Consider the following 58782-nt stretch of genomic DNA (forward strand, 5'->3'; position numbering starts at 1 on the left):
GAAGCCGAAAAGCAAGAATACTAAGCTAAGGATAACGAGTGGCGGCATGACCAAATAGTTATCGTCACCATTGGAGGAGCAAGTGATGTTCCTCCAAGTTGAGGAGCTGGGTCACCTAATTGATGAAAAAGCAACCAACAAGCAAGTATTCCAATATTATAGCCTGTAAGAAATGTCCTCGAGAGTTCCATCAGCCTTTTCAACAAACTTTTGGAGACTTCAACCGGAAAAGGAGATCATGGGAGAAACACGCCAAGTTGGATAGGAGGATAGCAAAGTCACCATCTTATTACTCTAGAGATCCAACAAATTATGAGGTCTCTAATTGGATGACATGGTGAAGGCCAAAATTCAAGCAGCCATCTAGGCTAGTAAGGAGGAAAAGTGGCAGATAAATAAGATGGCCAAGTGTAGAGTTTAGTTTGGACTCTCATAATACAAAGGTAGTTTTCGATTTGAGTCTATACTTTATCAAGGTTTAAGGAGAACCCAATCCGTCGGAGCTTCAAGTGTCAACTAGATAGCATCCATGTTCAGAGCTTCAAATTTTCTCTTTAAGCATAATTTTGTGGACTTCAGTTTGGAGATCCTTCTCTTATAAATCAGGATTCCTGTTTTCCAGATTCTGACTTATGGATTATAGGTTCCTGATATTGTTCGTTGAATATATTCTCCAACAGCATCTAAGTTGGCCAGTAATAAATAACAATTTTTGCAACATCTTATTGTTCAACAATTATATATCCGTTGAAAGTATTATACAATAAGATTAAGCCAAATTTAACCTTTCCATGTCATGCTTATTGTAATATAAATGAAGCTTTAATTTCTTACTATTATGTACAGCATATTATTATTTTAAATCAAGTACGTATTGTTATCATTATATAAATAGTGCCCCAACTGCTTTGCACAACCATGTTACAAGCAAATACAGAACTAACATGATTGCAAAGGTAGACTTGACCGATTAAGAAAGAAATCACCGTTCTTCGTAAAAGACAGGACCCTGCCTGGACTATACAGACTCAGAGCTCATGTTCGAATCAAGATGGCACCCATGAGTGATAGGTCCCATGCCGTACATATAGCCCCATGCTTGATAAAGCCCATCCAATCGTCATAGCCATAGTGCCAATCCAATCGGATTAACTCTAAGATATCGTCACAACATTATTTTTTTAATCCTCAGACTGTTCAAACAAAATAACAACAAAACTATAATCATTATCAGGGATAACAGCATTTGTTCCAAACAAAATGAGATCATTCCAATTAAACCTACACAAATTTAACCCTCACTAGGATAACACCTACTTGTACCGAAAATCCCAACTCCATATACAAAACTGGGCCAACTTAGCTGACAATTGTTTTGAAATGAATTCTCAAACTCTGAAAGAAAACCACCCGACCATGATACAAACACAAAATGTATCTTAAAACTTGAAATTCCAACCAAGAGTAGGAAAAAAACATTTTGATTAATACATTATTCAGATATTAAACAGACACTAATGCACAAATGAAACACAAGGTGAAATGAGAAGCAACTGCTTGGAAGGCTTCAATATGCCGTGATGCCTTCTCTATATAGCAGATTGGCCCCCACCAACGGAGCCAGCAAAATTGGCCTCTGATGGTGGCCACGAAAAGTTGTCAACATCAAAATTTCTTACATCCAAGTACGAAGATTTGATAATTCCTACACCTCTTCCTCCGGCAACTATTACTGGCCCAAACGCTCCTGAACAGCAACAGAAAATGATGGGAAACATGAGTGGCAGGGGAACATCAAAATTAATCCTTGAATGGACGTTGACATAAAGAACATATCATTTCATGCAAGCATATGAATAGGCAGATGCATGCTCAACTTTCAAAATGACACATTATAGTCGCTATAAATCTCTTAGGAAGAAATGATCTAAACCATCACGGTAGACAAATTTGTCTACTATTATGACACAAGCTCCCTCAGGCCATTTGTCATTTAACAGATCATGACTCTCTTCCCCTGTCTTTGATCATCTTCCAAGCCACCTACTAGTCCATCCCAATATAATTTCTTTTAGCAAATACACCTCTGAGATACAAGCTTAGTAACAAGGTTAGCCTAGCCAAAATTTCTTCCTGTAGTAGAGATAGTATGCATCGAATACGCCACCTCAGACGAACTATATTGATGTGGGTCATAGCCTAACCATGTAAAATAGGATTCAGTGTATGACTTGAATCCAAATACGTCTAGGATACCACGAGCTCTACCATAAGAGGGCCATTTCTTGTATGTAATGATATCCTCGCAGGCTCTACCAGGTCGTGCACCATGATCCCTATCCTATGTGGCATGACAGAATTGAGACTCATTGGTGAATCGAAGATCCTAAGCTGAGTTATATATTGTCTTGCCATGTCCACTGCTATCTCTCTGGCCACCAAATACATCGTGGCTCGAAATATCACCATCCCTTGTATCATGAAACGATCCAGCTAGCCGGCCATCCAAGAGCTCACTGATCTCCGAATAAGTGAACAAGCTCCTCAACTCTCTCCAACATAACTGCACCTCAACTCTCTCTCTTTAATTTTTTGCTGATTTTCGGCATGAAAAAAACAAAAAGAACAGGGAAGGGGAGAAGACCCTTTACCTGTTTTTGGCTTGGATGTAAGTTGAAATCCGCAAAATCTTCACCCTTTAACTGTTAAAGAGTTTGGGGCAGTACGGCCTTCCTAGCTTCTAATTATACCAACTTGTTAAATCCAATATATCCCATTTCACCAACACCAGCTCACTCTTTAACACATTAAGCCCTACTTATCCTTAAAACTCTTGGGACCAGTTTGTAGTAGTCTTACTAATTAGCTTTTCTGTGGAAAATTCCGTTAGGAACTAAATTCTTTTAATTCTCCGCATGAATGTAAACATGCATTTTTTCCGAAACACCAAGTGGATCTTTTCGTCATCTATTGCATCAAACTATCATAATTTATTGAATCAAACCTGAAGCATCTGCATTAATTTTGGATGCTGTTCCAAAAGTTGACATAGCTTATCTCGATCACATAAGAGAGTCTGTCAAAAACAAACCCAAGAGAAATAGAAGAAAAAAAGATGTCAGTCAACATAAAATGAATTGCAGAATATATTTCATACATTAAAGTCAGCAAACTATATACAAGACAAACCTGAATGGCTTCAGGTGAAGAAAAGTACTGCTGCAAAGTCATTACTGACTCTTCTTGCTGCTGAGGTGCACTATCTACTTGAAGATTTGGATTTTGCAGTTGAGCTTGCTCAAGCATCGGCTGCAGAGGTTGCAAAAGAGACTCCTGCTATTGGGTTTCATAATAAAATTGTAACTGGGGAATATGGAGCTGCTGTGGAATCTGCAAGGGATTAACCTGTATTTGGATAGAGCTTTGTTGAATTGGCATAACTTGTTTAGAATGTGGTTGTGAGACCTGTATGGGAGGTCCAGTGTGTTGAGGCTGAGGAGGACGTGGTAGCTGCGGAGGAGGTGGTGGTGGTGGTCGGGGATGCATTGTTTGAACACTAGTCTGAGAACTAGGGACAGGCTGTGAAAGAATCGATGAGTTCTGTCCGTGTTGCAGGGTAGGTGGGCTAAACAATGTTCCAGGTACAGAAGCCGGCCTACTCATCAGCAAAGTTGGTGTAAATGCCGGTAGTGAATAAGAAGCTATGCTTGTTCCTGGTGTAGAAAAAATTCCTAAACTTGTGTCATTTATAGGAGTCAAAGGTGGAGTGAGATGGGCTGCAACACTTCCCTGATTATACAGTGAAGCCTGTGATCCAGAAATAGTTGTAGGGCAATGGGTAATTGGAGTGGAAAATGGTGGTGGCAGAGGGGGAAGCGGAGGTGTTGGATGTGCAGAGGTACTGGAAGTAAAGGTCTCCATATGTAACCTACTGCCTGAAACCGAATTCCATGAGAGCTTTGGCTCCAGAACAGGCTGGGCATTTGAAGAAGAACAGTTGCTGGTGGATAAATAATTCTCTGACTGAAGCTGCAATTTGAAGAAAGAAGTTAACTAACCACTTCTGAAAAAAAAATGCAGATGACATGGCTCAATGCAACAAAATAGAAAAACTCTAAAAGAAGGGCTTTTCTCTCTTACATTGAGAGCTCTAACTGTATTAGGGCCATTGACATCAAATGCTTGTAGTGGATATCCTGAAGGAAGTGGTGGTTGTACATCCCGGACAATGTTCATGAAAGGCGAAGAGTGGCTTTGCACTGGTTCGGCAGTTTTTGACAGGCTGTGAAAGAATCGATGAGTTCTGTCCGTGTTGCAGGGTAGGTGGGCTAAACAATGTTCCAGGTACAGAAGCCGGCCTACTCATCAGCAAAGTTGGTGTAAATGCCGGTAGTGAATAAGAAGCTATGCTTGTTCCTGGTGTAGAAAAAATTCCTAAACTTGTGTCATTTATAGGAGTCAAAGGTGGAGTGAGATGGGCTGCAACACTTCCCTGATTATACAGTGAAGCCTGTGATCCAGAAATAGTTGTAGGGCAATGGGTAATTGGAGTGGAAAATGGTGGTGGCAGAGGGGGAAGCGGAGGTGTTGGATGTGCAGAGGTACTGGAAGTAAAGGTCTCCATATGTAACCTACTGCCTGAAACCGAATTCCATGAGAGCTTTGGCTCCAGAACAGGCTGGGCATTTGAAGAAGAACAGTTGCTGGTGGATAAATAATTCTCTGACTGAAGCTGCAATTTGAAGAAAGAAGTTAACCACTTCTGAAAAAAAAATGCAGATGACATGGCTCAATGCAACAAAATAGAAAAAACTCTAAAAGAAGGGATTTTCTCTCTTACATTGAGAGCTCTAACTGTATTAGGGCCATTGACATCAAATGCTTGTAGTGGATATCCTGAAGGAAGTGGTGGTTGTACATCCCGGACAATGTTCATGAAAGGCGAAGAGTGGCTTTGCACTGGTTCGGCAGTTTTTGACAGCACAGAAGAGATAGCTGAAGGGGGCATTGGAGGCAAAGGTGGTTGGCTGTTGGGAAGCTTCTGTTCGCCATACCCTTGAGATCCAACAGTTAAACAACCATCAGCTGTTTTCTGTGGGCTGTTCCTATGATAAAGCGTAGATGGGGGCATCGGTGGAACAGATGAAGAAACACCAACGAAGTGTGAAGGAAAACCAGTAAGATTTGCTGAGGGCTGTGCATCAAAACCCTTTGATCCTGCTATAGGAGAAACATATTTTGACTCTTCAGATTGCTCACGGAAGGATGGCTTATCTGCTGCTGTCAATCTCATGTTTTTCTCTGAAGAAAATTGTTGAGCCGCTGATATTTCAGACTGAGAAATAGACCCTCTCAAAGGAATATCTGAGTGGGAACCTCCATCTTCAGATGCTGGTGGCGCACCTAATTGAGAAAATCGAGAATTTTCATTCACATCTCCTTCAGTCTCCTCAACTATTGAACCTGGAGAACTTTCCCCAGTGATGAGAGGAGTCTGCAAACTATTGTCAGGTTGAGGGAATGGCAGTCTCTCATCAGATTCTGATTCCTCATCAAAGACAATATCTATCTCTTGATCGTCATCAAGATCAGTCTTTAACTGCTGAGGTTTATCCAACTTAACAGGAACATTCTCATTTCCAAGGGCTGAATTCTTAATTTGTGATGCATCTCCAACTGCAACAGCCATGGGATTTTGGCGCTCCCTTTGCCTGGCCATAAACTCATCCACATGAATTGATGGAGGCCTTCCACTCGTAGATGTCCCACGCAACATTGGTTACACCCAACCCTCGAGAAAGCACATTTGATCCAATAGCTTCAGACCCGGTATCGTCCCGTGTGCGTCTACCAGAGCCCTCTACTGTTGCCAGCTTCCTCCTTGCAGATAAAGCTGGCACCAATCGTCTGTCAAGAGAAGAATCAGGACACTCCCGCACAAACTTTTCAGCAATTCCTTCGAGCAAGTATTGATTGCCAGCTTTTTCATCTTCTTTCAACTTCCAAACATTTGAAAGGGATAATGCATCTTCATTGTCTGATGACAACATGGTCAAAGATGGCATCAACTGGGACGTCAAAACAATGGATTGAAATCAATGGAGGAATGAGAACCTTCACTTAGAACAATGCCTTCTGACATGGATGATGAACCAGTAGGGCTCTGCAGCAGAAACAACAAGGAATCTAAAGACTCCTTAACCTGTAAAATCAACACACTTTAGCTTTCAAACTCAAATAATTAAATCACGCAAGAAAATAAAGCATAAATCATACCTGATGCAAACCGGTCTTCCCGATTGTAGTAGTTAAATTCTCATCCTCGCTAATCCTCTGCTCTAATTTTTGTATCAAATTAAGCACATCATTTGAGTTTTTATCAGAAGAAATTGCGGCACCATCCACATCATTCAGCAGCCCAAAAAGGCACTTCGATATCAAGATTCCCTCCAAACTGTTGAGCAAATATCATGATGTGATTTCAGATTTGAAAAAACAATGTGTTTCCATATGTTATTGAAAAACTTTAGACACTCAAGGGAGAAAAACCAGTGTTTCATGGACATGGATACAAGAAGCAGGTTTGGACATGTATCCAAGTATTTGATGCAGCTGGAGGGAAAAAGGAGATACCAAGATATGCTAACACATATATTTAACTAACTTATATATGTATACCTTTAAACGTTACGTGTTTAAACATTAAAAAGAAAATACTAAAAAATATTGTTTGTTAAGATCTTTTGATATATCCATTTTTTAATTCAAACTTCCCAATTCACTCAAGGATAAAAGAAAAATAATACATTGTGAAGTTGTTTAAACACCTACACCCTCGACCAATCTTGAAAAAGAACTAATTAGAGGATAAACTCTCTTCCAATCTTTAAAAGTTGTTACCAAAGAGCTTCATACATATCCAAGCATCCGATATATATCTAACTATGATATGTATCCAACTTCCAACACTAATTGTTTTTTTTTGGAGCTAGAAGTGAGTGTCCAGGTAACACTGGAAAAAATTGATACTAGCTTGTAAACAGATAAAAAAAATTAAAGACAACAAAGGACTACAATTCTTAAACACTCCACAGAAAAAGGTTCAAAACTACAATAATATACAAGAGAATTAGAAGAATAAATTTTCCTCCAAATATACTAGGAGACTATGCACAGATATCTTAGCCTAGAACATATGGTGAGATACTAGTTGACCAAATGGGGAGACCAAACTGAACCCTAGTATATATTGCACAGGTTGCTAGTAATTGGAGCATTTTGTTCTTCTTTTATCAGTGCAATGACTGCACAAAAGAAGCAACAGAAACCAAATCCTAGATGCGCCCCTATGCTGATCAATGTCCGTCCAGAACATGGAGGATGTTTTAACTTTCACTATTAGGACCAACTTCTTAGATACATCATCGATGTATTACACCCCAGCAAGGGAACATGCCAAGGCCAAGGAACGGAACAAGGCAAAAAAGATGATCGCATGATTAGGAAAAAAAACAATTACAGGTAACAGACGTACAAGACACACCCAAAAACAAATATCCTGCTTCAGGCAGCTGCAACTCAGCAGTAGAGGAAAAGCATATAGAAGAAACAGTTTATCCTTGCTGTAGTAAATCTTTCTGCTCAAATATCTTCCGAAAATCCTAACATGGAATACAACAGGCAAGACTTATCTCATAAACTGTATAACTCTATCCTGTATGAAACCAGACCATCACTCAAGTCCACTTACCTGCCATCTCATGGAAAATTTATTTCAATAGGCCAGATCTAACTTCAAAAGCTGCAAGGACCACATGTAAATTGCTAAAGGTATGCCACTAAAGTGTTTTCCATTATCAAAAAAGATTATACTATTTCCAAAATCAAACCTACCACTCCATCACAAAAATTATTTACAAATTAACATCCGCAAGTATGGGAGGCAAAGGATATAGAAAATCCTCATAACTTGTCCCCCTAGAACTTCTAAAAGATCCAGATGATATCCAATTTATAAACATCTAAAATGTGGTCAAGCAAAGACAGTTTACTAGTCTAATAGAACAAGCCAACAAAAGAATGATCAAGAGATAACGCTTTAAAGATTTTTTGTATTCAACAACAAAGCATTTCTTCTGTTCAAATTGAACAAAACTGGAGTGTAAGGAAAAAAAACCAGCAGATAGCTAACCCATCAAAAATCTTTTCTTTAATGTATCTTTTACAATATTCTAGAACGCCCAAGTAAAGAATACCAGCATTGCATCAGAATTCAGCAGCCTTTCATATTTTTACTAATCCAGTGTCAAATTAGTTTCAATACTAGTAGATTAACCACTTTCTGAATCAGATTCAACTTCATGGTTGTTAGGAGTCATGTAAGTGGAGCTGCATGCAGCTCAAGTTATACACGTGGACCAACACTCTTGTTTGGATGCATGCAACCCAAATTTCATGGTAAATTGAGTTTCTTGTTGGTCAACAACATAGCGCTATCCTATAGTAGGTAAACTTGCGCTTAAAATGGCCATAAGACAAGTTGCAGCCGCTTAGATATGTATTTTAAATTAAACAAAAAAAGGAATTTTCTTTCTGTTCTATCTCAACTAGGTATCTTAATTTTTGAGAAAAAAAAGGCCCCTCACCACCAACTGCTTCGATGCCGACCTCTTCTTCTAGAACACCCTCATCAAGATGTACATCAAGTGCTCCGACCTGGTGTCCACTTGCAACGTGTTGGATGGAATGTCCACCAGAGATGCCCCACTTTTCCAGAAACTCTCCTCCAGATACAAGAAGTAAGCTTTCTTATTAGTCAACTACTACAACTTAAGTTGCAATATGACTTGAGTTGCAATGCAATTTCAGCTACAGGGCTCCAAACAGCCCTATTTTGTTGACAATGGCAAAAGTCTACCTTTATTTTTCTATCCAGCCAAGTGACTTCAATCCTTACCTCCACATAGTTCCTTCCATGTCAAGCAAAATCTCCCACTCGACATTTGACTATTGCAAATTGTAAATTTTAAACAATGTAGCATCTACTTAGACTCTAAATTCTAGACACTGAAGAAGATGATCTTCCAAGGATAAGAAGAAACATCTTCTATATTGTTTTTTCAGAGTTCTCAAAAACGACAGGGTACCCCGTACCCATACAGGTACCATGTTGGCGCATCGTCAATTTTATCTCATGTTCGTTCGGTTGGAATATCATATCATTGTGCACCAAGAGAGAGAGAGAGAGCATCGATTTCATGTAGTGACACTCTACACCCTCTATACCAAGTATTAGTTCGGTATCGGTACAATAAAGTGTGCATGGCATGGTGCGGTACACCCAGCATGATGTGGTACACTCTGATATGGCGAACTTTGGTTTTTTTTTAGCCTTCATCAGCCAATGTTTTGCTTGAACGTATTATGTTGACAAAACTTGTCTAAAAAGTAACTCATCAACTTTTAACATAGATATTGAGATTTGCAAAGGACAATCGCATATTCTAAATATGGAATGTAGAAAGACCCTAATCCACCTGGCCACTAGCCAAAAGTGTAGGATCTAATCCAGCAAAGATCAAGGACACCAGCAAATCAAATTATAACAAGTTGCCCAGCTAACAGAACAGCAGTCCACGAGAATATTTAAAGCACAAATCCAGTAACCATTTCTAGATTCAATACATACTTGATGTAGATAACTTTGTCTACAGTTTGTACATATCAAGTATCTCAGATAAGTACCATAAACAGTTCTACATAGAAAATGAAGTGTTACTTGAGAATGGGATGAACATCATAGTTCAGCAATCGTTGCTCTTTAAGCGAGCGTATGCATCATTCTCATACAAGTAATATTCTAAGTTCCTCCACCTAATTTTATGATTTCACACCCTTTTATTATTCTAGCATTCTTAGTCCAGAACATTTTAAAATGTTATGTATATGAAGGAACATATGCTTAAATTTAGTTTCGCCACAAAGTCAATGTAAATGAGATTGCGGGAGAACCACTTGATGCATTTCTAAGAGCATATAAACATGTACAAATTTCTAGCTTTTTAATTTCAGTGAAATATGCTCTGCACATAGGTGAGCTTGACACACTAAGGATCTCAATATTGAATACTTGCTAGATCTAAGAATATGACAAATGTTGCTACATGCATATCAGTGATAAATAAGCAGCACACATATTCATGACAGGGTTTATTATTTTTATACGCAATAAAGGAAGAATTTAGATTTATGACCCTTAGAAACAAGAAACAAAAAAAGTTCAAAATCAAATGTGCATGTAAATTTCCTGATACTAAAGAATATACGCTGTTGAATTTCAAGAAGATGGGAGTATAAAGACCATTGAGCATCAAGATAGACATTCATGCTCTCTACCATAATTATGCTTGATCAAATCTCAAGAAACCTTGCAGTTCCTTGTGTAAAACAGTAACTATTGCCAAACGCAGGATCATAATCCTAAGAAGCTACCATTGGTTTTAATGTAAAATATGTCGCCTTTAATTTGTATCAAAAATAACATTAATGCCTTTTTTACTTCTCACAATAATATAAAAATACAGTTTGTGCTTCTCCAGTACTCCCATAGTTTCAGAATTGAGGTACCCCACTAGCATCTTTTCCCTTTTTAACCCAAACTGTAGCTACAAGTGAAATGATCTTCCTCAAGAAAAAAATATTCTATATCAGAATTAAATAGCAAAATGTTTCAGAATGCATGTGCTAAATCATCATTGCCTCCAGAAATCAAGATTAAAAAGTTCAAATTTCACAGTCTTCCCTACATTTGCTCTTTGTAACAAATACATAGATGTTAGCAATCATTAGTATATTCTCTATGTAAAATGGACAAACCCATCTGATTCATCAAGTAAAATTATTACACTCTAACAAAGCTTCCATGATGGTGCTATAACTATCTGAAAACACCTACGAACATTCTCTTATTCTAAAAAATTAACTGAAGAACAGTGAAAAGACTAGAATTTCAAGAAAAATTTAGTTCTCTGTTTAGAAAAAATAGTACGAGAAAACCTCTCTTTTCCTCTATGCAATGAAGCTCGGATCATTGGTAAATCTTGCATATACAAAAGAAAGAAGTGTATCTGGTGAAGTTTAGATGATGTTAGAACACTATACAGGTAAAAATGATTTTATGAAACTAAATATTATAAATCAATTGAAATGACGTGCTTTCAATATAGTATAAGAGGAAGGTATGTAAGCAAAAAAGAAGAAATTCAACTTACGCATCACTATCCCTGGAAAGAGAGAGAGCACTCAAAGACAATGCATGAGCTATTTCAACTACAATTGTCAGAGTACAGTCCTTCAACTCCAGGGATCTCAAAAGCTTCTTGAAGCAATTTAAGAAGGGGGGAGGCGACCTCCATTCGTACTCATTTGAAGTGGTACTATCACCATATCTCTCATCTCGTTCTGTTTGCTCAAGGGTAAAAGATCGCATTTGTGAAAAGAGGGAAGCAAGAGCACTTCTACCCTGACTGCAGGAAGTTAATTTCTTGAAAGTCGCAAGAGATGCTAACAATTCCCTTCCAACTGGCAGAACCTGACAAAACAATCTATCTATCATGATTGAGGAAAACTAAATTAAAGGAAAAAAAAAGGTTCAAGAGTTAGCAGAAAAAATGAGCAAAAGAAAAGAAGGGTACAATGAGTACTCTATGAGGGATGAACAATTGACTGGAATATCAAATCATGGAGATATACAAAAGATAGTCACTGCCTGCTGCCTAGCAGCCAAATGTTTTCAGCATCATAACTAAGGAGAGACCATCTCTCATCATTCTAAAGTAAAATGTTTACATGAATGATATCAAAACAATGAGGTCAATTTATTCTTAAAAACAAGAACGTTAAACTGTTCCATACTAAGAACTAGTGTTCTAATCAAAGATCGCCGAACCGGTACCGGTCGGCGTACCGATCAGCCACCGGACTAGTACCGAACTGGCCAAACAGGCCACAGCGCGCTCGCACGAAATGCCACAGCGCGTTGCGGCATTGCTGTGGCATTTAATGCCACAGCCACAGTGTTGTGGTATTACATGCCGCAGCGCGCTGTGACAAATCAAACCAGACTTAGTGCCGGTTCGCACCGAATTCGGTTAGGCCTTGTACCGGTTGGTTCCAGCCCCTAACGTTAAAATATTTCCATACTAGGAACTAGTGTTCTAATCAAGGATCGCTGAATCGATACCGATCAGCGTACCGGTCGACCACCGGACTGGTACCGAACTGGCCAAACAGGCCACAGCACGCTCACGCGACGCGCTTTGGCATTAAAATGCCACAGCGCGCTGTGACAAATCGAACCAGACTCAGTGTCGGTTCGCACCGAGTTCGGTTAGGCTTTATACCAGTCAATTCCAGCCCCGTAAGGGCCGGAACTATTTTCTATGGCCATACCGACCCGGTCTGAAACTGGACCAGTTCGATACGAGCTGAGCCGGCCGATACAGGCAAATGTTATAGGGGTAGAAATAGGTTGTGCAAATGAACACTAACCGTTTTAGTGCATGAATGGTAGTAATGACTATTGGCATAATACATCCATAAACTAGTTGTGAGTAGTTAAACCTTTAAACAGTCAAAAGAGTAACAAGAATCCATAGTAAATAAAGTAATAACAAACATTTCACTATTAAAAAATGGGTTAATAATTGATTGGCAGTTTAAGCTTGGAAGCAAGTATGCATTCTAATGAGAAAATTGATGAACCATGAAAAGAAAATGACAAGGTCCTCCCCAATTGTTATTAACTAAGAAAACAAATTAACCTATGAACAACAACAGTCATAGTGAACAAATATATCTAATTATTATGTCCCATTTGATTTATCTAGATTTCCTGTACTTTTCAATGTATGCATTATTAGTTTTTTAAAAGATTTCATATTTTCTTCATCTATCAGGCAATGGTAGGAAGAAGTTTTTTTTTCTATCATATATGCTAATTGGCCTAATTAGGTTCAAGTAAAGAAAAAAAAAGTAATCAACTAATGTTTCAATATAAATAAATATTCTTTTATAGTTTTATGTCATATCAAGCCTAGTAGTTCCATTGGTATTATAAGGTATAACCTGTTACTCCATACATGTATTATGTCTCTTCTCACTACCCTATGCCTTTTGCATTAAATATGTTAAACTTAGCTTGATATTTTAGTTTGGACTTAACACTACTAACACAGTAGTAAATCGCATTAGCTTCTTGCGATCCTTCTCAGTATGAAACTTTGCAAATAAACCTAAGAATATAGTATAGAATTTTTCCCTTTCAATGGTTAAGTTAGGTATCGACCACCAATAATTAGTCGCAAGACAAATGTCTCAGCAATGGGGCAAACCTCATCAACATTATGCACCATCTCAACCTTACTTGCCTCCCAGCAGAAAAAAAAGGGAAAAAAAATCTTTATTAGGAGGGCTAGTGCCTTAGGATCTTCCAAAAGTCAGAATATTTTAGCTTCCAGCAATTAGTGTGTGAATAAAAGAAAATGACTATGACTCTGTTCATATAACAGAAAATTATCTCCTCAGACATTTAACTTCCATCTAAACTTCTTTGTGGATAAACCAGATCTAGATGAAAATAATTTTAAGACAAGAACATTTACCCCAACTAGACTGCCATACTATGTAGACAAAAATAATTTTGGGACAAGAACATTTACCCCAACTAGACTGCCATAAGAAATTTTGTCCCAACTAGGCTGAGTTGTGTTAAACACTTGGATGCTAATTGCTAAACATATTTAGTTTGGTCACTTTGACCAGCTCCAATTTTCTATAACCAGAATTCATCTTGTTATCTGAATGAGTCAGGATTTAGAATTATAATACAATGCAAATGATCAAAGATTCAAAATACACATCCACATTATGTTAAATTGGCTAGCATGCCTAGTGTACAGTTAACCTAATCAACAGTGCTGTAAAATCTTCGCAAACATCTTAGAACAAAAATGTAAGAATGCTCAAACCGAACAGATTATGCAAGCAACTGTAGGATACTATTTGGCCAAAATGGATAGTAGTCTTTATCATCTACATTTATTAAATTTCTCCAATAGATAGAAGTACAACTATTGAGAGGGGCACATACCATGACTTCCATGCACAGCTCTAACAAGCGGCCACAATGTGCAGGCATCAGAGGCACTATTTAGCAATTAGGTGGTGTTCAGGCATATAGGTGGAAGAAGATGAAAGGGGAGGGAAAACAGGTGGTGGAGGCAGAAGGAAGGAGGCGAAGATGGGGAAGAAGGGTACTAAGGAGAGATGAACAAGATGGAGCAAAGGGGAGGAGGAAGAGGTCTGACCAGATGAAGAATGAGGATGATAGGATGAACGAGGGAAGGTAATAGAGCAAAATGAGCTAGGAGAATGTTTAGGATCAAATTTGAACCTATTAACTAAAATAAATTTTAAAATCAATGATATGGTTTCTAATTATAGATCATCTAAGTGGTAGGTGATGGAGATTCACAAAACACTGGCATGAGATTTAACTCAACTATGTTTGAGGTGAAAATATACACTCCAAAAGAAATAATTATGTCAACATATTGTAGAGCATGGCAAATCATTATTGATCCATTCCTATAGTACAATCCTGGAAAGCTTATGTTTGAACAAATTGAGTAAGTTCAGAATAAAAATGAGTGATTTCCCTGCTCAAACACCAATGATGCAACCCAACATGCTATATATAAATGTGGAGCAGTATAGCAAAATAGCCAAGCATGCACATGTATGCCCCCGCCCAGCACCTCTTTCAAATTGAACACATGTGACACCCTTTAGTGCTTGCAAGCAACCAAACCCCTCAGGTCAACCGCAACGCTCATGCGCAACTCCGTGCCACAGTTAAACTCTTCCTAACAGTGCTCCACAACCAGGCACTTTTGTGCCATTCTAAGGCTTTACTCCTTAAGCCAAGTACTGTTCACCCAAACACCACTTTCTCTAAAACCTCGAAATCTATTAACAACCCTATCTTTCCAGGCCTAAAAATCTATTTTTGGTGAAACATCTAAGATTCGAGGAAGAATGGGAACAGAAGTGAAAAGATGAAGAAAGACAAGGTGACAGGAGAAAGATGGCTCAGTTTATATATTTTGCTCCCCTAGTTCTTTTTTTATTTTTTATTCCTCAGATTCCTCCACATATTGTCTGGCTCTTTTACTCATTACTACTGGGAATGCTGCCTATCATATTTCAAAGCTAACTTGCATTCCTGTAGATGCTAAATAGGGCACTTTATTGCCATGCACATCACCTGTTCATTAAATTGCTAGTCCAGATCACATGTGACCTGGTTGTGTGTGCAGCCCAAATGAAGTTCCCACGTGCATTCAATAACCATCATATGCACAGCCCAACCACAACATAAACCTAGCTCCCATATGAGGCCCAAATTTAGCCTTATATGATTTCCTAGCCAACTCTGTGTAGCCCAGGTCCAGTCCCTAGTACACCAAAACTGAGTCTATGTCAGCAGCCTAGATACAGGCCAAATTGCTCTATTGGTAGCTCAACTACACAAATCATGGTCAGCTATAAGACAGGCTCTTTTGCAGCCAAAATCAGTCTAAATATGCAATCCTTATCCATCTCAAAAGCAGTCAAAAGCAGCCATCATTCGCAGCACAAAGGCAGCGCAATTCTAGCTCCAACTTACAGCCCAAAAATAGTCCATGCTTGCAGCCCAAACAGTCGTCCTCTTTGATCCCTCCAGAGCAGTCAAAATGCAGTCCATTTATGCTGTCTAAAAGAAGCCCCATGTGGCCCAGATCTACTCCTAAAAACTGGTCGTAAACAATCCACTTGTGCAGCAGCTTACAGTAGTTCATGTGAGCTGTTCAAAAAATAGTTCAATTGCAGTTTAGGACTATTTCCAATGAGGTCTTAAGTCTTAACAGATTTGTGGCCATATTCCTTCAGGATGTCCTATCCCAAAATCACAAGATGTAAGGTGGTTTAGCCCAAAAGGAAACCATTTCAAGAATAGGTTCATAGCCATATGCCTTCAGAGTCGTTTGGTCCAAAAGGAAAATTTCAAGAACTGGTCCTTTGCTTGTATGCCTTTGGGGTGGCTTAGCCCAAAAGGAGAATTCCAAGAATGCGTCCACAGCCACATGCCTTTCAGGGAGCCTAGCCCAAAAGGTTTCAAAAAGGGGCTTAGATCCATATGCCGTCGAGGTGGCCTAATCCGAAAGACTTAAATTTCAAGAATAAGCCTAAGCTGTGTTCCTTCATGGTACCCTAGTTCAAAAGGTTCAATTTTCCAGATTGGATCCATTTCCATACATTCAGAAGTGGTCCTCAAAAAACAGCATAGACCTCCAAGTCTTCAATCCAGAAGATAGATCTCTAAGTCCCTAAACTGGAAAAGTTTAAGATAGACATCTAACTCTCTAAATTGGACAAGTTCAAGATAGACCTCCAAGCCTTTAAACTGGGCAAAAACAATATAGGCCTCTAAGTCTCTAAATTGGATATGTTTAAGATAAATCTCTAGGTCTCTAAATTTGGGATATGTCCCTCATTAAGCCATCCATATAAATTAGATTGGACTGCAATAAAATTACATTTTCAATTTAATTTTTCTTAGCAATTTCTTTAAGTATCCGAATTGGAGATGCCTAATAATAAAGGGTAATTATCAGGGCTCTGGAGCTTGCTGGAAGCCATGGATGATGAAATCAACTTTATAAAATTAACTGCCAATTCCTCACCTCTCTAAAGATGACCGCAAACCCATCACCAGGGCATATTTGTAATCCCATAAATTCTAGCACGCCTGATAAGACTTGGCTTCTCCTCCCTTTTCTGATCGCAAGAACAATGCAAAAAGTAAAGGAAAACCTTTACTGATTGAGTTTTTTATTCAACGAGAGAATTTCAGTCATAGTGTATGCTAGGAGGATGTCCATTGCTACTAACACCAGCACCCCAACCTACAGCATCTTCTTGTGGTCTGTGTTTCAAGTTTGCAGGTCACGAAGTATCATTGAGGCAGGTAATGTTCAAGCTGCAATTAGGGTTGAAACTTGAAACCATCCATGATGTAGCTCACTTCACTCCTGTTGTTGCAACTACCAATTGCGTAAGCAAAAGTAAGGAGGTTGTCCCTACTCAAATTCCTATTGGGGGCAATATTATCATGGAAGCTGTTGTTTATGCTCCAACTATTCCACATCTGCCATCAAGGGCTAAGAGGCCAAATATGATTATGCCTGTGCCTTCCCACCAACACTCCACTACTCAAAGGTTGTCTACTTTTGATAGGATATCCCCACTGACTTCAACATCCCTGAGGACAGTTTGTTGCAACATCATTGGCAGAATAAATACTAGCCCATTCACTTTTACTACAAAAGACATAAACAGTGGAGTTTCCAAAAGGTTCTCCTATGCTACAATTACTCAGAACATTGAAAGGAAGTTCATGAAAGAAGACATAAGGATATTCATCATTGCATTTATGCAAAGGACAACTCTTCTGGGGGTTCAACGTCTTCCAGGAAACAAGTTCATCAGAACTGTGATGATTGTCAAACCAAATATTTCGATGGCCATTTCATATGATCCATTGAAATATGTAAAAAAGAATGCTACCATTGCGAAGTATTGTGAGTTGTGACCCATGAGGCTCTACTCATTTTTCTTAATTCACTCGCTGCTACCACTATAGATTCACAGGAAGTGTAATAAAAGTTTACTCTTAAAGACAAGCTCTAGCTCCCCTCACATTCCATTTCCAACAAAGGAGTTTACTGGGGAAAAAATTTAAAACCCTAAGGCACTCAATTCCAAAGCACCTAGCTTGTTATCAAGCAAAGTAGTCTTGTGGACTAACACTATGGTCCAGTCAAGGTGGACTTCACTAGAAAGACTTTCATGGCCTTGAAGTTGTTAAGAAAAAAGCAAATGGAGGCAATAGAGTTGTAGAAGCCCAAGTCGCCATTGACAGCTTGGCAGCCTCTTCATATTAGTCATCATTTCTTCAATAGCAAATAAATTCAAATTGCAGTAGAGCTTTTGCCGCCTCATTTCTTAAATTTTCTTTACCACCACCAATAAAGAAGAGTCAAGAACACTATGAATTCAAAGTCTTTTTTCTTTGGTGAAGCTACCATTAACCGAGGGAATGGAAGATGTTTTACCTAGCCAAGAGGAGGATTCTAGGGGGAGATTGCCAGGTGCAATAGTAAAAAGCTTGGGATGACAAGCACAACGCGTTGGATCAAGTCCTGGGGCAGCATCTTTGTGCAAAAAAATGCCAAATGTTAGGTCTATCCCCAGTCCGCTCCTCCCACGATCCAAGATTGCTGGGAACATAAGTGGGTAATGGTCAAGAGGTGGACTTTCATCTCGCCCGAAATCTCAAAAGCAAAGCATGTACCAATTCTTTATTTGCTTGCCAATATATCATTGGGTCAATCACCCTTCTCAAATCTTAAGCAAAGTCCTAGATGGCTCTTTTAAGAGTTTTAAATGGGATTCAAAATTTGACCTTTTCAAGGGTTACATTGCATATTAGACACTCCCACCCACTCCTTGATGGCAAATTTTGGGATTGTACTAGTCTTCATAAGATCAACATAGCCTTATTGTTTCAAATATTAATATCCTTAACCAGTTTCAAAATCTACCACATGGTTCGGATCCGGACAGCTATCTCTTCTGTGCTGTCTCAAACTGCTGAACCAGTGCAAAGCCACTCTTCGCCTTTCATGAACATTGTCCGGGATGTAGAACCACCACTTCCTTCAGGATATCCACTACAAGCATTTGATGTCAATGGCCCTAATACAGTTAGAGCTCTCAATGTAAGAGAGAAAAGCCCTTCTTTTAGAGTTTTTCTATTTTGTTGCATTGAGCCATGTCATCTGCATTTTTTTTTCAGAAGTGGTTAATTAACTTCTTTCTTCAAATTGCAGCTTCAGTCAGAGAATAATTTATCCACCAGCAACTGTTCTTCTTCAAATGCCCAGCCTGTTCTGGAGCCAAAGCTCTCATGGAATTCGGTTTCAGGCAGTAGGTTACATATGGAGACCTTTACTTCCAGTACCTCTGCACATCCAACACCTCCGCTTCCCCCTCTGCCACCACCATTTTCCACTCCAATTACCCATTGCCCTACAACTATTTCTGGATCACAGGCTTCACTGTATAATCAGGGAAGTGTTGCAGCCCATCTCACTCCACCTTTGACTCCTATAAATGACACAAGTTTAGGAATTTTTTCTACACCAGGAACAAGCATAGCTTCTTATTCACTACCGGCATTTACACGAACTTTGCTGATGAGTAGGCCGGCTTCTGTACCTGGAACATTGTTTAGCCCACCTACCCTGCAACACGGACAGAACTCATCGATTCTTTCACAGCCTGTCAAAAACTGCCGAACCAGTGCAAAGCCACTCTTCGCCTTTCATGAACATTGTCCGGGATGTACAACCACCACTTCCTTCAGGATATCCACTACAAGCATTTGATGTCAATGGCCCTAATACAGTTAGAGCTCTCAATGTAAGAGAGAAAAGCCCTTCTTTTAGAGTTTTTCTATTTTGTTGCATTGAGCCATGTCATCTGCATTTTTTTTTCAGAAGTGGTTAATTAACTTCTTTCTTCAAATTGCAGCTTCAGTCAGAGAATAATTTATCCACCAGCAACTGTTCTTCTTCAAATGCCCAGCCTGTTCTGGAGCCAAAGCTCTCATGGAATTCGGTTTCAGGCAGTAGGTTACATATGGAGACCTTTACTTCCAGTACCTCTGCACATCCAACACCTCCGCTTCCCCCTCTGCCACCACCTTTTTCCACTCCAATTACCCATTGCCCTACAACTATTTCTAGATCACAGGCTTCACTGTATAATCAAGGATGTGTTGCAGCCCATCTTACTCCATCTTCAACTCCTATAAATGACACGAGTTTAGGAATTTTTTCTACCTCAGGAACAAGCATAGCTTCTTATTCACTACCGACATTTACACCAACTTTGCTGATGAGTAGGCCAGCTTCTGTACCTGGAACATTGTTTAGCCCACCTACCCTGCAACACGGACAGAACTCATCAATTCTTTCTCAGCCTGTCCCTTGTTCTCAGACTAGTGTTCAATCAATGCAATACACCCCCACCCCCCCCCCCCCCCCCCGCACACCACCACCACCTCCTTTGCAGCTACCACGTCCTCCTCAGCCTCAGCACAATGGACCTCCTATACAGGTCTCACAACCACATTCTGAACAAGTTATGCCAATTCCAAGGTCTCAAGTTCGAATCGCTGCGGTGACGATTAAATTGTGGACCGGAGCTCACTACTTTGGCCACTGCTTGGACTTGTGGTGTAGGACCGCTCTTGAACCGCTAGTAGCCGGGGTGGTGCCGGGTGTGACGTACTCACACGTGGGACTCGAGCCAGAGCTCAGAGGAGTAGCTGAGCCGGGCCCACGGGTGGGGAGGGTATGAGTAAAACCGGTCGGGGTGCCCAACACACGGCCATTTCTGCCCGCATCGAACATTCTCCTGGCGGGGCGGGGGCCCAGTGGGGGCTGCTACGCGGGGGTGGGCTTGTCCCTTCCTCCCCCCTACCCCTTTTCTTAAGCAAAAAAAAAAAAAAAAAAAAAAAAAAAAGCTCTATCCAAGTACAGGTTAATCCCTTGCAGATTCCACAGCAGCTCCATATTCCCCAGTTACAATTTTATTATGAAACCCAACAGCAGGAGTCCCTTTTGCAACCTCTGCAGCCGATGCTTGAGCAAGCTCAACTGCAAAATTGTAGATGATGGATTCTTTTATCATTTTTTTTTAGATTTTTGAATTGATTGGATGTATGGAGAACTGAATGAAGGGAAGGAAGTTAGATTCCCTTATCGTTTTCATCTTCTGATCATTCTCTACTTTCATTTTTTATTTAATATTAGTAGATATGTAGGATTTGCAACTTTACAATAGATTTATTTGTGCTAGAATAGATTTATTTTGCATTAAAATAGAATTATTTGGAAGCCGAATAATATACATATATATTATTTCCTTTAAGAATTTTTTTAAATTGTTATTTAGATTTATTTGTTTATTTAGAATATATATTGTTAACAACATGTTGGTATAATTAGAAGCTAGGAAGGCCGTACTGCCCCAAACTCTTTAACATTTATAAGGTGAAGATTTTGCGGATTTCAACTTACATCCAAGCCAAAAACAGGTAAAGGGTCTTCTCCCCTTCCCTGTTCTTTTTGTTTTTTTCATGCCGAAAATTGGCAAAAAATTAGAGAGAGAGAGTTGAGGTGCAGTTATGTTGGAGAGAGTTGAGGAGCTTGTTCACTCATTCGGAGATCAGTGAGCTCTTGGATAGCCGGCTGGCTAGATGGTTCCATGATACAAGGGATGGTGATAGTTCGAGCGACGATGTATCTGGTGGCCAGAGAGATAGCAGTGGACGTGGCTAGACAATATATAACTCAGCTTAGGGTCTTCGATTCACCAATAAGACTCAATTCTGTCATGCCACATAGGATAGGGATCATGGTGCACGACCTGGTAGAGCCTGCGAGGATATTATTACATATAAGAAATGGCCTCCTTATGGTAGAGCTCGTGGTATCCTAGACGTATTTGGATTCAAGTCGTACACTGAATCCTATTTTACATGGTTAGGCTATGACCCATATCAATATGGTTCGTCTGAGGTGGCGTATTTGATGCGTACTATCCCTGCTACAGGAAGAAATTTTGGCTAGGCTAACCCTGTTACTAAGCGTATATCTCAGAGGTGTATTTGCTAAAAGAAATTATATTGGGATGGACTAATAGGTGGCTTTGAAGATGATCAAAGACGGGGAGAGAGTCATGATCTGTTAAATGACAAATGGCCTGAGGGAGCTTGTGTCATAATAGTAGACAAATTTGCCTACCGTGATGGTTTCGATCATTTCTTCCTAAGAGATTTATAGCGACTATAATGTGTCATTTTGAAAGTTGAGCATGCATCTGCCTATTCATATGCTTGCATGAAATGATATGTTCTTTATGTCAACGTCCATTCAAGGATTAATTTTGATGTTCCCCTGCCACTCATGGTTCCCATCATTTTCTGTTGCTGTTCAGGAGCGTTTGGGCCAGCAATAGTTGCCGGAGGAAGAGGTGTAGGAATTATCAAATCTTCGTACTTGGATGTAAGAAATTTTGATGTTGACAACTTTTCGTGGCCACCATCACAGGCCAATTTTGCTGGCTCCGTTGGTAGGGGCCAATCCGCTACATAGAGAAGGCATCACGGCATATTGAAGCCTTCTAAAGCAGTTGCTTCTTATTCCACCTTGTGTTTCATTTGTGCATTTGTGTCTGTATAATATCCGAATAATGTATTAATCAAAATGTTTTTTTCCTACTCTTAATCAAGTTTTAAGATACATTTTGTGTTTGTATCATGGTCATGTGGTTTTCTTGCAGAGTTTGAGAATTCATTTCAAAACAATTGTCAGCTAAGTTGGCCCTGTTTTGTATATGGAGTTGGGATTTTCGGTACAAGTAGGAATTTTCTGTCTTTTACGAAGAATGGTGATTTCTTTCTTAATCGGTCAAGTCTACCTTTGCAATCCTGTTAGTTCTGTATTTGCTTGTAACATGGTTGTGCGAAGCAGTTGGGGCACTATTTATATAATGATAACAATACGTACTTGATTTAAAATAATAATAATTTGTACATAATAGTAAGAAATTAAAGCTTCATTTATATTACAATAAGCATGACATGGAAAGGCTAAATTTGGCTTAATCTTATTGTATAATACTTTCAATGGATATATAATTGTTGAACAATAAGATGTTGCAAAAATTGTTATTTATTACTGGCCAACTTAGATGCTGTTGGAGAATATATTCAACGAACAATATCAGGAACCTATAATCTATAAGTCAGAACCTGGAAAAGAGGAATCCTGATTTATAAGACAAGGATCTTCAAACTGAAGTCCACAAAATTATGCTTAAAGAGAAAATTTGAAGCTCTGAACATAGATGCTATCTAGTTGACACTTGAAGCTCCGACGGATTGGGTTCTCCTTAAACCTTGATCCAGTATAGACTCAAATCCAAAAGTACCTTCGTATTATGAGAGTCCAAACTAAACTCTACACTTGGCCATCTTATTTATCTGCCACTTTTCCTCCTTACTAGCCTAGATGGCTGCTTGAATTTTGGCCTTCACCTTGTCATCTAATTAGAGACCGCATAATTTGTTGGATCTCTAGAATAATAAGATGGTGACTTTGCTATTCTCCTATCCAGCTTGGCGTGTTTCTCCCATGATCTCCTTTTCCGGTTGAAGTCTCCAAAAGTTTGTTGAAAAAGCTGATGGAACTCTCGAGGACATTTCTTACAGGCTATAATATTGAAATACTTGCTTGTCGGTTGCTTTTTCATCAATTAGGTGACCCATCTCCTCAACTTGGAGGAACATCACTTGCTCCTCCAATGGTGATGATAACTATTTGGTCATGCCGCCACTCGTTATCATTAGCTCAGTATTCTTGCTTTTTGGCTCCATTGTTGATTATCTAATCCTGAAATTTTTAAAACCATTCATCATCAAATATAGAACAAGGTTGCACTGATTATCACTTTGCATCTGCAAATTGACCATAATTTTTAATTTAAAATTACTCAAAGAATTTAGAAAATGTTTGAAGATGTCTAAAAAGGTGCTACTTGTCTTAAAAATTACTTTCGAACTATATTTATATAATTCTAAATTTTCACAAATTTTCATTGCATAAATGCTTTTTATATTAAATTTATTGAAGAATATGTATAAATTGCATAACCATCGGAAAAATATGTATATGCTTCAAAAAAATATTTACAAAACATCTGTACATGATACTGAAATTTCATGAGTTCTTGAATTAATAATTTTTTTTGAAATTTTTATAAAAAAATAATTCAAATTAAGTTCTTGAATTTTAATTTTCGCTAATGTAGCCTCTCGAAAGCCTCTCTAAAAATAATTAAGCCATAATAGGCCCTTACTGTTAGATGTATGCCCTAGAAGCCAATCTGGCGGACACATTATTAATTCTAGGACATAAATTTGTACTTGACTTTATTATTATCGAATAATAAATGGGCATCTTTTCATTCATATTGTTTATGTGTCTATGAATCTTCCAAGAAATTAATAAGATGATGGTACATATTCTCAAGAGTTGAGAATTTGAGCCATGTATTATTGGTGATTAATTTCTAAATGCTCATGATCAATGGATCATCACGAGGACGGTGATCGATCCGATCAGTGCACAAATCGTTTTCCTTATGGATGGACGAGACTCGAGTCCACAGTGTAGGGACACTGAAGTGATAGTGCAGGTGCTTGTTAGAGAACAAGGGTACTGAGCGTGACCAAGACAAGAAGTCACTTGGATGTCTATCCACTCGTCAGTGACTTGCTTGATGTTGCAGTAGTATGACTGGTCCTTTGACCTGCGGTGCTTCGGCTACTCACAGTGAGGTTATTGTAGTTTGACTACACGTATACATGGTCTCTAGCCATATGGGTCCTTGTAGTGTAGATTGGCTGCAGTAAGTTCACTGTAGGAGTAGGGTATGCACTTACATGGAATCTATCGACCTTGATAGAAGAGGAGTGATCCTATGTGATTTATTAGACTGAGTTCTAAGACCTTGGCCAGGGCAGTAATATAAAGTGGAGAAAGAGTTTTTCACTATCGAACTCAAGTCAAATAAATCTAGACATGTGACAGACGACGGGGTTTGACCAGTTATCCATGACCTCCGGTCTGTAGGGATCCACGATAGAAGGACTGTATCATACGATAACTGCACCTAGAGGTTCATCATTCTATTCTGCTGGGTGGCCACTACATACTGCTAGGTGTCACTAGTGGATGGTGAGACTCACAGGGATCATCTTGATGGTCGATAAACCCTGATGAGTTGAGTTGAAAATTGTTTCAACCCATTGAAAGGAGTTTTCAATGATATTGTGATAGAGATCGCAATATATCTCACTACCAGTCAGAATAGAACCTATGGGGTCACACACATTAGAGGTATTGACCGATCCGATGGTTGAATGTGATTAGGAATCACAAATAATCAATTAGATTGATAAATGGATAACCCGCTAAGAGTTAGTGGTTGGAAGAAGGAACAATTGCAATCGAATTGTAATTTAATTTAATTAATTAAATTTAATTAATTGGACTTGATCATGAGTCCTACTTGGAGTAGGATCCTTGGAGTCCTAATTGGATTAGGATTTCAAATTAAATTAGAATCCTATTTGGAATAGGATTTCTAAAGTCCTAATTGTCTTAGGGCTGAAATTTAATAAGTCCTAATTAGATTAGGATTATTTTAAGTCCTAATTAATTTTAAATCCCTCCCCTTGGGAAGTGCGTGGAAGAAAAAGGAGGGGCGTAAGCCCCTCCTTGCTGCCGAATTGGGGAGATAAGGGTGAGCTCCTAAAAATAAGGAGCTCATCCTTATCTCATGGAGAAATAAAAGGAGGAGGGGTTCAGCCCCTCCTCTAATCCTTCTTTTGGTGTTCACGGCAGCAAAAAGGACCCCCTTCCTCCTCCTTTCATCTGCAAGCAAGAGAAGAGGAAGAAGAATCCTTGGTGGCTCTCCTCCTTCTTCATTCTTGGTGCCAACAAAAGAAAAGGGAAAAGGCTGAAAGTGTTTTGTTCTTGTTCCCTTTGATCCGTCTTTCTTCCTCCTCCTCCCTAAGCATTCAAGAGTTGATTGAAAGGGAGGACTTCAGCCATCAAAAGCCATCTCTGCAAGGGAGCTAGCACCCCGGGGAGATACGTAGGCTTCGATCGAATCATTACCTCGTGTGGATACCCGTAGAGGCCGGACGCGTGTGCGGCTTCCATCGAACCTTCTACAAATCCACGTAAATCAGATTTGCGGAGACCATCTACCCGCACAAGGTGAAGATCTGATCTTCTTAATGATTTTAAAATATTTTAAAATAATTTAATTCTAATCTATCTACAAACGAATGGTTTTAAAATACGTTCATGCGATGAACGGATCCTGCATAGTTTTTCCGCTGCAACATGAAAATTATTTCGAATTTTCATGGCATATGTGGGATCCTAACAGTGGTATCAGAGCCAGGTTATGTAGATTAAGATTAGAATTAAATTTTTCAAGGCATTTTAGATCTGAAATTTAAGGGATTATGCTTGCTGAAAATTAAGTATGCAGAATTTTCAGCTTGCTGTTTTTTCTGCATACTAATTAATGGATGCTTAGATTAATGATTCTAATGCATTAATAATGTGATTACAAATGTTTAGAATCAAATCATGCATGATCAGCAAGTCATGAGATGATATAATCAGTTAAATTACAGATCTGAAAATAATTTTTTATGCATGTGATGCGTATGGTGATGATCATGGATGGACCCTTTGAATGTGCTGAAATGTTTTGCGATGTTCTGTGATGTTCTGTGATGCATGTAATTTTAATTTTCAGATGCCTGCGTGCATCTTAAATTCATGTATTAGAGACCTGCGTGTCTCAATGAAAAGGGTTGTAATTTTATTTTTATTTTTATTTAATTTTTAAAGCAATCTAGGATGTAAACTGTGATGTGTGTTGCACGTCGATGGTTGATCGATATGTACATCAACAAGCTCAACATGCGCGGATCAAGATCAAGGGTTGATTGAAGATAGATCAAGGAGTTGATCACAATTGGACCTAGAGGATCAAGATCGAGTCAAGAGTTGAAGATAATCAAACCAATTGACGTGCATGTGCTTGTAAAATGACCCCATCTTGGATCCATGATCATCACCATTTAATTTTATTTTTGATAAATGCCTGGATGTTTAATGCTTATGTCTATGCGGGTAGACTTATATTTGCATGAGATGTGAATACGCGATCGAGTGAGACCTAAATCGAAACCTCCCTAATCAGTCGAGGGTGAACCAACATGAGTTAGTCATATTAGATTAATTGATCTAATTGGTGTCTAGGCAAGCCTATAAGGTGGTTACTTAATTAGGACCTTACTCTCTGAGTAAGGAGAGCCTCCCACCTGCTTACCTGGCCAATTGTTCGATTACCTCTTATGAAGAACTCAAGTTGCAAACACTAAGACTTGATTATGCAATATTAAGTCCATAGGTCTTCCACCGTAGTAGAGTTGCTAAGGTCTTTTCGGCGTTGATTTGTCTCGGCTGGACACAGTGGGCAAGTTGCATCGGGGGACTAGACCTCTCTATTAGACATGAGATGTTGTGGGATAAAGGTGGGGTTGGGCACCAATAACTGTTAGGTGAGGACCCAATGACGACTTTATTTCCGCGGTTATACGGTGGGTCTGACTTAACTAAGTAATGGGACCAATAACTGTTAGGTGAGGTCTTCATCACTTAGAGACCAAGTACCACTGCAATATACTTGAGAAGCATTGTACAAGAGTTGTACACTCATCCATTTATATGTCACCAATAACTGTTAGGTGAGGCGGCATGTAAATCGGTGAGACCGCAGTACCCACTAGAAATCCTAGTCGCGTAGGGTTTTCGTTTCTCCATCAGGGGAGTATGAGGGATTCGAGAAAATAGTGGGAGCATATTTGTTTTAAAAGTCCCTAGAACAAATTAAGTTCAAGTATAAAGTCTAACTAGAATCTTTACTCTCTACAGATCACAATGTCAGCTTCAAACCCTTTGACCCGAATCCTTGAGACCAACAGACTGACCGGAACCAACTATAAAGACTGGCTTAGGAACCTGAAAATTGTTTTGAATTGTGAGAAAATAGGGTATGTGCTCGAGAATGATATCCCTAGGCTACCAGCACGTCCTACTGATGATCAGCGTGAGACGCATCAGAAGTGGACTGATGACGACATTAGGGTCAAGTGCTACATCATGGCATCCATGACTAACGAACTTCAATGCCAGCATGAAAATAAAAAGACTGCTAGGGAAATACTGGCTCATCTGCAAGAGTTGTATGGTGAGCAGAGCCGCACTGCACGCTTTGAAGTGTCTAAGAGGCTCTTCAAGGCAAAGATGCGTGAGGGGCAGTCTGTCCACGATCACTGTTTGACTATGATCAAGGACCTCGAGGAACTTGAGAAGCTCGGTATGTCCATGCATAAGGAACTGCAGATAGATCTGATCCTGCAATCCCTTCCTGATTCATTTGGCCAGTTTATAGTAAACTACCATATGAATAAAATTGAATGCACAAAGACCGAATTGTTGAATATGTTGGTAACTGCTGAAGGGGCCTTGAAAGGTTCAAGGGGCTCTGTTCTGGCTGCTGAGCTGACTTTTGGTTCCAAGAGAAAGTCTACTTGAAAGAAAAAGAAGCCTGCAAAGAAGCACAAGAAAGACAAAAAGCCTAAGAAGGAAGTTCATAAGAAAAGGGCTGATGACAAAGGAAAATGTTTCCACTGCAACGTCAACGGCCACTGGAAAAGGAACTGCCCTTCATACCTCGAGAGCCTGAAGAACCAAAAAGACACACCTTCTGAAGGTATGTTAGACTTGCTCGTGATTGAAACTAACCTTACGGTTTCTTCTACTTCTAGTTGGGTTATAGATTCTGGTTCTAGTGCTCATTTGTGCACTACTATGCAGGGTCTAAAGGAAAGTAGGAGGCTGGCGGAAGGTGCAGTGACCCTTCGGGTTGGCAACGGGGCAAGAGTTGCTGCTGTAGCTGTGGGCACCTACCCTCTGCGATTACCGTCTGGATTTAGTTTATTGCTTAGAGACTGTTATTATGTCCCTGTTGCTAGCAGAAATTTGATTTCTGTTTCGTGTTTAGCACAGGATGGTCATGTTTTGACCTTTGACAAAGACTGCTGTTCTATTTATTTCAGAAATAAATTAGTTGCACGTGGTTTCATGATTGATAGTCTCTATCACTTGCATATTGATGTGTCTGTGAATGTGTCTGAGCAAGTAGTGAGTGCCATAGGATCTAAAAGATCCAGAGATGAGATAAACTAGAAGTATTTGTGGCACCTCAGGCTTGGCCATATTGGAGAGGACAGAATGAACAAAATGGAGAAAGATGGGTTTCTTGGCCCATTGACTTCTGAGTCATATCCAGTTTGTGAGTCCTGTCTTCAAGGAAAAATGGCTAGATTACCCTTTGTAGGACATGGGGAGAGGACCACTGAAATACTTACCCTGGTACACATTGATGTGTGTGGCCCATTCGATGTGCTAGCCAGGGGTCGTTATTCATACTTCATTACCTTTACCGATGACTATTCACGATATGGGTATGTGTATCTTATGAGATACAAATCTGAGTCTTTTGAAAAGTTCAAAGAGTTCAGAAATGAAGTAGAAAAACAGACTGGAAAAATCCTTAAGGTTCTTCGATTAGATCGAGGAGAAGAATACCTTAGTGGGGAATTCCGGGATTATCTCAAGAAAAATGGCATAGTCTCACAATGGACACCTCCGAGTACACCTCAGCTCAACGGGGTGTCAGAAAGGAGGAATCGGACTCTATTGGATATGGTCCGATCCATGATGAGCTTCACTGATCTACCTATGTTTCTTTGGGGAGATGCCTTATTATCCGCAATTTATTTATTGAATAGAGTTCCCTCTAAATCCGTTCCTACCACACCGTATGAGATATGGCATGGTAAGAAGCCGAGTCTTGGTCATCTCAAGATTTGGGGATGTCCGGCCCACGTCAAGCGACTACAGGCGGACAAGTTAGAGCCTAGGACCATAAGTGCTCGTTTCATTGGATATCCTAAAGAGTCATTAGGATACAATTTTTACATCTCAGAGGATCACAATGTGTTTGTGAGCCGACATGCCGTCTTTCTGGAAAAACAGTTTATCCTTGATAGAGGCAGTGGGAGAAAAATTGAGCTTGAAGAGAGAGTCTCTGAAAAGCAACGAGTCATGGATTCCTATAGAACCTATTCATACAGAGCCAGTACACGTAGTACCTCCTCCACCTCGTAGATCTAGTAGGGTCTCCCATCCTCCCGATAGATACTTAGGTATACTAGTAGAGGACACCGAGGAAATGTTCCTCATGGGAGATACGGAACATGTACAGGATCCCAATACCTACGACGAGGCGATATCTGATATCGATTCCGAGAAATGGCTGGAAGCCATGAAGTCAGAGATAGACTCCATGTATTCCAACCAAGTCTGGACCTTAGTAGATCCACCAGAAGGTATAGTACCTATTGGATGTAAATGGATCTATAAAAGGAAGATAGGTTCGGATGGAAAGGTAGAGACATATAAGGCAAGGCTAGTAGCGAAAGGGTATAGTCAGCGCGAAGGCATTGACTATCAGGAGACCTTTTCACCTGTAGCCATGCTGAAATCCATTCGAACATTGCTTGCTATTGCAGCATTTCATGATTATGAAATATGGCAGATGGATGTGAAAACTGCTTTCCTGAATGGATATCTTGATGAAGATATCTATATGGAGCAGCCTTTGGGTTTCACTTCCAGTGATGGTGATCACAAGGTCTGCAAGCTGCAAAGGTCCATCTATGGACTAAAGCAAGCATCTCAGAGTTGGAACACTCGTTTTAATGATGCGATCAAATCGTTTGAGTTCATCAAGAACGAAGAGGAACCATGTGTTTACAAGAAGGTTAGTGGGAGTGCTGTCGTGTTCCTCGTACTGTACGTGGATGACATCCTCCTGATAGGAAATGATATTCCTATGTTAACCTCGGTCAAGGTCTGGTTATCAAAAGAGTTCTCCATGAAAGACCTTGGGGAAGCATCCTACATTTTGGGGATAAAGGTCTATAGGGATAGATCTAAAAGGATGCTTGGCCTATCACAAAAGATGTACATAGAGGAGGTACTGAAGAGGTTCAGTATGGAAAACTCCAAGAGGGGTCTATTACCCCTTAGGCATGGGATTCATCTCTCCAAAAAGATGTGCCCCAACACATCTGAAGAGATTCAACGCATGAGCAGGATTCCTTATGCTTCTGCAATAGGAAGCCTCATGTATGCCATGCTGTGTACACGACCTGATATAGCCCTTGCTGTGAGTGTCACTAGCAGATATCAGTCGAATCCAGGTGAAGAGCACTGGACAGCTGTGAAGAACATTCTTAAGTACTTAAGAAGAACTAAAGATTTGTTCTTGGTCTTTGGAGGAGCATTGGAGTTAAAGGTAGAAGGATACACAGATTCAGACTTTATGACTGATATTGATGATAGAAAGTCTACATCTGGATATGTGTTCTTGTGCAATGGTGGTACGGTAAATTGGAAGAGTTCCAAACAACCGATCATTGCTGATTCTACCATGGAAGCTGAGTATATCGCCGCCTCTGAAGCTGCAAAGGAAGCCTTCTGGTTCAACAAATTCATTGCAGAGCTAGATGTAATGCCATCGGATGCCATCACACTCTACTGCGATAATAATGGCGCCATAGCTCTTGCTAAGGAGCCAAGGTCTCATCAGAAGTCCAAGCACATAGAGCGGCGCTTTCACCTCATACGCGAATACCTCGAGAAGAAATATGTCGAGGTAAAGAGAGTAGACTCCGCAGACAACGTGGCAGACCCGCTCACTAAGCAGTTAAATCAGCAGAAGACAGAAGCCCACCTTGAGAAGATGGGACTTAGATATATGTCTGATTGGCTTTAGTGCAAGTGGGAGATTGTTAGATGTATGCCCTAGAAGCCAATCTGGCGGACACATTATTAATTCTAGGACATAAATTTGTACTTGACTTTATTATTATCGAATAATAAATGGGCATCTTTTCATTCATATTGTTTATGTGTCTATGAATCGTCCAAGAAATTAATAAGATGATGGTACATATTCTCAAGAGTTGAGAATTTGAGCCATGTATTATTGGTGATTAATTTCTAAATGCTCATGATCAATGGATCATCACGAGGACGGTGATCGATCCGATCAGTGCACAAATCGCTTTCCTTATGGATGGACGAGACTCGAGTCCACAGTGTAGGGACACTGAAGTGATAGTGCAGGTGCTTGTTAGAGAACAAGGGTACTGAGCGTGACCAAGACAAGAAGTCACTTGGATGTCTATCCACTCGTCAGTGATTTGCTTGATGTTGCAGTAGTATGACTGGTCCTTTGACCTGCGGTGCTTCGGCTACTCACAGTGAGGTTATTGTAGTTTGACTACACGTATACATGGTCTCTAGCCATATGGGTCCTTATAGTGTAGATTGGATGCAGTAAGTTCACTGTAGGAGTAGGGTATGCACTTACATGGAATCTATCGACCTTGATAGAAGAGGAGTGATCCTATGTGATTTATTAGACTGAGTTCTAAGACCTTGGCCAGGGCAGTAATATAAAGTGGAGAAAGAGTTTTTCACTATCGAACTCAAGTCAAATAAATCTAGACATGTGACAGACGACGGGGTTTGACGAGTTATCCATGACCTCCGGTCTGTAGGGATCCACGATAGAAGGACTGTATCATACGATAACTGCACCTAGAGGTTCATCATTCTATTCTGCTGGGTGGCCACTACATACTGCTAGGTGTCACTGGTGGATGGTGAGACTCACAGGGATCATCTTGATGGTCGATAAACCCTGATGAGTTGAGTTGAAAATTGTTTCAACCCATTGAAAGGAGTTTTCAATGATATTGTGATAGAGATCGCAATATATCTCACTACCAGTCAGAATAGAACCTATGGGGTCACACACATTAGAGGTATTGACCGATCCGATGGTTGAATGTGATTAGGAATCACAAATAATCAATTAGATTGATAAATGGATAACCCGCTAAGAGTTAGTGGTTGGAAGAAGGAACAATTGCAATCGAATTGCAATTTAATTTAATTAATTAAATTTAATTAATTGGACTTGATCATGAGTCCTACTTGGAGTAGGATCCTTGGAGTCCTAATTGGATTAGGATTTCAAATTAAATTAGAATCCTATTTGGAATAGGATTTCTAAAGTCCTAATTGTCTTAGGGCTGAAATTTAATAAGTCCTAATTAGATTAGGATTATTTTAAGTCCTAATTAATTTTAAATTTAATTTAATTAATTTCATGACTCCTAATTAGATTAGGATTGAAGAGTTCAATAGAGTCATGGCTCAATTAAATTCTAATTGGATTAGGAATTGGAGGAAATTGAAATGGGTTCATAAAAATCCTATTTTGACTAGGATTGGACTCATAAAATGAACCCAAACCATCTTGCCACTTAATTTGATTAAATGGCTAATAAAATGGGATATGAAGGAAGGGCCCACGCCCCTCCCCTTGGGAAGTGCGTGGAAGAAAAAGGAGGGGCGTAAGCCCCTCCTTGCTGCCGAATTGGGGAGATAAGGGTGAGCTCCTAAAAATAAGGAGCTCATCCTTATCTCATGGAGAAATAAATGGAGGAGGGGTTCAGCCCCTCCTCTAATCCTTCTTTTGGTGTTCACGGCAGCAAAAAGGACCCCCTTCCTCCTCCTTTCATCTGCAAGCAAGAGAAGAGGAAGAAGAATCCTTGGTGGCTCTCCTCCTTTGTGGAGTGATTGATTAAAACCCTATTTGATTTTGATGAGCTCAAAGCATTTGAGTATATCTCTTGCTTACTAATGAATTCAATTAAGTGTTTCAGTGAAAATCTTGTCTAAGTGTCTCTAGACTTGGTTCATAATATTTTGGATAAGTTAAGAAGTCAGCCTGAACCAAAGTCTGAGACTCGAGTCGACTCCAGAGTATCACGAGTCGACTCCAAGCGTATCAAGTTCACTGGCACGGGCTCGAGTCGACTCCGGATAAGTACGAGTCGACTCCGACTTAGAACAGACAGACGAACAGAAAGCATCAACTCAAAACCTGTCAGCGAGTCGACTCCTGAAGTGCGCGAGTCGACTCCGATGTTCACCGAGTCGACTCCAGGGTAGCAAGAGTCGACTCCAAGGAGCCACAGGCAGAAAAGTCAGAGAGCAGTTTTCGGGTCTGAGATTCGAGTCGACTCCCGTGGAACGCGAGTCGACTCCGATGGTTGGCAAGTCGACTTCAAAGAAAGTGAGAGTCGACTCTCAGAGGAACATAAGGAAAAAGTCAGAGAACGTTTTTCGAACTCTGAGATTCGAGTCGACTCCCGCAATACGCGAGTCGACTCCGAGACTCCGCAACCACAAAGAAGACAGAAGACCAATTTACTGTCTCTGAGATTCGAGTCGACTCCCAGACAGCTAGAGTCGACTCCAAGGCAGCTCTACATCAAAAAGACAGAAGACAGTGTTTCGGAAACTGAGAGCCGAGTCGACTCCGGAGAAGTTCGAGTCGACTCCAAGACTGGATGAGGCAAAAGACAGAAGATAGGGAGTTCGGGCTCTGAGCGCCGAGTCGACTCTCCGGATTGTCGAGTCGACTCGAGTGGACCAAATTCAAAAATAGATCCACGGACTCCATGGGATGAGCCGACTCCGAGAAAGCCAAGTCAGCTCCAGAAGTTGGCGAGTCGACTCCAGGTCAAGACGAGTCGACTCCCAGCCTAAGAGGCTACTTTAATTCAAATCCGAAACAGTTGCCGAGTCGACTCCAGAAAAGCATGAGTCGACTCCCGCTACAGCCGAGTCGACTCCTGATCGCGCGAGTCGACTCCAACCCACCAACGGACACGTTGTCAGGGTGTACAGAGTGTGCAGAACGGGCAGAAAAAGCTCTCTAACGGCTAGTTTCCGTGGGGGTTGGTTTAAATAGCCACAGAGGACTGTAGCAAAGCAGAGAACAACCATTCCACTCCAAGTAATCAAGCTTTCAATCTCTGCAACTTGTTCTTCAACGAAAAAGAGGGAAGAGCAGCATTAACTGCATCCACCTACTTCTTCCCAACATTGAAAGAGCCTCCTCCTGCATTCAAGTCGACTACACATTCAAGAGGAGACCCGAAGTTCAAGAAGCCCTTCCTCTTCTCCAACTTAAAAGCGTTTGAGGGCTCTTAACTTCGTTATTGTTCATATTGCCATTTATCTGCTTTTGAGAAGCTGTATTTTTCTGTTTGTTCTTTTCATCTACACATTGTCTTTGCTTGGTTCAATCGGGGGATTGAATCAAGGGTATAGAGGTTGGTTGGTGAGCCGAGTGTAAAACCAACGTGTAAGGGTTCGATTGTGATCCTGGAAAAACAATCGGGGTTGGTTCTAGTCAGTGAGCCTGGGAAAACCGACCGAGTTCGTTGTGAGCTCGTAAAACAACAAGTTTGGTTGTGAGCTTGGAAAACAACCGGCTGTAATCCAAGGGGTTATAGTGAATTCCCAAGTGAGACTTGGGGAGTGGACGTAGGAGCAAGGGTTAGCTCCGAACCACTATAAAACTTGGTGTTTGTGATTGATTGTCTCTCTTTCTCTTACTCTCATATCACTCACAGCACATAGCAATTAATCGAACAACTTGCAATAGCTTTAATTAGTCATCCACATCGTTTTAAATTATAAGATTATTTTAAAACCCAATTCACCCCCCCTCTTGGGTTGTCTATCTGGGCAACAAGTGGTATCAGAGCCTAAACTCTTCCACCCAAGAGTAAAAGATCGAAATGACAACCCCATTTGGATCTTCCCACATTGAGGGTCAGTCCACCCAAAGACCCCCATTCTTTAATGGATCCGACTACTCATATTGGAAGGCTAGGATGAGAATATTCATCCAAGCCCAAGACTATGAGATGTGGACCATTGTAGTAAATGGGCCATACATCCCATCCATATATGTAGAGGGTGTCACGGTACCCAAACTAGAAAAGGATTGGGATGAACATGACATGAGAAAGGCACAACTAAACTCTAAAGCTATGAATGTGCTTTATTGTGCCTTAGATAGAAATGAATTCAATAGGGTCTCAACTTGCAATTCTGTAAAAGAGATTTGGGACAGACTTGAAGTGACCCATGAGGGCACGAATCAAGTCAAAGAATCCAAAATAAATATTTTGGTTCATAAGTATGAACTATTTAAAATGGATTCTAATGAAACAATCACATGCATGTTCACTAGGTTTACTGACATTGTCAATGGCCTAAAAAGCCTTGGCAAGAACTATACTAACAGTGAGCTTGTCAGGAAAATCCTTCGTTGTCTACCAAGGTCATGGGAAGCTAAAGTGACGGCAATCCAAGAAGCCAAGGACTTGAACAAGTTACCACTTGAGGAGCTTCTTGGATCCCTAATGACGCACGAGCTAACCATGAAGCAACACAACGAGGAAGAGTCCTCCCATAAGAAAAAGGTAATAGCTCTTAAATCTACTTCATCTAACAAGGACTTGTCTTGCAGTAGCAGCAGTGAAGAAGAAGAACATGAGGAAGATGATGGTGAGGCTCTTCTTGTGCGCAAATTCAGAAAATTCATCAACCACAAGAAGTCCTATCATCAAAGGAGAGGCCCCTCAAATTCCTACCGCAAGGACAAAGGTAAGGAAAGGGAAAATGAGGGGATTGGCTGCTATGAGTGTAAAAAACCGGGACACATCAGAGCTGTGTGTCCCTTACTAAAGAAGGGCAACAAGTACAAGAAGAAGAAAGCCCTCGTCACCACCTTATCGGACTCCGACGCATCATCTTCATCATCGGATGAAGAACAAGAAGAAAAGGCCAATGTGTGCTTCATGGCCAATGAAAATGAGGTAACATCTGAATCACATCTCGATTTTTCTTTTGATGAACTTTATGATGCATTTAATGAATTAATGATAGAATATAAGGCCATAAATCTTAAGAATAAAGAACTAAAAATAGCCAATCAATCATACATACTTAAATGCGATAAACTAGTTAAGGATAAGGACTGTATCACCAAAGAAAATCTAGAACTTAAGACAAACAACCAACTCTTAATTAAGAAAACTAACACCTTAAGTAAAGATAACGAAGAACTAACTAAGGAATTTTCAGAACTTAAAAACCATAAACAAATCTTAAACAAGGATCTCACAAAAGAACTAAATGATCTAAAAGCAGAAAATCAAACACTAACTAAAGAACTTAACAAATACAAACCTTTGGTTGAAAAATTTACATATAGTTCTGAAAAGTTAAATATGATACTAAATAGTCAACGAGCAGTATTTAATAAAGCGGGTTTAGGATATAAACCAAGAAATAAACAAAAACTTCTTAGTAACTTCTTTGTTAAAGCTGGGGAAAGTAAAACTAAGAAAATAACCTGCTTTTGTTGTGGAACTATAGGTCATAAAGCAAATGTGTGTAATTTTAGGAAAGGTAAAACAAAAAGGAAAATTAAAAGGGTATGGGTTCCAAAAGGAACCAACTTGACTAACCATGAAGGACCCAAGAAAACTTGGGTACCTAAGATGATATGATTTGCTTGTGTAGGAGTGTCTTGCAGCCAAGGTCAACAAAAACTGCTGGTATTTGGATAGTGGCTGCTCAAGACACATGACGGGTGACAAGGATCAATTTTTCACCCTTGAAGCTAAGAAGGGAGGTGCTGTGACTTTTGGAGACAACAACCAAGGTCACATCATTGGTATTGGTAAAGTTCAAATTACCCCTTCTACTTTTATTGATAATGTTAGATATGTTGATGGTCTTAAGCATAACTTATTAAGCATTAGTCAATTATGTGATAAAGGGTATGATGTTATGTTTAAACCATCACTATGCATTATAACAAACCCTAATGACAATAGTTTAGTTTTTAAAGGAATTAGACGTGGGAATGTGTATGTTGTAGACCTTGAAGATCTTGCCAAACATAACCAATGTCTAGTTGTTAATGAAACTAAGGATAATGATGCTAGCTGGTTATGGCACCGTAAGTTAGGTCATGCAAGCATGGACACAATAACTAAACTAGTTAAAAGAGATTCCGTGATAGGTTTGCCAAAATTAAAATTTGAGAAGAACAAAATATGTGAAGCATGTCAATTTGGCAAACAATCTAGGAACTCATTTAAATCCATAAAATGTGTCTCTACATCTAGACCTCTAGAATTATTACACATGGACCTATTCGGACCAACTAGAACCACTAGCCTAGGTGGAAATAAATATGGTCTAGTTATTGTAGATGACTATTCTAGATACACTTGGGTTATGTTCTTAGCACATAAAGATCAAGCTTTTTCAGTATTTAAAAAGTTTCATAAGGAAGTAACCAATGCTAGAGATACTTCAGTAATAGCCATTAGAAGTGACCATGGTACCGAATTCGAAAATCAGTCATTTGATGAGTTTTGTAGTAAAAAGGGGATAACCCATAATTTTTCTGCACCTAGGACACCACAACAAAATGGAGTTGTGGAGAGGAAAAATAGAACTCTAGAGGAAATGGCTAGAACTATGTTATGTGAAAGTAACCTCCCTAAGTACTTTTGGGGAGAAGCCATTAATACTTCTTGTCATATATTAAATAGAGTTCTATTGAGACCCATCATAAAGAAAACACCTTATGAACTTTGGAAAAACAGAAAACCAAAAGTTAATTACTTTCATGTTTTTGGATGTAGGTGTTTTGTTCATAATAATGGGAAAGATAATCTAGGTAAATTTGACTCTAAATCTGATGAGGGAATATTCTTAGGTTACTCTACAACTAGTAAAGCCTATAGAGTCTTTAATAAAAGAACCTTAGTTATAGAAGAATCTATACATGTTGTATTTGATGATTCTAGTGACATCTCCTCTAGTAAGAAAGTTAACTTTGATGATGATGCTGAAATTCTTGAAGAAAAGATAGATGAGATGACATTACAAGATGATAATCAAAAATTGATTGAAGGAGCATCATCAAGCCAAGAGGCTATTGTGAATCATGGGCTAACTAAAGCTTGGAGGTATGCTCACGGGCATCCTAAGGAACTAATTCTAGATGATCCATCTCAACCGGTTAGGACTAGAGCATCTCTTAGGAATTTAAATAACCATCTAGCTTTCGTCTCACACTTTGAGCCCAAACATATAGAAGAAGCCGAAAATGATGTAAATTGGATAAATGCAATGCAAGAAGAATTAAACCAATTTACTAGAAACAAGGTATGGAATCTAGTAGAGAGACCTTCTGAATATCCGATTATAGGTACTAAATGGATTTATAAAAATAAACTTGATGAAAATGGAATTGTTATAAGGAATAAGGCTAGACTAGTAGCAAAGGGTTATAATCAAGAAGAAGGTATAGATTTTGATGAAACCTTTGCTCCTGTAGCTAGACTTGAGGCTATTAGATTATTATTAGCATATGCATGCTCTAAGGACTTCAAACTATTTCAAATGGATGTAAAAAGTGCATTTTTAAATGGGTATATAAATGAGGAGGTATATGTAAAACAACCTCCTGGTTTTGAAAATCATCAATACCCTAATCATGTATATAAACTGAACAAAGCACTTTATGGTTTAAAACAAGCACCTAGAGCATGGTATGAGAGGCTTAGCAAATTCCTACTAGAACATGAGTTCTCTAAGGGTAATGTAGATACAACACTATTTCTGAAAAAGAAAAACCAAGATATGCTACTAGTACAGATTTATGTTGATGATATCATTTTCGGTGCTACTAACAATCGCCTCTGCGAAGAATTTGCTGATTTGATGCAGAGTGAATTTGAGATGAGCATGATGGGAGAGCTGAACTACTTCCTCGGGCTTCAAATCAAACAGTCTGAAGGAGGCATCTTCATCAATCAAGCCAAATATATCAAGGAGATGCTCAAGAAGTTTGATATGGAGGGAAACAAGTCAATCAGCACCACCATGAGCTCATCATGCAAATTAGACCAAGATGAATCAGGTAAATCTGTAGATCAGAAACTGTATAGAGGTATGATAGGATCTTTATTGTATCTTACTGCAAGTAGACCTGATATTATGTTTAGTGTCTGCATGTGTGCTAGATATCAGGCTAATCCTAAGGAATCACATCTAGTTGCAGTTAAGAGAATTTTTAAATACTTAATAGGAACTAAGAATATAGGGTTATGGTACTCTAAAGAATCTAGCCTAAACTTAATAGGATACACAGATTCAGACTTCGCTGGATGTAAGCTTGATAGAAAAAGTACCAGCGGGTCTTGTCAATTTCTAGGAGAAAACCTAATCTCATGGTTTAGCAAGAAACAAAACTCGGTTGCATTATCTACTGCTGAAGCTGAATATGTTGCAGCCGGAAGTTGTTGTGCTCAAATCTTGTGGATCAAACAACAATTAGAAGATTATGGCATTAAACAAGATAAAATACCTATTAACTGTGATAATACAAGTGCCATTAATCTAACTAAAAATCCAATTCAGCATTTAAGAACTAAACACATTGAGATAAGACATCACTTCATAAGAGATCATGTACTGAATGGTGATGTGACACTACAATTTATTTGTACTGATGATCAATTAGCAGACATTTTTACAAAACCCCTAAGTGAAGAGAGGTTTAGTGTGCTTAGGAGGGGATTAGGAGTGATTGATCCATCCTAGTGGTAGTTTCCACTAGATTCGTTGATTTTGATGATTAGATTGTGGTTAAAATAGAGTTTCTTTTCAATGATCATCAAATCAGATCATAATTTAGTGATTTTTCCTCATTCGGCACGAACATAACATGATTTTTAGGTGCGTGCCAAAGTTAGAGACGACTCGAATAAGTTTCAGAGTCGGCTCCTAAGGGGGAGTCGACTCGCGCATTTGCAGGAGTCGACTCGCAAAGATGGCAGCAGAGGGGGAGTCGACTCTCATATAGTCGGGAGTCGACTCGAGGTCTACAGGCGCATAAGGAGAGTCGACTCGCGCATATTCTGGAGTCGACTCGAGGTCGAGTCGACTCGCGACTCAGTGGAGTCGACTCGCAGTCGGGATCCGACTTTTTAACCCTAACTTTGTCGTTTCAAAAACACTTCTTTCTCAGCCGCCACTGTTCACAAGCCCTAGAGCCGACTCCTAGGTCGTCCCCGGTCGTCCCAAAGGCCTTTTTCCGTCGATTTTTCACCGTCCCTTAGGGTTTTCCTCCCTTCCTAGGTCGTCCCCGGTCGTTCCCAAGCCTTCTCCGTCGACCTTTCACCATCCTTTAGGTTTTCATCCCGTTCTAGGTCATTATGCCGCGTAAAACCGTAGTCCGGAAGAGGTCCCGACCCGAGGCCGGTCCCGAGAGGCGCTCCAAGGCTCGGCACGATCCCGCGAGGCCACAACCTCCGGCTCGTTCCCCGCCAAGGGCGGTTCCCGCGAGGCCATTAGCCGGGAAGGCCGTCACCACCGGGAGATATGTCGACTTCGACTATCTCTCCCGAGAAGGGTTCACTATAAGTGATAGACTTAGGGCCCAGGGCTTAGAGTACTTCCTCACCTTAGATCTCCCCACATATCCAGGGCTCATTAGAGAGTTTTACGGTACCGTCCATCGGGGAGATGGGGGTATCGAGGGCACGGTAGCCGGTGTCCCTCTGTTCATTACGGAGGATCTTATTGCCCACATCCTCCACCTTCCACTAGTAGGGGTGGCTCCCACACATCCCGAGGACAGGGTTGAGGCCCTTACGGCCATTCTAGGGCATCCACCCCAGTCACCCTTAGACGAGGTATCCGCTAGCTCACTTCCGATTGAGATGCGGATCCTCCTAAGTATATTGTCTAGGTCCATCTTCCCTAAGACCGGGAGATTTGACTTTGTATCTGAGAGAGACCTAGCTCTCATGTTCTACATGCTTCATGACACCCCAATCAACTTCCCCAAACTCATATATCGATACATGTGTGAGCCACTAGACAGACCTAGGCTCACTTTGCCCTACGGTATGGTCTTCACCTTGTTATTTAGGGAGTACGAGATTCCTATCCCTGAGGGGGAACCCTTTCGCGCATTGCGATGGACTGATCGCACGCGTGCAGGGACCCTACACAGGATGGGATTTCGGAAGAGAGAGGGGACATGGGTTAGGAAGTCTTCCATCACCACACAGACCACCAGACCTTCCCCCAGTCCTGAGCCAGACTCTGACCTTTCCGACTTACCAGACTTTCCATCCACTTCTGCTCCTACCACCTCCGCCGGACCCTCCTCCTCGGCTCCACCATCCATGGAGGTCCGCATCGCTCCTGAGCAGCTCCGGGAGCTGCGGCAGGAGATAATCCGAGATCTGAGGGATGAGTTGCTTCGGGAGCTCCGAGGTTCGGTGCCTGCTCCCTCTCCCGCTCCGTCTTCAGCGTTGGTCCCTTCCCTGACGGCCGTGACTGACATGACGGCTCATGTGCGGGAAGAGATCTACAACATGAGGACTTTGCTCCAGGCCCAGTTTCATAGCATGAGTGAGGTCACGAGCACCACTCGACAGATGAGGGAGGACATCGGTCGTGACATGCACACCACTACCGAGGGGGCCGAGCGCTTGTCGAATGTGCTCATCGACAAGCTGGACGCACTTCAGACGTCGGTGACTGAGCTCTCTACTACACATAGCAGAGCCACTTCGTCCATTATCACTCAGCTCGGGCATGTTACAGATGCAGTCACCCTCCTCATAGAGCAGAGCAGATTGAGAGGAGGAGCTACATCCTCAAGAGGAGGAGCCACGTCCTCGAGAGGAGGAGATACATCTTCGAGAGGAGGAGCTACATCCTCGAGGAGACCATAGCTACTTTTTGTGTTTTGTTTTGACTGTATTGTTTTGCCTTATTTTTTTTGTACTCTCAAATGTATTTACATGTAAATCAATACAATGAGTAGCCATATTTTCTTCAATTCTGTGCCATTTGATGATTGATTGGTTGTGCCATTGATTGTGTGTGCTTACCTTCTTTTTGATACGATGACAAAAAGGGGGAGAAATATGTATAAAATATATAAAAGGAATCAATGAAAATCAAAAAAAACTGTTAAAACACACAAAATTTGTTCTAAGTGGATTTGGTACCTCGAGGCTCATTATCTCTCTTTTGGGGCTCCTAATGGAGTAATCTCCAGAATCTATTCAAGGGATATTCGAAGATTAGCTGAATCCTACTCAAGAACAAATTGACAGATTTTTCCCTCTAAAAACAAAAAATTCCGTTCAAAAACTTCAAAGCATTAAAAGGAAATTCAGAGAATCAAAACATAGTAGAATGCATATGTTAAGGGGGAGAATCTGAATATTAATCAAGCTAAATCATTAAAGATATATAAGCCAAACAATTGATTGTATAATATGAAGGCTTATATAATTCCAAATGAAAGGGGAGCTTTAACTCCGAAATTTATTGTTTCACTCCTTTCAAGCTTGGATAAATTGAATTACCAGACATTTGAATTCAATTATGGATTTTATTTCATTGTTTATTGAGCAATTCACTTTACATATACTCAATGTTTTGTCATCATCAAAAAGGGGGAGATTGTGGAGTGATTGATTAAAACCCTATTTGATTTTGATGAGCTCAAAGCATTTGAGTATATCTCTTGCTTACTAATGAATTCAATTAAGTGTTTCAGTGAAAATCTTGTCTAAGTGTCTCTAGACTTGGTTCATAATATTTTGGATAAGTTAAGAAGTCAGCCTGAACCAAAGTCTGAGACTCGAGTCGACTCCAGAGTATCACGAGTCGACTCCAAGCGTATCAAGTTCACTGGCACGGGCTCGAGTCGACTCCGGATAAGTACGAGTCGACTCCGACTTAGAACAGACAGACGAACAGAAAGCATCAACTCAAAACCTGTTAGCGAGTCGACTCCTGAAGTGTGCGAGTCGACTCCGATGTTCACCGAGTCGACTCCAGGGTAGCAAGAGTCGACTCCAAGGAGCCACAGGCAGAAAAGTCAGAGAGCAGTTTTCGGGTCTGAGATTCGAGTCGACTCCCATGGAACGCGAGTCGACTCCGATGGTTGGCAAGTCGACTTCAAAGAAAGTGAGAGTCGACTCTCAGAGGAACACAAGGAAAAAGTCAGAGAACGTTTTTCGAACTCTGAGATTCGAGTCGACTCCCGCAATACGCGAGTCGACTCCGAGACTCCGCAACCACAAAGAAGACAGAAGACCAATTTACTGTCTCTGAGATTCGAGTCGACTCCCAGACAGCTAGAGTCGACTCCAAGGCAGCTCTACATCAAAAAGACAGAAGACAGTGTTTCGGAAACTGAGAGCCGAGTCGACTCCGGGGAAGTTCGAGTCGACTCCAAGACTGGACGAGGCAAAAGACAGAAGATAGGGAGTTCGGGCTCTGAGCGCCGAGTCGACTCCCCGGATTGTCGAGTCGACTCGAGTGGACCAAATTCAAAAATAGATCCACGGACTCCATGGGATGAGCCGACTCCGAGAAAGCCAAGTCAGCTCCAGAAGTTGGCGAGTCGACTCCAGGTCAAGACGAGTCGACTCCCAGCCTAAGAGGCTACTTTAATTCAAATCCGAAACAGTTGCCGAGTTGACTCCAGAAAAGCATGAGTCGACTCCCGCTACAGCCGAGTCGACTCCTGATCGCGCGAGTCAACTCCAACCCACCAACGGACACATTGTCAGGGTGTACAGAGTGTGCAGAACGGGCAGAAAAAGCTCTCTAACGGCTAGTTTCCGTGGGGGTTGGTTTAAATAGCCACAGAGGACTGTAGCAAAGCAGAGAACAACCATTCCACTCCAAGTAATCAAGCTTTCAATCTCTGCAACTTGTTCTTCAACGAAAAAGAGGGAAGAGCAGCATTAACTGCATCCACCTACTTCTTCCCAACATTGAAAGAGCCTCCTCCTGCATTCAAGTCGACTACACATTCAAGAGGAGACCCGAAGTTCAAGAAGCCCTTCCTCTTCTCCAACTTAAAAGCGTTTGAGGGCTCTTAACTTCGTTATTGTTCATATTGCCATTTATCTGCTTTTGAGAAGCTGTATTTTTCTGTTTGTTCTTTTCATCTACACATTGTCTTTGCTTGGTTCAATCGGGGGATTGAATCAAGGGTATAGAGGTTGGTTGGTGAGCCGAGTGTAAAACCAACGTGTAAGGGTTCGATTGTGATCCTGGGAAAACAATCGGGGTTGGTTCTAGTCGGTGAGCCTGGGAAAACCGACCGAGTTCGTTGTGAGCTCGTAAAACAACAAGTTTGGTTGTGAGCTTGGAAAACAACCGGCTGTAATCCAAGGGGTTATAGTGAATTCCCAAGTGAGACTTGGGGAGTGGACGTAGGAGCAAGGGTTAGCTCCGAACCACTATAAAACTTGGTGTTTGTGATTGATTGTCTCTCTTTCTCTTACTCTCATATCACTCATAGCACATAGTGATAAGTGCTAAATAATGCATAAATTAATATCTTATTCATAGCACTTATCATTATTTTAATTGACATATTTGGTCAAGTTAACCATAAAAGATGTGCTACCCTCATCATTGCATTTTAATAATTATAAGAGGTGATTCGAGTTGATTTAATTATTTAATGATTAAGTCTAATGTGTGCAGGTCACGTCTGCAGCTGAACCTGTGCTTAGTAATTAATGCTCCAAGTTTGATCCCAGCTGTCCCATGTTGATCTCCCAATATCTTAGCTCACAGATCCGTTTCATTACTCTCCCAACTTCCTTATTTCTTTCAACATTGGGCTCAACAACCGACTCCCTTATTCCTTCCAAACCAAGTCCCTTCCCCATTTAAAAATAAAAAAATAAATAACACTCCAGCCTTCATTCGGACCCAAAACGGGACTAAGGAACATAACCACAACCCAGCATCCTCTTCCTTCGGGATAAAGCTCTAGCTCATCCCATCTTTTCCGTGATCACTTCCCAGCTCAGTCCTCCCGTATTTTCACGTCTAATCCTCCTAGCGGAACAACCTTGCATCCTTATCCCCTGTTTTGGAACAGAGTAACAGCCTATCCACGCTCATTTCAGCCGAGAAACCTCTCACGTCCAAGCTTCCGTTTCTCTTCCAAAGAACAAACCCACCGATCCTCATCTTCTTCCGTGATTCACCCTAATCTACTCTCAACTGTGAGCAACATCCCTTCCGCATACAAAGCCCCAACGCATCTTCTCGTTGCTCCATTTCTTCCGGATCGATCCCAACTCCCCATCCGCGATCATCTCCCAGCATTTGTTAGCAACCCGAGCTTCACGTTTCTCCCTCCCGTTTGCGGATCAAGCCAGCCTCCATCTCTCTCCGCGTCTGGAAGCTAACAGCTCCACACTGATTCTCCATGAATCACGGATCCGATTCCATCATCCCAACTCCTCTGTTATCAGCCGAACTCCCATCCTCATACCGTTCAACAACCGAGATCCCAAAACCAAGCACAGCTCCCAGCTCACCAAACCAACCGAGTTCCGAAATCCTTTCAAACGCTCATGAGATAAGATCAAATCCCATGCATCATCCTCCCCTGTTTCAGCAACAAAACAAAGCCAACGGCAGCATCCACCGAATCTCCCGCGTCTGCAGTTCAAGGGATCAACTCCCAGTTCTTCCCAGCATCCGCAATACAAGGTTCATCAGCTATATTCCGTTCCCAACCTCTTCATCTCCGCTAGATCTCCTCCCAGCTTCCGCTAGATCCCGTTCGACAACCACCCACGGATAGCTCCTTCCGAACTCCCCTGCATTCACGAGATCCAAACAGAGTCATCCTCATCCCGCTATCAGCCGTGTCCACCGTTCACAGCTCCGAGATCTTCTCCAAATCCCAGCGTCTTCTTTCCTTCCGCGTCCGAGATTTTCTCCGCTGCATCCCAACGCAGATGAGCTCGGATCGGATTGATCCCAATCATCTGCGGTTCATCTCCCAGCCATCAACCGAATCCAAACCCCCAGCCGCGTTCTCCTCTTCCGAACCAAGCTAACCTTCTTTTGGATTAACCCCAACGTCCCATGATCCTCTCCGAGTCTCCTGCTCCCAGCCGAACAGAGCCACGTCGCCAGCCGCGTCCGAGATCCTCTCAGTCCACGTCCTCGCCATCCGAGCTCCAAGCAACCTCCTGCGACTTTGGCGGGATTCATCCTCATCTCAACCGAGAAGAGAGAAGGAGGGAGAGCCTATATAAAGAAGAGTTCTTCTCTTTCGGAGGAATGAATTCCCTCACAGGCCAATCCCACGGGAAGAAAGAAAAAGTAAAGGGAGAGAGTAGTTTGGTTATTTTGGGAATAACTTCCCATGTATATAAAAATATAAGATTGAAGTGCTGAGGGAGAAAGAAAGGGAGCTGATCATGAAGGAAGAGACGGGAGCTAGAATTCCCCAGCACCCCAAAGAAACACAGCCTTTGAGGAGAAAGTGTTGACCTCCCTTCAAGGTTTGGAAACCATTACACAATTGGTGCACTCTCACACGCAATCTATCGCCAAGCTAGAATCCCAAATGGGGCAACTAGCTAATGCACTGAACAAGCGAGAGGAAGGAAAGCTTCCAAGCCAACCAGTGAGTAATCCTAGGGGACAATACATGGCTCAAGAAAATCAACCGAATACAATTCATCATGAACAGGCCAATGCTTTGACTACCCTAAGGAGTGGACGTGTAGTAGACAATAAGATTGGGAAGGGTAACAATAAAGAAGGTAAAAAGGAAGAGCAAAATGTATCACATGACAATCCAAAACCTTCTTCTTCTTCAGCTCTTCCAGCTTCGGCCAAAACTCACATCCCGAAGGCCCCATTTCCTGATGCTCTCAATTCACCCTCTCCCTTTGGCAAAAAAGAAACTTCACTAGAGGAGATGATGGAGGTTTTCAAACAAGTCAAAATCAACCTCCCACTTCTTGATGCTATTAGACAAGTTCCATCTTATGCCAAATTTCTCAAAGACCTTTGTACACAGAAACGACAATCTAGGACTCATGTGCCTAAAAAGGTCTTCCTGACTGAACAAGTAAGCTCCATCCTTCAGCACAAAACCCCTCCTAAGTTCAAAGATCCTGGTGCCCCTACCATCTCTTGTGTGGTAGGAGACAATCCTATTGATCGAGCATTATTAGATCTAGGGGCGAGTGTTAACCTCCTTCCTTATTCAGTCTATGAAAAGTTCGGATTAGGTGAATTGAAGCCTACCTCGGTGTCCCTACAGTTGGCTGATCGATCTGTTAAAATACCACGAGGAACAATTGAAGATGTCCTAGTCAAGGTCGACAAATTTTATTTTCCAGTCGATTTCATCGTCTTGATATGGAACCTGTGCCCAATCTTAAGAAACAGATCTCCATAATTCTTGGTCGTCCCTTTCTAGCCACAGCCAATGCATGTATTAACTGTAGAACGGGGGTGATGAATATATCCTTTGGAAATATGAAGGTTAAGTTAAATATATTTCATGCCTCTGATCAACCCGCAAAGGAAGTTGAGTGCTTCCTAATAGATAAAATGGGCGATCTTCCTTATATTTTAGCAGATGACCCTCTGAAAACACGCTTGACCCATTTTGACGTTACTATAGAAAAGGCCATAGAAGCAGTCAACTCTGTGCCCGACAATCAGTTTCCCATGAATTTTCTTCCTTGGAGAACCCCGCATGAACCTGGTATGATTTGATAAGGATGCACTGCGTCTGGCTGAAGACGTTAAACTTAGCGCTTGTTGGGAGGCAACCCAATTTTCATAGGTTATTTTTGCATATTTTCTTGTCGCATTTTTTTATTTTCTTAACAGGATCCCTCATATTACTGATGCAACTACAGTAAAATGCTTCTATCCTCCATATGCATCATATTTTCGTCCAAAATAAAAAAAAATAAAACAAAAAAAATAATAATAATATAATATTCAAAAAAAAATTCATCAAAAAAAAAAAAAAAAAACATTGAGGACAATGTCTGATCTAGGTTGGGGGGTATAGGATTCGAATTTTTGAAGGAAGAAATTTTCGCCATTGAATTTCAAAAAAAAAAGAAGTGAATTTCAAAAAAAAAAAAAAAAAAAAAACCTAATTTCTATGCTTTAGTGCTGAAATGATAAACACACAAAGTATATAAAATCTAAAAAGCCCAATAACTAGTCAGGAGTAAGTCAATTTGAGTTCTTTTTATTAAATATTCCCTTTAGCGAGTTGTAAGATAATTTTTATTTTGGAATTTCACAACACACATGGCCTGCACTACTAAGGATTAGGTTCAACATTATGTTGCTAAGTCTAGTAGCAACCTTGAGTCCTGATGAATCATTCCTATCTAATTCGCTATTATTAAAAAAAAAGAAACAAAAAAGAAAAAAGAAGCGAATTTAATCAGGTACAATCGAAAAGGGCTACCTATTGTCAAAGGTCAGCGGGCTTGTAATGAGGAACCCGAGCATAGGTCCGTAGGGGAGTCTTGATGCCTAACACCTTATGCCATCTGGTGTGGGAGTGTTGACTGAATGCTCGTTACATGGAGGAATCATTACAAGAGTAAAAGTGCATAATAAATATAAAATAAAAAAAATATAATAAAAAATAAAAAAAATTATTAAAAAAAAAAGAAGAGAAAAAGAGAAAATAATATTGACCTTGAAAAAGACGATAGTGTGAAAGCCGTCGTTGTAAAAATTCGAGTAAACTGGAATATTACAGATAAAGCCCATGAGGTATTAAAGTAAAACATCCACAACTCTCGAAATCCTGCAAGATAGGATGATTTTGAATCAGTGATTAAGTCTTATCTGACCAATTCTTGGAAACTACTAGTTTTTAGCAATATTTTGGAGAATCTAAAGCCTTAGCTTGTGTATGGTCCAGACATCACCGAGCACCCAAATATAAATTAGCCTTACAACTCTCTAACGGAAACTTAATGACTTCAACTTAAGTTGCATACTGACCTAGATTTGGGCTGACTTAGTAATTAAAACTTTGTGTACTTTGAAATTCTTGGCATTAATGCATTTGAAATTAGATTTTATAAACAATAAAATAAATTTCTTTCGACTGCAGTTTGTGGGTATTTGAGCCGGAAACCCTCACGAGACAAAACTCGTCCACTAGGGCCACCTAGGGGTTTAAAGCCTTATTGCATACGGTAAATGCAATCGCGATTCCTGCGAAAGTGAGTTAGTTTTTTTTTATTTTGCTCGAGGACTAGCAAAATGTAGGTTGGGGGGTGTGATAAGTGCTAAATAATGCATAAATTAATATCTTATTCATAGCACTTATCATTATTTTAATTGACATATTTGGTCAAGGTTAACCATAAAAGATGTGCTACCCTCATCATTGCATTTTAATAATTATAAGAGGTGATTCGAGTTGATTTAATTATTTAATGATTAAGTCTAATGTGTGCAGGTCACGTCTGCAGCTGAACCTGTGCTTAGTAATTAATGCTCCAAGTTTGATCCCAGCTGTTCCCATGTTGATCTCCCAATATCTTAGCTCACAGATCCGTTTCATTACTCTCCCAACTTCCTTATTTCTTTCAACATTGGGCTCAACAACCGACTCCCTTATTCCTTCCAACCAAGTCCCTTCCCCATTTAAAAATAAAAAATAAATAACACTCCAGCCTTCATTCGGACCCAAAACGCGGACTAAGGAACATAACCACAACCCAGCATCCTCTTCCCTTCGGGATAAAGCTCTAGCTCATCCCATCTTTTCCGTGATCACTTCCCCAGCTCAGTCCTCCCGTATTTTCACGTCTAATCCTCCTAGCGGAACAACCTTGCATCCTTATCCCCTGTTTTGGAACAGAGTAACAGCCTATCCACGCTCATTTCAGCCGAGAACCTCTCACGTCCAAGCTTCCGTTTCTCTTCCAAAGAACAAACCCCACCGATCCTCATCTTCTTCCGTGATTCACCCTAATCTACTCTCAACTGTGAGCAACATCCCTTCCGCATACAAAGCCCCAACGCATCTTCTCGTTGCTCCATTTCTTCCGGATCGATCCCAACTCCCCATCCGCGATCATCTCCCAGCATTTTGTTAGCAACCCGAGCTTCACGTTTCTCCCTCCCGTTTGCGGGATCAAGCCAGCCTCCATCTCTCTCCGCGTCTGGAAGCTAACAGCTCCACACTGATTCTCCATGAATCACGGATCCGATTCCATCATCCCAACTCCTCTGTTATCAGCCGAACTCCCATCCTCATACCGTTCAACAACCGAGATCCCAAAACCAAGCACAGCTCCCAGCTCACCAAACCAACCGAGTTCCGAAATCCTTTCAAACGCTCATGAGATAAGATCAAATCCCATGCATCATCCTCCCCTGTTTCAGCAACAAAACAAAGCCACGGCAGCATCCACCGAATCTCCCGCGTCTGCAGTTCAAGGGATCAACTTCCCAGTTCTTCCCAGCATCCGCAATACAAGGTTCATCAGCTATATTCCGTTCCCAACCTCTTCATCTCCGCTAGATTCTCCTCCCAGCTTCCGCTAGATCCCGTTTCGACAACCACCCACGGATAGCTCCTTCCGAACTCCCCTGCATTCACGAGATCCAAACAGAGTCATCCTCATCCCGCTATCAGCCGTGTCCACCGTTCACAGCTCCGAGATCTTCTCCAAATCCCAGCGTCTTCTTCCTTCCGCGTCCGAGATTTTCTCCGCTGCATCCCAACGCAGATGAGCTCGGATCGGATTGATCCCAATCATCTGCGGTTCATCTCCCAGCCATCAACCGAATCCAAACCCCCAGCCCGCGTTCTCCTCTTCCGAACCAAGCTAACCTTCTTTTGGATTAACCCCAACGTCCCATGATCCTCTCCGAGTCTCCTGCTCCCAGCCGAACAGAGCCACGTCGCCAGCCGCGTCCGAGATCCTCTCAGTCCACGTCCTCGCCATCCGAGCTCCAAGCAACCTCCTGCGACTTTTGGCGGGATTCATCCTCATCTCAACCGAGAAGAGAGAAGGAGGGAGAGCTATATAAAGAAGAGTTCTTCTCTTTCGGAGGAATGAATTCCCTCACAGGCCAATCCCACGGGAAGAAAGAAAAAGTAAAGGGAGAGAGTAGTTTGGTTATTTTGGGGAATAACTTCCCATGTATATAAAAATATAAGATTGAAGTGCTGAGGGAGAAAGAAAGGGAGCTGATCATGAAGGAAGAGACGGGAGCCCGCTGCTGTGCTGCTGCTGCCGCCCACAACTTCATGGAAGGCTGATTTCTTCACTAGGGCTGGATGTAGCCCTAACAAAGGGCCAAGGGTTTTTATATTTTATTTATATTCTTGGAGTTGTATGAACTTATTGGTTTATAATGGATATCTTTCTTTGAATCATATTTAATTTCTGTGATTTTTAAGTATGATATTCGTACAACTGTTCTTCATGATCACTCAGTAAATATAAGATAGTCCATGCTTAGGAAAGATGCGATGTGCTACCACCTTAGATTAGGGTAGACATTTCATGCCAACCGAAGATGGATTATGCCCAAATTACTTTTGTGAATTTTATTTAAATGCTTATTAGGCTTGTAGCCAATTTGCATGTTTATCCAAGAATAAATTAAAATATAAATAACCCTTGTTCCCGATATTAGTGGTGAATTCCTTGCCCTAGGTTTCCCAAACTGATATCTTTTTAATTGGCATTTTTGCTTTATTAAAATTCCTTAGTTTAATTTTCTTCACCAACTCTTCCTTTTTAAATATTTTATTTTTTTAAAAGAAAAATAACTGTACCCCAATCCCCTGTGGATCGATATCCGTAATCACTATCCTACTAGATACGTGCTATTGCGTGGTCTTTAAAGTTGACTATCACATAGCAATTAATCGAACAACTTGCAATAGCTTTAATTAGTCATCCACATCGTTTTAAATTGTAAGATTATTTTAAAACCAATTCACCCCTCCCTCTTGGGTTGTCTATCTGGGCAACATCCTTCTTCATTCTTGGTGCCAACAAAAGAAAAGGGAAAAGGCTGAAAGTGTTTTGTTCTTGTTCCCTTTGATCCGTCTTTCTTCCTCCTCCTCCCTAAGCATTCAAGAGTTGATTGAAAGGGAGGGACTTCAGCCATCAAAAGCCATCTCTGCAAAGGGAGCTAGCAACCCCGGGGAGATACGTAGGCTTCGATCGAATCATTATCTCGTGTGGATACCCGTAGAGGCCGGACGCGTGTGCGGCTTCCATCGAACCTTCTACAAATCCACGTAAATCAGATTGCGGAGACCATCTACCCGCACAAGGTGAAGATCTGATCTTCTTAATGATTTTAAAATGTTTTAAAATAATTTAATTCTAATCTATCTACAAACGAAATGGTTTTTAAAATACGTTCATGCGCATGAACGGATCCTGCATAGTTTTTCCGCTGCAACATGGAAAATTATTTCGAATTTCATGGCATATGTGGGATCCTAACACTTACTAGGCCGAACCACTCGGAATGGAGTGTCTCCGGATGGTTCGGCCCGGTTAAGGCTACTTTGCGCATGTTCGGGCCCTATTGCATGCCAAGACTTCGAACCATTTTGGTTAGGGATCAGTATTGGTATGGTACCTGACTAAATCGGGTGGTTCAATACAATAATCCTTGTTTCAAGAGTCCAATCATATCTTTCAGAGGATGCCAATGGTGTGTTAGTATGATATAATTTATATTCATCTTGGATGCTCTAAAATGCTGTCAATTTATCATTTTCTGTGACTTTTGCTTCTCTATATCTAGTTTTGTGTAGACATATGGCCACCCATTGCATGGACAACTTCGTACCCAATACATGAAACACTAATAGAAGGTCAAAAGCAGCCTCTTTTGGGGTTTTAGGGTTTTAGGTTGGGGGGTTTAGGGGTTAAGGTTTCGGGGTTAGGGGTTTAGGGATTTGGGGTTTAGGGGTTTTAGGTTTTTAGGGTTTGGTGTTTGGTTTTAGGGTTTGGTGTTTTAGGATTTTTGGGTTTTTGGGTTTAGGATTTTTGGTTTTAGGGTTTAGGTTTTAGGGTTTAGGGTTTCGAAGTTTAGAGTTTTAAGGTTTAGGATTTAGGGTTAGGCCTGTTTATGAGCGAGCCCGATAAAAGCTCGGCTCGGGCTGCGGCTCGTTAGTCAAACGAGCCCGAGCTCAAGCTCAAAATGAGGCCGTTTAAACTCGAGTTCGAGCTTGGGCTCGAGCCCGAGCAGCTCGCGAGCCTAAATAGAGCTCGCGACTTAACCTGACCAATTGAGTTTGGGATCGGACGGTTGAGATCAGTTCCAACCCTGCATCCGACGGTTGGCCCAAGCCTCCTCTCCTACCATTCGGTCCATCCTCCTCAGTCTCTCCCGACCCGACTTGCTGCGGCGCTGCTCCTAGCTCTCTTCCCCAGTCCCACCTCCTCCTTCGTCTGTGGTCTGCCCTAGCTTTTCGCTCTCCCCTCCTCTCCGATGGGGGCGACGATTTTTCGACAATTGAAGAAGCCGGATGGGCTCGTTTGCGGGGAGCCGATGGGCGGTGCGATGCTTCTCTTCTTTCTCATCGTCCTCCTCCTTGGCGACTCGGTGAGTTCTCTCTTTTTTCCTCACTTCTCCTCATCGCGACGGGAATCTGGTTCTCTCTTTGCTCCTCTACGTCATCTCTTTGCTCCATCATCTCTCTGCTCCATCTCTTTTCTCCTCTACAAGAACCTGTGGTTTGCTATTCTAAGGCCACTCATGACGATTCGATTTAGAGAGAGATCTAAGAATCTCTTTGCAAGAAATGTAGGGACAATGAGACTTCTAACATCGCAAATGTGAAGGGGCTTCTTTTATTTTTCTTCTTCCGAGTCCCGTGAGCAAGCCACAGGCTTTCATACGATATTAGCCATAGTCACGCGATATTGGCCATAGCTCACGCGATATAAGCCCTTTTTTTGCTTCCGAGTTCCCTCATCCGGTTGTCCCGAGGAACCCTAGATCTGGAGAAGAGCAGACCCTGCCCGGCTGTCTTCTTCCCGGATCGATCTCCCCCTTCTGCGCCCGCGAGTCTCTTCGGCGTCTGGCGATTCGGCGTGCTTTGTCCTTCTTCGTTCTCCCAACAGCAAGAGTTTTTTTGCATTACTTTTCACTTGTTCTTCTCCTTTTAGTGTAATGGAATTTATCTAGCGTTTCTGATGCTTGATGGTTTTTAATTATGGCAGGTTTTAATTTCTTTTATATTGCCCATTATCTTTTTACCCATTTGTTGTATATAATTTAACAGATGTTAGAATGTTATAACTACTGTTATTTTAAGCCATGTTTTTATATGAATCCTAATTTAGGTATTCGAAACGAGTTCATCAAATGAACCTTGTTTCTGTAAATTTTTACTCTATGAAAATTTTATCGCACATGACTTTGTGAATTGTAGGTCAAGTTTTGACTTGATGTAGTTAATTAACTCAAATTTGTAATTAGGAGGTTAGGAATGTTTATTTTCTCATTCCTTGCTTCTTCTAGGGAGGATGATCATGTAATCTCTCACAGTGATTGTTAATTTTCATCAAGAATTATGGTTAAAGCAAGAGAGTTACCTGAGTAGATGTTTAATTGAAAATTGATATGCTATAGAAGTTCAATATTGCAATATTGTTGGTGATGCCTTTTAAGCTGTAAGACTCTATCCAGTATAATCATTAATTTCTTATGCTATATAATTGATATGGATTCTGGACCAGCTTGTTTTACACTTTTCATCATCATGCTGAAGCAACTGCAATTAACTACTGCCTGTTTTTGATTTGTATTGGTCATCTATAATATTTGTCATACTAATTGTATTCTTTTTGATTTGTAGCTTCAAGGTATAGGAGCAGATTCATTGAGTTGTGGACCTCATGGATACACCAGTGGTGTGCAAAAAAATTTTGACCATGTGACATGCTTGATTTCAGCATCTGTTGATACAGTGTTAGATCAAGGATCTCTTTCACTTGATGTCATTGAGCAGGTAGTCATCTTGCTTCGAAGTTTCCTTTTTCCACAAAAAATGATCTAATATCTTGTTATTAGAGCTGTTATTGTCTGTTACTATCTTGTTTTTAGAGGCATAACTTTACTGAGTTGGAATTCACACTTAGAACAACCTTAATAGTGCAGGAAGATGTTTTCAAAAATAATTTTTGGAGAGTATGTGTTCTCTTATATTTTAGGATCCATATTTTAATTGAATAATTTATAAATTGTAATGAAGGATGATGTCTTATCAATGCTGCTATGAATGTGGATATATCAAATGAGGTCAATTCATATCTTTTTTTTTTTTTTTTTGTGAAACCGGCTTTTTAAGTGGCGGTATCGATAAACAGCTTGTTAGAGAGGAGATTTTTTTTAACATTGCATGCCCATTGATTTTTTTTCACCAGAAGGATGCTTTAAGTGATTCTACATGTGGAGACACTCTACACAAAGTGACATATATTTGATACTATTTTGTCATTTCAAATTAGTGGTTAAGTTTCTAAATATGTTGAGCATTGCACTTTTCTACATGCATAGTTTTTCTTCAATTGCTGGCAATTTCTAAAGAATTTTTTGCAGAAAACTTGCATGTCACCCATTGCTATTGATGCAGAATCTAAGCTTTAAGAGGTTGGTTTTTTTTCCCAAGTCGGAAACTTTATATTATTATAATATATTATGATGTCATATGGGATGCCGTTTAAATTTATATTAAACTTTTTATCTAGTCTCCCAAGGATGTTTCTTTTCAAATGAGCACAATGATATTCGAAAAAGTGAGACTGGACCTGCTTTGGTGCAAAGTTATCTGCAGATTCAGAAGGTAATATCAAAATGGCTGCAAAGTTTTTAAGTATATTTACAGAGGTAGAGGATAATTTCTTACAAGAGATTTTTTTTCCTTTCTATTTTTTTGGTTTTGGCAGAAAACAGTATGAATGAGAGCCAGGACCTCTTTTGTCAAATGGCTGAATCCTCCACCGTTAAGTGAAAGATTGGGAGAGATTAAGTACTCAAGAGATAAGCATAGGAACACTCGATCATATCAAAACTTCACAAGAATCTGCAGAACTCATATTATAAAAGCGCTATAAGATGAGTTTTGAAGATGTGTTGTGGAGATTTGATATGATCGAGTGTTCCTATGTTTATCTGTTGAGTATTTAAAAGTTTCAATCTGTTTGATATCTCTCAATCTTTACATAAAGGTGGAGAGGATTCAGCCATATTGACAAGAGAGTCCTGCCTCTCCTTCATAGTGCTTTCTGCAAAAAAAAAAAATAGAAATAACAAAAAGATCTCTTGTAAGAAATTGTCCTCTATATCTGTAAATATACTTAGAAACTTTACAGCCATTTGATATGTACCTTCTGAATCTGTAGATAGCTTTGCACTAATATGAGGTCCAGTCTCACTTTCTCGATATTATTGTCTCATTTGGAAAAGAAACATCCTTGGGAGACTAGATAAAAAGTTTAATATAAATTTAAACGCATCCTTGGGTTTTTTCGGTTTTCGGTTTACGGTTTAGGGGTTAGGGGTTTGGGGGTTTAGAGGTTTGGGGGTTTTGGGGTTAGGGTTTTGGGTTTAGGGTTTCGGGTTTCGGGGTTCGGGGTTCGGGTTTTAGGTTTAGAATTTTAGGTTTAGGGTTTAGGGGTTTAGAGGTTTGGGGTTTAGGGTTTAGAGGTTGGGGGTTTGGGTTTAGGGTTTAGGGGTTGAGGTTTTTAGAGTTTAGGGTTTTTAGGATTTTAGAGTGTTAGAGTTTAGGGTTTTAGGGTTTAGGTTTTAAGGGTTAGGGTTAAGGGTTAAGGGTTTAAGGGTTGGGGGTTGGGGTTGGGGTTTAGGGTTTGAGGGTTTGGGGTTTTAGATTTTTGGGGTTTAGGGTTTAGAGGGTCCAGAGGGTTTAGGGTTTATGGTTTAGGGTTTTATGGTTTGGGGTTTTGGGTTTTAGGGTTTTAGGTATAGGGTTTTAGGGTTTAGGGTTTTATGGTTTGGGGTTTTGGGTTTTAGGGTTTTAGGTATAGGGTTTTAGGGTTTGGGTTTCAGGGTTTAGTTTTAGCGGTTTAGGATTTTAGGGATTTAGGGGTTAGGGGTTTAGCTTTAGGGTTTTAGTGTTTAGGGTTTTAGGATTGGGGTTTAGGGTTTAGGGTTTAGGGGTTAGGGCTTGGGCTTGGGGCTTTAGGGCTTAGGGCTTGGGCTTAGGGGCTTCGGTCTTAGGGCTTAGGGGTTTTAGGGGTTTAGGGGTAGGGGTTAGGGGTTAGGTTTGGGGTTTTAGGGTTTTAGGGTTTTGGGGTTTAGGGTTTAGGGGTTGGGTTTAGGGGTTTAGGGTTTTAGGGTTTAGGATTTAGGGTTTAGGGGTTGGGGGTTTTGGGGTTAGGTTTTTGGTTTTAGGGTTTCGGGTTTCGGGTTCGGGGTTCGGGTTTTAGGTTTAGAATTTTAGGTTTAGGGTTTAGGGGTTTAGAGGTTTGGGGTTTAGGGTTTAGAGGTTTGGGGTTTGGGGTTTAGGTTTAGAGGTTTGGGGGTTTGGGGTTTAGGGTTTAGAGTTTAGGGTTTTTAGGATTTTGATGTGTTAGAGTTAGGGTTTTAAGGTTTAGGGTTTAAGGGGTTAGGGTTAAGGGTTAAGGGTTTAAGGGTTGGGGGTTTCGGTTTAGGTTTGAGGGTTTGGGGTTTTAGATTTTGAGGTTTAGGGTTTAGAGGGTCTAGAGGTTTAGGGTTTAGGGTTTTATTGGTTTGGGGTTTTGGGTTTTAGGGTTTTAGGTATAGGGTTTTAGGGTTTAGGTTTTTGTTGGGTTTGGGTTTTAGGTTTTAGTATAGGGTTTTAGGGTTTGGGTTTTAGGGTTTGAGGTTTTAGCGGTTAGGGTTTTAGGGATTTAGGGTTAGGGTTTAGCTTTAGGGTTTTAGTGTTTAGGGTTTTAGGGTTGGGTTTAGGGTTTAGGGTTTAGGGTTTAGGGGTTAGGGGTTTTAGGGCTTGGGGCTTGGGGCTTTAGGGTTAGGGCTT

The 58782-nt window shown here is 40.7% G+C and overlaps 2 protein-coding genes, 1 long non-coding RNA gene and 1 pseudogene across 3 annotated transcripts; 2 read left to right on the top strand and 2 right to left on the bottom strand.

Moving 5' to 3' along the window:
* Positions 1-1245: 1245 nt before the first annotated feature.
* Positions 1246-4361, bottom strand: LOC103707815 (annotated as a pseudogene).
* Positions 4362-4987: 626 nt separating this feature from the next.
* On the bottom strand, positions 4988-11614 carry LOC113462801 (protein virilizer homolog). The gene is made up of 4 exons (XM_039129647.1): positions 11271-11614; positions 6277-6454; positions 6115-6202; positions 4988-6037 (listed from the first exon to the last, which is right to left on the bottom strand). Exons 1-4 carry the CDS (start codon positions 11612-11614, stop codon positions 5724-5726), a joined length of 924 nt encoding a protein of 307 aa, XP_038985575.1. The 3' UTR covers positions 4988-5723.
* Positions 11615-18707: 7093 nt separating this feature from the next.
* LOC120111757 lies at positions 18708-19886 on the top strand. The gene is made up of 3 exons (XM_039129648.1): positions 18708-18881; positions 18993-19584; positions 19696-19886. Exons 1-2 carry the CDS (start codon positions 18708-18710, stop codon positions 19548-19550), a joined length of 732 nt encoding a protein of 243 aa, XP_038985576.1. The 3' UTR covers positions 19551-19584; positions 19696-19886.
* A 34420-nt stretch (positions 19887-54306) lies between these two features.
* LOC120111799 lies at positions 54307-55797 on the top strand. The gene is made up of 3 exons (XR_005513195.1): positions 54307-54362; positions 55621-55627; positions 55718-55797. It is a non-coding gene; the product is annotated as an uncharacterized LOC120111799 (long non-coding RNA).
* The last annotated feature ends 2985 nt before the right edge of the window (positions 55798-58782 follow it).

This window comes from Phoenix dactylifera, chromosome 8 (assembly GCF_009389715.1).
Source record: "Phoenix dactylifera cultivar Barhee BC4 chromosome 8, palm_55x_up_171113_PBpolish2nd_filt_p, whole genome shotgun sequence".
In the NCBI taxonomy this organism is placed as follows: domain Eukaryota; kingdom Viridiplantae; phylum Streptophyta; class Magnoliopsida; order Arecales; family Arecaceae; genus Phoenix; species Phoenix dactylifera.

Coding starts and splice junctions, on each gene's coding strand:
- LOC120111757 (XM_039129648.1), top strand. CDS start 18,708: ATGGTTCGGATCCGGACAGCTATCTCTTCTGTGCTGTCTCAAACTGCT. Junction 18,882..18,992: donor ATACAGTTAGAGCTCTCAAT/GTAAGAGAGAAA, acceptor TTCAAATTGCAG/CTTCAGTCAGAGAATAATTT.
- LOC113462801 (XM_039129647.1), bottom strand. CDS start 11,614: ATGATAGATAGATTGTTTTGTCAGGTTCTGCCAGTTGGAAGGGAATTG. Junction 6,203..6,276: donor GGAAGACCGGTTTGCATCAG/GTATGATTTATG, acceptor TTGATTTTACAG/GTTAAGGAGTCTTTAGATTC. Junction 6,038..6,114: donor AGGCATTGTTCTAAGTGAAG/GTTCTCATTCCT, acceptor TGTTGTCATCAG/ACAATGAAGATGCATTATCC.